This window comes from Oncorhynchus mykiss, chromosome 9, assembly GCF_013265735.2.
Source record: "Oncorhynchus mykiss isolate Arlee chromosome 9, USDA_OmykA_1.1, whole genome shotgun sequence".
NCBI classification, from domain to species: domain Eukaryota; kingdom Metazoa; phylum Chordata; class Actinopteri; order Salmoniformes; family Salmonidae; genus Oncorhynchus; species Oncorhynchus mykiss.
This window is the reverse complement of record NC_048573.1, coordinates 13,840,693-13,912,781: the sequence shown is the minus strand read 5'-3', so window position 1 is coordinate 13,912,781 and position 72,089 is coordinate 13,840,693. Positions and strand designations below refer to the sequence as shown.

The 72,089-nt window shown below is 40.3% G+C and overlaps 2 protein-coding genes across 4 annotated transcripts; one reads left to right on the top strand and one right to left on the bottom strand.

Annotated features, from left to right (window-relative positions):
* Window positions 1-8,046: 8,046 nt before the first annotated feature.
* On the bottom strand, window positions 8,047-16,025 carry LOC110531534 (E3 ubiquitin-protein ligase TRIM58). Of its 2 annotated transcripts, none has more exons than XM_036989181.1 (8): window positions 15,878-16,025; window positions 12,423-13,004; window positions 11,962-12,057; window positions 11,579-11,638; window positions 10,892-11,054; window positions 10,023-10,049; window positions 8,728-9,107; window positions 8,047-8,411 (listed from the first exon to the last, which is right to left on the bottom strand). In XM_036989181.1, exons 1-8 carry the CDS (start codon window positions 16,004-16,006, stop codon window positions 8,196-8,198), a joined length of 1,653 nt encoding a protein of 550 aa, XP_036845076.1. In that variant the 5' UTR covers window positions 16,007-16,025; the 3' UTR covers window positions 8,047-8,195. The 2 variants fall into 2 exon arrangements, with proteins under 2 accessions (XP_036845076.1, XP_036845075.1); XM_036989180.1 differs by having other exon boundaries at window positions 11,405-11,638; window positions 15,878-16,024.
* A 16,655-nt stretch (window positions 16,026-32,680) lies between these two features.
* LOC110531533 (probable serine/threonine-protein kinase DDB_G0284251) lies at window positions 32,681-48,062 on the top strand. 2 transcript variants are annotated; one of them, XM_036989188.1, is made up of 10 exons: window positions 32,681-32,754; window positions 38,998-39,135; window positions 41,784-41,886; window positions 42,112-42,203; window positions 42,483-42,566; window positions 45,751-45,812; window positions 45,920-46,006; window positions 46,173-46,227; window positions 46,307-46,495; window positions 46,641-48,062. In XM_036989188.1, the coding sequence occupies exons 2-10, from the start codon at window positions 39,010-39,012 to the stop codon at window positions 47,514-47,516; spliced, it is 1,674 nt and encodes a 557-aa protein (XP_036845083.1). In that variant the 5' UTR covers window positions 32,681-32,754; window positions 38,998-39,009; the 3' UTR covers window positions 47,517-48,062. The 2 variants fall into 2 exon arrangements, with proteins under 2 accessions (XP_036845083.1, XP_036845084.1); XM_036989189.1 differs by having other exon boundaries at window positions 32,705-32,754; window positions 38,978-39,135.
* The last annotated feature ends 24,027 nt before the right edge of the window (window positions 48,063-72,089 follow it).

Here is a 72,089-nt window from a genome sequence, read left to right as displayed (position 1 = left end):
GAAAATGTATGGCGTAAAAAGTACATTATTTGATTTAGGAATGTAGTGAAGTAAAAGTAAAAGATCCACAAATATAAATAGTAATGTACAGATACCCCCAAAAACACCACTCGCCAAATGCCTTCACACCAATACATTAGTATACTATATATACTGTTACACACGACTTAGTATCACATAGTATTCCATACATAAGTTAAGGCCATGCAACCTGAGTTGAAACCTGAGTGAGGTGCACATGTACAGTACATAAACAGAGGCATGCACCATACACTGATGTGGTGGACACTGGATACGGTTACACAATAGTTGTGGTATGTCACAAAATCATGTTGCGACCACACATATCAATATTCATTTTATACATCAATATTTTGCTATGTCTTGGTAAGTGGATGTCATAGCTAGCTAAAGTTAACTAAATTGGTTAAATGTTAGCCAGCAAGCCAGTCATCAAATAAAAATTCAGAAAGGATGTTTGTGAAAAAATACATTATGACACCATTCTGTTTTCTCAATAGCACTCAATTCAGCATTGAAGAAAGGCACACATTTAAGTTTGTTCCACCTGAGAAAGTGGATATACGTTTGATGGATCCTTTTTGTATTCTTCTAACTGAAAGTAATTCAATTACATTACTGAGTTTGGGTAATACAAAAGTTAGGTTACTGATTACAATATTGGACAGGTAACTAGTAACTGTAACAGATGACATTTAGAAGTAACCTACCTAACTCTGCACACGCTCACACACGGGAATACACACTTGTCTCCAATGCAGCCCCTCTCTAGGGTTATGATTCCGTTGCTGACATTTTCTAGGGGTTGAGATTCCAATGATGTCTCTCTCTAGGGGTTGTGGTTCTACGTCACTCTCTAGACTCATGATTCCATTGCGGTCCCTGTTTAGAAGTCACTGTTCCATTGCAGTCCCTCTGCAGGAGTTGTGGTTCCATTGTGGTCTTTCTTTAGGGGTCACAATTCCATTGTGGTCCCTCTCTGGGGGTCATGGTTCCATTACGGTCCCTCTCTAGGGGTTATCCTCCTGGTTTAACTGGTCGGGCCCTCTCTAGAGGTTAACCTCCTGGTTTAACTGGTCGGTCCCTCTCTAGGGGTTAACCTCCTGGTTTAACTGGTCGGTCCCTCTTTAGGGGTTAACCTCCTGGTTTAACTGGTCGGACCGTCTCTAGGAGTTAACCTCCTGGTTTAACTGGTCGGTCCCTCTCTAGGGGTTAACCTCCTGGTTTAACTGGTCGGTCCCCCTTTAGGGGGTTAACCTCCTTGTTTAACTGGTCGGTCCGTCTCTAGGAGTTAACCTCCTGGTTTAACTGGTCGGTCCCTCTTTAGGGGTTAACCTCCTGGTTTAACTGGTCGGTCCCTCTTTAGGGGTTAACCTCCTGGTTTAACTGGTCGGTCCCTCTTTAGGGGTTAACCTCCTGGTTTAACTGGTCGGTCCCTCTCTAGGGGTTAACCTCCTGGTTTAACTGGTCGGTCCCTCTCTAGGGGTTAACCTCCTGGTTTAACTGGTCGGTCCCTCTCTAGGGGTTAACCTCCTGGTTTAACTGGTCGGTCCCTCTCTAGGGGTTAACCTCCTGGTTTAACTGGTCGGTCCCTCTCTAGGGGTTAACCTCCTGGTTTAACTGGTCGGTCCCTCTCTAGGGGTTAACCTCCTGGTTTAACTGTTCGGTCCCTCTTTAGGGGTTAACCTCCTGGTTTAACTGGTCGGTCCCTCTCTAGGGGTTAACCTCCTGGTTTAACTGGTCGGTCCCTCTCTAGGGGTTAACCTCCTGGTTTAACTGGTCGGTCCCTCTCTAGGTGTTAACCTCCTGGTTTAACTGAACGGTCCCTCTCTAGGTGTTAACCTCCTGGTTTAACTGGTCGGTCCCTCTCTAGGTGTTAACCTCCTGGTTTAACTGATCGGTCCCTCTTTAGGGGTTAACCTCCTGGTTTAACTGGTCGGTCCGTCTCTAGGAGTTAACCTCCTGGTTTAACTGGTCGGTCCCTCTTTAGGGGTTAACCTCCTGGTTTAACTGGTCGGTCCCTCTCTAGGGGTTAACCTCCTGGTTTAACTGGTCAGTCCCTCTCTAGGGGTTAACCTCCTGGTTTAACTGATCGGTCCCTCTTTAGGGGTTAACCTCCTGGTTTAACTGGTCGGTCCGTCTCTAGGGGTTAACCTCCTGGTTTAACTGGTCAGTCCCTCTCTAGGGGTTAACCTCCTGGTTTAACTGGTCGGTCCCTCTCTAGGTGTTAACCTCCTGGTTTAACTGGTCGGTCCCTCTCTAGGGGTTAACCTCCTGGTTTAACTGGTCAGTCAGATTACAGCTACTTTCTGAAAAGCTAGATGATCACTTCTTGGATTACTTTTAAATATTGAAAGTATGTTTGTTAAAAAAATACATTGACACTTTTGTGTTTTCTCAATCACATTAAATTCAGAATTTTAAAAAGGCGCAAGTTTAAGTTTGTTCCGCCTGAGCGAGTCTGACCCAAGAGTCAGAGACCACTGTGATGACACAACAAATGCATTTGATGGATCCTTTTTGTCTTCTTCTAATGCCTCAATCCCCTCTGTCTGCCAATATAAAGTTTGTGCTTATTCCACAACTTTGGGCTTGTGAAAGCGGCCTTGTTCTGTTTACACAAGAGGTACCGTAACAGAAAACTGTTACGAAATCGAAAGGGGAGACTCACAAATATAAGTCAGTTGTTCTGCTCTATGATGCACACAGGCTTCAGGGGAGTCATCTGAAGGTAACACAGTACCGGGCTGTAGACTTCGCAGCAGTTCCTCATTTCGAAGAGTTCTTCTCACAAAGCCAACTATCCAGACCGAACTGTTGGAGCTCCAAACTAAATCAAATCAGATTTATTGATCACATACACATGGTTAGCAGATGTTAATGCGAGTGTAGTGAAACGCTTGTGCTTCTAGTTCCGACAATGCAGTTATAACCAATTAGTAATCTAACCTAACAATTCCACAACTACTACCTTATACACAAGTGTAAAGGGATAAAGAATATGTACATAAAGATATATGAATGAGTGATGGTACAGAACGACATAGGCAAGATGCAGTAGATGGTATCGAGTACAGTATATACATATGAGATGAGTAATGTAGGGTATGTAAACATAAAAGTGGCATAGTTTAAAGTGGCTAGTGATACATGTATTACATAAAGATGGCAAGATGCATATGTTACCAATACAATTAAAATTAAATAAATATTGAAAGTGGAAATGCTCATGAACACTAAGGTGTTGTTTCTTCTGCTCTACACGCCCAAAGTTCATGGGAGTTGTCTGAAGGTAACCCAGTACTGAGCTGTAAAAATTGCAAAAAGTGAATAGGGGGTCAAATGTGCCAAAATCAACATTACGAAACATGGGTCTAAAAAATATATTTTCCCTACTAAATGTTATTACTGCTCTCAGATATAGGACAGACAGACACCTTTATTTATTACAGTCTTTTTTTGCCATCTATGAATGTGTTATTCAATGAGTTTCTATGGAATATAGCAGTAAAGATCAAATCCAATTTGCATATAAACAGTATGAACTTTTCCAATGTGCACTCATTAATAGTCATAATACAAATGTTCTTACAATTGACTAAGGGCTAGAAATATGCTTGGTGCATCACAGATGCGCTCCTTTCACAAACCGTTTAGTACTATCATCTGAAGTCCCATATCGCAACTGTAATCCCAGTTTATGTTGTCAGTAACATAAAGGGTGGGTACACACACACAACCTATGGTTACCATCAACAATATCTATGGCAAAGCTAACCAGCTCAAGGTCACAACAGAACACTGATCACCCTACTTAGCGGATGGAGAGGGACCCACAGCATGCAGAAGGATTGTTTATAGTGTTTGTATGGGGAGAGATCCACAAACTTGACAGCATGCAGACGTGGGCTGCACAGAGCAGTGAGGAACAGACTGTGTGTGTGTGTGTGTGTGTGTGTGTGTGTGTGTGTGTGTGTGTGTGTGTGTGTGTGTGTGTGTGTGTGTGTGTGTGTGTGTGTGTGTGTGTGTGTGTTTGGGGAATCGGCTATGTGATTCTCCTGGGAAAGCAGAGATCCACTAAGGGTAGAGCTCAGATGAGTATGTGTGTGAGAGATAGAAAGAGAGAAAGGGGGAGAGAGCGATCAATAGACAGAAAGAGAGGGATTGAGAGACAAAAAGAGAGGGATTGAGAGACAAAAAGGAAGGTGAGAGAGAAGGGGGGATCAAGACAGGACAAACAGTGCAGCAGTGCTTCCAGCAGCGCTGCTAAGTGCTAGAGTGTGGGGGAGGAGAGAAGAACAGGAAGTGAAGGAGAAAGAGAGGGAGGGAGTGGGGTTATTGCAGCTATTTATAAACCTGAGAGGCTTATGGAATAGAACACACACACACGAGAGAGAGCGGCTTCATATACCGTATGTTGAATATAATTTGGGCATTGGGAACACATGGCTTCGAATAGCATCAGTGAGCCTAAACATTAATGTAGGCACAAATATAGGCCTTAGGTAATGCTCCCTCTCCTATGGTAGGCTACCTGAAAAAGTCAAAAGTATTTGCCACATATCAGATTCTAAATTTTTTGCATATTTGTGATACTGAATGTTATCAGATCTTCAACCAAAACCTAATATTAGATAAAAGAGTACAAATAACAAAAAATATAATTATTTAATTTATTTAATTAACAAAGTTGTGCGACACCCAATTCCAATGTGTGAAAATGTTATTGCCCCATTACACTCAATAACTGGTTGTGCCACCTTCAGCTGCAATGACTGCAACCAAATGCTTCCTGTAGATGTTGATCAGGTTCTCACTGTGGAGGAATTTTAGGTCACTCTTGCATAGAGAACTGCTTTAACTCAGTGACGTGTGTGAGTTTTCAAGCATGAACTGCTCACTTCAAGTAATGCCACATCTCCTCTATTGGGATTAGGTCTGGATTTTGACTAGGCCATTCCAAAACTTCAAATTTGTTGCTTTTTAACCATTTTCACATAGAGTTGATTGTGTATTTTGGATCATTGTCTTGCTGTATGACCAGCTGCACTTCAGCTTCAGCTCACATACGGATGGCCTGACATTCTCCTGTAGAATTCTCTGACCCAACGCAGAATTCATGGTTCCTTCTATTAAGGTAAGACGTCCAGGTCCTGAGGCAGCAAAGCATCCACAAAACATCACACTACTACCACCACCATGCCTGACTGTTAGTCAGTGCTTACTTCGTAAATTGGGACGTGCTGGAACAAAAAGTTGGCCAGAGAAGGGGGTGACCAGGGGTACTCTGCAGTTCCAGAATCCACAAAAAAAAAATCCCTTTATAATAAAGCATTGCATGCATTATCTTGGCTTTTGCATACAGGCATAGATCAGTAGAGTAAGAGGCGTTTGTAGAAGTTGCACCCAAGGGGAACATTTTTTGTAGCCTAGAGTTCAAGAAAAGGTGGCCTTTTTATACGCATTTCATGCAATTCTATATCATTTTAGATGACTGAAGACTTTTGCAGATTATATTTTAATAGCTCACAAATGATCAAAATGACAGGCTACTTTGACACTGTCGTGGAAAATGCTTTATTAGGTGAGAGAGACTGTTATTTCTTCAAACATTCAATACTTATTATCGATTAAGAATTGCAATAATAAAGCTAGTCAATGACCACCCCATCGGTGGAATGCAAGCTGTAGGTTTTATCACCAAACCATCACAAATCAATTGCTAGCGCCAAGCCCCAGATGCCCAACTCAGTCACACTCACACAGATGAAAGCTATTCGATGAATAAACAATATAACATAATCTTGTATTTTTTCTACCATTACTGACAAACTGAGATCAATAAAAACGACCTTGTCTTCAATCCATCAATAGCCTAGACTTACTGCAGGTGTGTGGAGACACATTGTACAATATGAAATTCTAGTCCTAAAAAAAGCATTCCATTGTCACTGACTCACCCAGTGATGCTCAGCTCACTCACCGGCGATGGCCAATGCGCTCATGCCAAAATAGTATTTAGTTATACTTGGTAAAACAACGCTGTTCGCTCAATAGCCCTATTTGGAAGTTGATAACTTGGTAGCCAACAGACAGATTAGTCTTCTCTTTTTAAATAAACATTTTGTGCTGTGCGACACAGGCGCGTTTCTCTCACTCATCACAGCAATGGCCACGCGTTGGTCTATGTTACGCAAATCATAAATCCCGTCTGGCCAAGCATGAATCAATTATCAGGCACATTTTCACATTACGTTTTGAAGGGGGCAACCAGGAGAATTATGGAGTGAACTTGAATTAGCCAAACGCTGATCGCTTTTGATATAATTTTTACATTACAAACAGTTAAATGTACTTTTCATGGCACAAGAGGTACTGGATCCAGGCAAATATGTCCCGGAATGAAACAGTCCAAAACTGAGAGACGAGTCAAAAGTATAACCTTTTGGACGTAATGGCTCCCATAATGCCAGATATCAGATATATGCCACACCTCCTTGAATCAGCTTTTCTTTTGTCGGAAGAGAAAATATGCACACGTCTTAAAAAACTATTTACAATTTTATCAAATGTATTGCACAACTTCATTTGTTTTATCACTTTACACATTTGGTATCTACCCCTGTAAACGCCTGATGACGTGAGTATAGGCAAGTTGCTTAATACAAACGCATTTTCTCCCACATTCCCTTTCACCACCTCTCCTTGATTACATTTGTCCTTTTTTGAAAGGAGCTGGTAGAGGAAGCAGGAGTTGAGTAAATCACAGTCCATAGACGTTGTAGTCCGGTGTCTCATTGTGACACGGCTCAGAACACCATCCATAGACGTTATCGTCCGGTGTCTCATTGTGACACACTCAGAACACCATCCATAGACGTTATCGTCCGGTGTCTCATTGTGACACGGCTCAGAACATCATCCATAGACGCACAGCCTGTATCCGCAACTCCCCACAATTCTCAACCAACGCGATTCCGGTAAGAGAGTATTCATTTGAATATTTTGATATGGAGAAATTCCTTGAGCTGCAATGAGAATGAATAAGCCAACAGTTCAATGTTCTAGAACACTGCGGTGCATACACATTCTGAACCAATGTTTAACCACATGAAAAGCCATTTTCACATTTGTAGACCCTGGTTTGATGCTGGAGATATAGGCTGAAGTGTCAATTGCCAGTTAGTACAAACGGAGGCGTGTCTGACAAGTGCATTTTAATTTAACACTTCCCAGGATGTTTTAACAGCTTGTTTAAACACAGGATTGTGTTAGAATGTCATGGAACATTAATCACCTCAAGTCAATAGTATATTCCAAAGTTGAAAGGTTTATTCATCACCTTGCCACCCTGGAAGTCACCCTCAGTTTCATCAGCAGGCTGTGCTAATGGAGGGCCTTCCGAGTGAGTTGGTAGGGGAGAGGTTTGGTATTCACCAATGGATTGCAGCCCAATAAATCTCTTCTCATGAAGTGTGCACGTCACTCCCAGTAATGGATTCAACAGAAACGGTGGAAAGCCTCACACCGAACCAATGCTTTTAAATCCATGAGCTGGTGTGCAAGAGTACACAAATGTGGATAAGTGGTTTGCAACATTCTGAATGGATAACCAATTGATTTGACTGGCAAGAGTATATACAAAACATGTGCCCAGTTCTACACACTTGGACTGAAATAGGGCTTCAATTGCATAGTCCACGCATTCTCTCCTTCTCAAAATCCACTGGAGGAGGTGGTCAGAGGAGCGGGACATGTTTTCATGCAATTGTTTAAGTGACGAGGGAGCAATTGAGCTTTCCCGGGTCTCCTCAACTCCATTGAGGAGGACCAAGGTCCCTTCAGACCGCATCCAATGACATAAAATGTAGACATTAAGGACAGGGGAAGCAAAGTTTGAGAAGCTAGTCACACTGACTCATCCCACGTGAATGGTAATTAAGGCGATGCCACTATAGTAATATTACAGTCCTGTTAGATGGGAGGGACAGCTGTACTTTTTCTACATGAAAGAATGAGCTGGAGGTAAATAAAATATATTTTATTTTGTAAAACTTCACACAAAGAAATATTCATAGAACAATAAGTCTACCTCTAAAACATTTTTGAATTCACCATTTTCTAATGATTCTGACAAGAACTCTGCCCCAAAAGGATTGGAATGTCAATGAGCATCATCGTCCACGTAGGGGGTTTGTTGCAGTGTGGGTTCTAACAATCATGGCATGGTTGGCGTGTTTGAATGAAGAACGGAAGTAGTCAGGGCTGAAGACAGGGAAGAGTCTTTCATTGGTTGGCACGTGTTGGTACGTGTAGAGGTGATCACCGAGATGAATGTCGTAGAATGACACAAGTCGCTTCCGCCCATCAAAGTACACACCCACATGTGCCTGTAACGTGTAATGAAGCTCATGAATAAAAAGTTAAAGTAGATGATTTTGCCCATTTGACTTGAAAGTAAAGATAAGCAAAACCACCACATCAATAATGTCAAATATCTAGACTTGACAAAAGGCTAACTACAAAGACATGCATGAAGCCAACTAAAATGAACTACTTCGCCAGGTCAAATATCCCGGTGAGATTTCACCCCCTATTGGCAACGAGACGTTTAAAGGAAAGTTACTTATTTTATTTCTTAAAACACCCATCATAGAAAATGTACTAGACTAGAGGGCCCTTTGTGCGCCGTATTCAACTACATACCTTTCTCATTTGTGTTACGATGGCCATAGGGTTGGTGGCAGGGGTGGGCCAAAGCCTCCCCTCACGGTGTACCAGGACCCAGAACCCATTCCCAGGGGTGAGACCCACCCCTTGAGAAGTCATGGAGGACTCAGTTGCCACACCTATAAACCACACATCAGATCCATTTCCAACCCAGTCCTCCACCTCAACCTCCCAGTATGCTCGATGGCTGCTGAACCCCTGAGTGGCGAGGACACACGGCACCTGGGTGAAGCGGTGGGTCGACATAGGGAACGTCCTAGCAATCTTGCTCCGGTCCACCCGAATCTCACAACCATGGGACCCCCTTCTGAACAGGAGCGATGGGTGGGCTGTGCTGGGGTCAGGAGTCACCTCAACTGAGGAGGAGAAGGGATAGGTAGGGGTAGAGGAAAACTACAATCAAATGTTGAATTCATTTTTCAAAGTTGAGCATATAGGGATAGCAACACCAGGCACTAAATACACTGCTCAAAAAATAAAGGGAACACTTAAACACAATGTAACTCCAATGTGACAGACGGGACAGTCTGGAGACGCCGTGGAGAATGTTCTGCTGCCTGCAACATCCTCCAGCATGACCGGTTTGGCGGTGGGTCAGTCATGGTGTGGGGTGGCATTTCTTTGGGGGGGGGGGGGGGGGGCGACACACGCACAGCCCTCCATGTGCTCGCCAGAGGTAGCCGGACTGCCAATTAGGTACCGAGATGAGATCCTCAGACCCCTTGTGAGACCGTATGCTGGCGCGGTTGGCCCTGGGTTCCTCCTAATGCAAGACAATGGACTGGCCCGCCCGTTCCCCAGACCTGAAGCCAATTGAGCACATCATGTCTCGCTCCCTCCACCATCATCACGTTGCACCACAGACTGTCCAGGAGTTGGCAGATGCTTTAGTTCAGGTCTGGGAGGAGATCCTGCAGGAGACCATCCGCCACCTCATCAGGAGCATGCCCAGGCATTGTAGGGAGGTCATACAGGCACGTACTACTGAGCCTCATTTTGACTGGTTTTAAGGACATTACAGCAAAGTTAGTTTTCCACTTTAATTTTGAGTGCGACTCCAAATCCAGACCTCCATGGGTTGATACATTTGATTTCCATTGATAATTTGTGTGACTGGTGTCAGCACATTCAACTATGTAAAGAAAAAAGTATTTAATAAGAATATTTCATTCATTCAGCTCTAGGGTGTGTTATTTTAGTGTTCCCTTTATTTTTTGAGCAGTGTATAAGACACAACATGGAGGCAGACTCAGGACTACACATTAGCTCACCTGTGAACTCTTTAACCAAGGTAATCTCTGAGGGATAAACAGAAGGTAACAATTAGAAAACGCAATTGCAAATGTTTAATGTTGCACATCTGGCCCATACTCATGTTGTCAGACTATGAATGCTTATCTAGAACCAGAGGTGTATCCTACTAATCAGGTTTGAGGAGTTGTGAGGTGGCTTAGGTCAGGTCTGAGTGCAACCCGGGATAACCAGTCAGGTAAATGTTTAAGGCAACAAATCCTTCAGAACCAACCTGCTCCCGGGCAGGCTAACTACTCTGATTTAAGTGTCAGAGTTGAGGACCAGTGAATGAAGTCTGATTTCCCCCCCCCCCCCCCCATTGCAAAGATATCATAGTCTCCTTCAACTGAGGAAGAATCAAAAATGTGTTAATCAAATCTTCATTAAAATACCTCATTTAGTAATGACCAAATGCATTTTAAACTTTTGTACGACTCAATATAATTACATCAATAGGTGTGGGGAAAGCGGTCCTCATGCCTTCAGAATAGCCTCAATTCATTGGGGCATGAAATCGACAAAAAGTCAATAACCATCCCAATGGTTCCCACAGTTCTCAAGTTGGCTGGATGTCCTTTGGGTGGTGGACTATTATTGATACACATTCCGGTGCATGTAGCACCTACCATACCCCATTCGAAGGCACTTAAATATTTTGTCTTGTCCATTCATTCTGAACAGCACACAAGCCATGTTTCAATTGTCATCTACACTGACTGAAGGGATTGTAACAAGTGACATCAATAAGAGGTCATTCCTTTCACTTGGTCAGTATCAAGGAATGAGCAGGTGTTCTTAATGTTTAGGATTCTGTGTATAATCTGACTATGGCTGTGTTCACACAGACCTGAGCCAGCACTGCCATTTCTAGTGAAGTATCCCATCTTGGGTAGTTTGGCCATGTTTTGCATGAAATGCTCCGCAAGGTTCCCAAGTAGATCTGTGGGGATGTTAACGCTGCATGGTCCTCTGATGCCATCTGGAGGAGCAGGAGGGAGAGAGGGAAGATTCTAAAAGGAGAGAACGAGAATGAATGGAGTTAAACAAATGCATCATACACGCATGTTGATCCCCCTACAACGATGACCGAGTTGGATGCAAGACGTGTGGATAATCTACAGCGTATTAGATTGGTGTAAGCATTGGCTGGAAGAAGTTTCCAGAAGTTTCCACCATAGTTGCATCCATGACGGGGACTGTAAGACAGACTATATTTCTGAAGAATCTAAAGCATGATTCCTCACAGGGTAAATTGATTGAGCTACAAAAAACATTTAGTCATTTATGATATAAAGGGATTTGCAGATCAGTCAATCAACTCTCAAGTTAGCTGCAAAGTCAAACACGCCCAATAACTCACATTAAGAAGCTCAAAGGAGTCTGAGGAGCCAATCACTCGCTCCAATGCAAAAACTCTGCTCATCAGAGCTGTAATGTCTTCTTCAAGCACACAATTCCAATGGGAAGCTGTCCTCTCCAGCTCGTCCACTCTCCTCGAGGCCTCAGTGTTGTAGCGATCGTAGAGCATACTCACCTTGCTGACCAGGGCTACGTGGAAGGCATTCACAAACTCGATTTGCCTCGCTGCTTTATTCTACAAGTAGATGAAACAGAAGTGAGGATTCATGAGATTTGATACCTCCTGGAAATTGCAGATAGAAATGCAATAAATAGCACAGACGCAACTTCTTGATAAATTTGACAGACATTTTCTGTTCTACATGATACATTTCTGAACGTTCTGCAGCATTCCACCCCACCGCCGAAGAGGTCAAAGAGCGGTCTTCAAGCCATGGTAATTTTCAGTAGCAGAACAATGTAAGACCCATGGGAAGTTGGAATGAATTACTTTCGAATTCTATGGCAAAAGATTGCAAAATTACAACAGCGTAACATAGCCAATTCAAATGAAGTCACCTCACAGAGTAGGACTGAAGAGTTTAATTTCTCTGCCTCAATCCGAGTGGCCTTCAGCTTCTCCTTGACCACTGTCTTGGCTTTAACCAGCTGAGCCTGAAGTTAAGACCATAGGTGTTAGCATTCGTGCTGGAACAAAAAGCTGCACATGGTGCCCAATAATTATTTTTAATGCACCAAATGAAAGAAAACCCAATGAAGAGAGCCAAAACAGGGTGTGACAACTACCCAAACTAGTCCAATAGGAAACAATGTTCTGTTACAAATTTGTTATAGTGTGTCATACGGAATACAGCTCAGAACCAGGGATAAAGCAAAATATAACACAACGGAAAACAAAAACAAGCATTTATTGGACAAGTTCAGGTAGTCCCTCCTGGTTTAAGTCAGTTTGCTTCCATTTGGTGACTAATGAATACAACCCTAGATTGATGAACAGTTGCTCCAAAACTCATTCTTACCTTTTGAACCAAGAACTCTACCCGCATAGTCACAACCAGGTGGGCCGGCGCCTGGTGAGAGTCACACGCCACACACAACATGGTCTTGTCAAAGCAGCAGTAAAGCTCCAGGAGCCTGTTGTGGGTTGGACACATCCTTTCCTCCAGGTTAGCTAGCGGTCTGACTAGCTGGTGCCTGGAAAACCGGGCATTGTGGACCCTTGCATGCTCCAGGCAGTACGACGACACACACACCAGGCAGGTCTTGACGGCCTTGGACATCCTGTCTCCGATGCATATGTCACAGGAGACCTCTCCCGGAGCCAGAGTCGACGACTGGTCGACGACCTCGTCCCCTCCACTTGCCCCCTTGAAGCTTTCCACAAGGTCTCTCATGACCATGTTGACCTGGATGTTGGGGGCTGGTGTGAAGCTAGTCTTGCACAGAGCACAGATCGCAGTGTCTCTCGTGTTCCAATAGGCCTCGAGACAAGGCTTGCAAAAGGTGTGTCCACACGGGATTGTGGCTGGGTCAATGAAAACACCAAGACAGATGGAGCACAGGAACTGGTCCTCTGACATTGACAAGGCCATCTCTTCAAGCTGTGGGCAAAGGGTTAGAAAACATTGCAATCCCTTTGAGTTTCAAATTAATTAGTCTGTAATTTCATAGTGGCACAGACACACAATTACATAAAGTGACTAGCCTGTAAAAAATTAAAATTAAATATTAACATTATGGTCAAAAGTCACATTTGAGAACCCCAAAATCTTTTAATAATATTTGAGCACAGAGTAAAAATAGATCCCTCAAATAATGTGGGTTGTGTACAAGCTTAGAAATGGCAAAATGACAATGTGGAAAAATACAAATAAATAGTCTCCATTGGACACAAAAATACTTGGCTAGCCTTAAATCATGCTTAAGTCACTCAGCTGAGCATATAACAAAAGCTTCAACTCATGAATGGAAGCCTGCATGTGTAGCGTGCTGGAACATGCACTCCAAAAACAGTCTAAACCATCAGATATGCCAAGGTTTGACTATTTATTTAACTAGGCAAGTCAGTTAAGAACAAATTTAACAAGGTTAACTGCCTGTTTAGGGGCAGAACGACAGATTTGTACCTTGTCAGCTCAGGGATTTGAACAACGTTCCGGTTACTAGTCCAACTCTAACCATTATGCTACCCTGCTGCCCCTATAGGCCATACAAAGACTAGTCAAAACCTTACAGAAAGCTAACAGAAACCATTACTAGTGCGCAACTTGGGCAGGAGCTCACCGGAAAAGTACTAGCACCTCAAATGTTCTACTGCTCGAGCTCCTGTTCCTACACTAAGTATTGTGTAGCTCCTGGACCTAAACAGTTTGAGCACCCAAATTGAGTACAGGCATTTATTTCAGTCCAAGTCAAGCACTGATCGTTAAATTGAAGACATGAATAATAAACAATTAATCCATAACTGCCCAAAGCAATACATTTTATCAGAGTCACTGACACAATAGAGTTGATGTGCACATGCACACAGCCTCAAAACAGGAGAAAGCGAATAAACAGGTTGGCAAGAATTTCTGAACTCCAGATAATCAGCATCAGCATGGTATTGGCCATCTAGCAGCTTTTAAGCCACTGGTCAGCCATATTGGTACTCTAGTAGGAGCAGTACTTCAATTAAAATGTTACGGACAAATTCATTTATTTTTAAGTTTTGTGTTGTAGTAGGGAGAGTAACAGTCGTCTCAAAATGTCCTTTTTTTACACATGTTAATATGTTTAGCTCACATAATAATGGAAAGTCTAAAAGAATAAACATGACAAAAATAGGAACAAATTCATTTCTATAGCTTCCAAATATTTTACAGTGGTGAATGAATACCAATATGGAGGTGTGATGGCTTAAACACAGCACCCCCTGTTAGTCATCTAGTGTATATACACTATCGTTAAAGTTTATGGTCACTTAGAAATATCCTTGTTTTGAAAGAACCATATTTTTGGTACATTAAAATAACAAATTGATCAGAATTACCATGTAGACACTGATAATGTTGTAAATTACTATTGTAGCTGGAAACAGCTGATTTCTCACATGGAATAGCCTTAATTTCTCAGAACAAGAATAAACTGACAAGTTTCAGAATTAAGTTGTGTGTTTCTGGCCATTTGAGCCTGTAAACGAACCCACAAATGCTGATGCTCCAGATACCAACGTCTAAAGAAGGCCAATTGTATTGCTTCTTTAATGAGCACAGTTTTCAGCTGTGCTAACATAGTTGCAAAAGGGTTCTAATGATCAATTAGCCTTTTAAATGTATAAACTTGGATTAGCTCACAACGTGCCCTTGGAACACAGGAGTGAAGGTTGCTGATAATGGGCCTCTAGATATTCCATAATGTTTTATTTAAAGCCATTTCCAGCTATAATAGTAATTTACAATTTTAACAATGTCTACACTGTTTCTAATAAGTTTGATGTGATTTTATTGGACAAAAATATGCTTTTCTTTAAATAAACATGTATTCTGCTACGTTCCTTTCACATTCCCACAAATGTCAAAGTGTTTCCTTTCAAATGGTATCAAGAATATGTATATCCTTGCTTCAGAGCCTGAGCTACAGGCAGTTAGATTTGGGTATGTAATTTTAAGTGAAAATTGAAAGGGGCTAATTCTTAAGAGGTTAAACACACGGACATTTCTAAGTGACCCCAAACTTTTGAATGGTAGTGTATATATTTTATTGGCAACCATTGATTTTTATATCTTTAAACGATTGTTGCAATAAATGGTTAAACTGTTCCAAAAATAAGTGTAATCAACCTTGCAAGCATAGCATTGTAGGCCAAACTGTAGGCTACAGATTCACTCATCGTGCTGCTCTCATAACAAAGTGAATTTACCACACACACGTGAACAGCCCGCCAATTAATTAGTACCAATAGGAAACGTGTCGCTCATCCTGATCTCCAACATGCTTTCACCAACAAAAGGAAATTCTCTTGACAACTGCATTTTCAGTAGTTAAATGCAGCAACAAAAACATGAAACCCATATATATTTTTAAGACTAAGTTGTTCACAAGCATGATAGCTGTACCTCATGTTTTACACAACTTCTTGGCCATTAGCAAAATCTTTATACTCTCTTTGGATAATTCATTCCAATGGTTTAAAAGTTAACAGCAGGTATTTTGCATATAAGTTTAAGTATTTTGATATGTTCACAAATCTACAAAACAGACGTTTTACATCCTGGCACAAAATGCAACTTCTTGGCCATGTAGTAAGAAGCATGCGAATGTATCCAACTGGTATGTGAGACTTCACAAATGGTAAATTCCCACCTCCCACTTAGTTCCGAACACAACATTTATCTAAAAGGCCTTAAGAATTCCACATGGGGATGGTACAGCATAGTTGACATTTGACAAACTTTCCTGTTAGTCTTGTCAAAAGTATTCTTTTGAAACTCACCTTTCTGTGTATGCAGCGCAACAACCAAACAGAAAAAAATCTATTGAGTTTCAGGTTGCATTTTGTACTGTAAGCTCCTCCCTCTTTCATGAAGCAATCAATCAGTGGAAGTGCCATTATGATTCCCATACCCACATCTTTGCTCAACAACTATTGGTTTAACTCTGCAGTACACAGATTGAAAACATTGTAATGCTTTTGGTACTTTGAAGACAACTGGGAACTCAGTTAAAAACTAGGTGAAAACATGACTTCTGTGATTTTCAGATCAGAAAGTCGGATCTTGAGAAAGAGGCCAGGGTTCCCAACTTGTAATTCCAAATTGGATGACCATTCAAAACTATTTTTCCCAGTTGGAGATTTTTCCCCGTTTATTTCAGAGTTGTCTGGAACCCACTGAAATTGACTGAATTTGACTGAATTATTTTTCTAACTCCGATGAACTTGTTCTATGCAAACATGAAAGCAGGGACTCGCTCCTGCTGGTTCAGTCTCTACAACATCCGCAGAGTACAACCATACCTCACAGAGGAAGCGGCGCAGGTCGTAATCCAGGCACTTGTCCTGTCCCGTCTGGACTACTGCAACTCACTATTGGCCGGGCTCCCCGCTTGTGCCATCAAACCCCTGCAACTTATCCAGAACACTGCAGCCGCTTGATTTTCAACCTTCCCAAGTTCTCTCATGTCACCTCGCTCCTCCGCACACTCCACTGGCTTCCAGTCTATGGTTGCATCCACTACAAGACCATGGTGCTTACCTACAGTGCAGCAAGAGGAACTGCCCCTCTCTACCTTCAGGCCATGCTCAAACCCTATACCTCAACCCGAGCACTCCGTTCTGCCACCTCAGCTCTCTTGGCCCTCCCATCCCTACGGGAGGGCAGCTCTCGCTCAGCCCAGTCCAAGCTCTTCTTTGTCCTGGCACCGCAATGGTGGTCCTGAAGCTGTCCTTAATCCAATCATTTAACATTTGTTTTAATCCTTTATTTAGCATGTACCACCCTTATCTTGCCACAGAGTCTAACGTTTCACTGGTTTATTTTCCTCATAACCACTGCACCACCATGTTCATGAACTAAAAAAAATTAAGTTCATTTTAGCTTTGGTAACCCCTATGCTAATTCCTCGTGACCCCTCCACCCTTTTGTCCGTTCTAGGAATCTATTTCAGAATAAGACATAACATGTAAAAAAATTTCAGAATAAAATGACAAAATGTCTCATGATATTAAAGTTGCCAGGAGTGTTTGTGTCATGCCCTGACCTTAGAGATATTTTTTATGTCTCTATTTTGGTTTGGTCAGGGCGTGAGTTGAGGTGGGCATTCTATGTTTTGTGTTCTATGTTTTCTGTGTTTGGCCGGGTGTGGTTCACAATCAGAGGCAGCTGTCTATCGTTGTCTCTGATTGAGAACCATACTTAGTTAGCCTTTTCCCACCTGTGTTTTGTGGGTAGTCATTTTCTGTTTTGTGTGTTTGCACTAGATAGAACTGTTTTGTTTTTCCGCTTTGTTATTTTTTGTTTGTGTTCAGTTTGATTAAAAATCATGAAAACATACCACACTGCACCTTGGTCCTCTTCTTCAAACAGCTGTGACAGTTTGGCCAGAATTTAAATTTGTTACCTCTTTAGAATCCATCCCCCTGGCATTTCACCTAGATTCTTGAACGCAAAATACTTTTTCCCGTGGCAAATTTAGCCAATTTCTCATAAGGAATTTGCGACATTTGATCCCTGGCATCTATTAAAAAGTTATGTAAAACGTGGTTTCCTACATCTTCATTCACATAGAAACTGTAATCTCTATGAACCATTATCGATCGAACCTAAGCCATACACCACTGTGTGTAAGTTTCTTGTCCCACTACTTTCAGAAGGATTTGTTGCTGCTCTTTTGAAAAAGAGGCAAACGCTTTACATGGCAACATTTCCTCCGAATGCAGCAGGGTCCATTCCCACTCAAACTTCCAATGCCCAACGGCCCCACATCTAAAACAGGGATCTCTCCCCATATGCTTTGATGTCTTTCTCTACATTTCTTTGTCTTACCTTGGCCATTGAAACTATAGTTAGTGACAGTAGCTGGGACTTTCGTCCCTCACACAGATCTCGCAGGGAAATACCCCGACTAGGGACCTATCCTACACGGAACCTAAACCATATATTTACGACCGGTCTGTCGTGTCTTTACTATCATTAAATTGAAGACTTAGTTTTTATCAAAGATTCTCTGTAATTAGTATTACGCGATCAAACTGATTAACTTTTTATGGCTGCAGGGGCAGTATTGAGTAGCTTGGATGAAAAGGTGCCCATATCAAACAGCCTGCTCCTCAGTCATAGTTGCTAATATTTGCATATTATTAGTTTTGGATAGAAAACACTCTGAAGTTTCTAAAACTGTTTGAATGATGTCTGTGAGTATAACAGAACTCATATTGGCAGGCAAAATCCTGAGTTGAAATCAAAACAGGAAGTCAGAAATCTGAGCTTGTGATATGAATGATGATGTTGCACTACCTATGGGTTCCACTAGATGTCAACCATCAATAGAAATTATAATGAGGCTTCTATGTTGTTGTGGGAGTGAATGAGAGCAGAATATATCAGCCGTCCATCAAGCAGCCATTTTGTGATCTCACTTTTTCCTCATGGTAGTCACTTGCATTCCATTGCTCATGAATACAACAAAGAAGAAAGAATACTCCGGTTAGAACTTTATTGAAGCTATATGTTAAAAACATCCTAATGATTGATTCTGTACTTAGTTTGAAATGTTTCTTCGACCGGTAATATAACTTTTTGAAGTTTTTTCCGATATAACGCTGACCAGAATTAGCGTTTGGATATGTATACCAAACGCTCTAACAAAAGAAGGAATTTGGACATAAATAACGGACATTTTCGAACAAAACAAAAATGTATTGTGGATCTGGGATTCCTGGAGTGCTTTCTGATGTAGATCATCAAAGGTAAGGGAATATTTATCATGAAATTTCTTGTTTATGTTGATGCCATGTTTGCGGCTGTGGTGTTTTTGAATTGAGCGCCGTCTCAGATTATTGCATGCATTTCTTTTTCCGTAAGTTAAAAATACATCTGACACAGCAGTTGCATTAAGGAGAGGTATATCTATAATTCCATGTGTATAACTATATTATCATCTACATTTATGATGAGTATTTTGTTGAATGATGTGGCTATGCAAAATCACTTGATGTTTTTGGAACTAATGAATTTAACGCGCCAATGTAAACTCAGATTTTTTTTGACATAAATATTAACTTTATCAAACAAAACATGCATGTATTGTGTAACATAAAGTCCTATGAGTGTCATCTGGTGAATATAATTCAAGGTTAGTGATTCATTTTATCTTTATTCCTGGTTTTTGTGAAGGCTATGTTTTGCTGGAAAATGGCTGTGCTTATTGTGGTTTGGTGGAGACCTAACAATCATTTGTAGTGCTTTCGCTGAAAAGCCTATTTGAAGTCAGACACTTTGATGGGATTAACAACGAAAATAGATTTAAAATTATATAAGACATGTATGTTTTAGGAATTGTAATTATGAGATTTCTGTGGTTTGAATTTTGGCGCCTTCTATTTTCACTGGTAGTTGTCATATCGATCCTGGTATCGGGATTGCAGCCATAACAGGTTAATCATGTAACTAATTAACTAGGAAGTCAGGGCACCAAGGAAAATATTTAGATTACAAAGTTATAATTTCCCAATATACCCTTTCAGATATTTTCATATCTGATCAATAGTCTTCTGATTAATGAATTATTTACTTTACCTCACATTAGTCTCATTCCAAACGTCGTAAATTGTTGGTTATCTGCACGAACCCAGTCTTCACTATGAGTCATCCATACATCAATTGTCTTAAATAATTAATATTTACTAAGTAATTTGCAGAAATGCATAAACAAACAAAGTAAATGTGGTTACAAGATATGATAGGAGAATGTGCCCTAGTGGGCTAAACCGGCGTGGTGGCTTGTTAGACAAAAGGGAAGTGGGGTTCGACTAAGAAATCACTACAGAGTTAATAATTATAACAGTTGAAATGCTAATCCTTTGCACATGAACGCTCACTCATTCGGAAACAATTGCAATCAATATATATATTTACGCTCAGTGTGTCATCTTGATTGCTGTTGAAAAGTTTGTTTCTTTTGTAGAATTGTCTGTCTCTCTGTCGTAGTTATAGTGATTAGTTCAGAGCGACATTCATTCATGTTGTTGTAGAATGGATGTTTTCAGCGGTTGTCGTTCTTCGCGTTCAATGATACCGAATTCCTAGCTGCAGACTAGTAATTAATATTAAAGACTTGTTCTTATTCTGTCGGTATTGATAGTCTAAGAGTTTGACCACGTAGTATGGTTAAAATATTCAGTAATGGTCTGCAACCTTTGTCCTCCCGTGATTGAGAGAAACGTGGTCTACTGAGAATTTCGCAAAGTTGGGTTTTATTCGGAATTGTAGAAAAGGGGCTGTCTCAGGATGCCTGACCCTAACTGGGCTCATGGGTGGTCCTCTGATTTAGTTCAACTCAAAGGGAATTGGAGTTTCCATTAAACAGTCCAAAATCACATTACACAATTTTACAAACAGTATCATCCTCACTCATTCATCTTATACAACAATTAGATATAAACCTCATATCTGAGGCTATTATATAAACAGCGTTAAGGTAATGTGGCCGCACCATCTCCCATGAGCTTCCCCAAGTTGTAACAAACGGACCAGTTCATAGCTGGATTCTTCACCGATCTTTTATACCTTCTCCGGAACATAAATGTTGTTCGGACCTCAAGTTCTGTGAGGTGGAAGAAATTCCTTTGTTCTCTATGAAACTTCACTATCTCTATACTGTGTGGCCATGAGGCAGGGTCTTCCTTAGGAATTTACGACCTCACTCTGACCACAGCAGTCTGGTTGTAGAAGCAGAGAGCAGGGGATGGTGCTCGCTGTACCCAAAGAGGGCAACGTCATGACATACCCCCTCCTGGTGATTTGGATCTTGTTGATTTGTAACTTGCAGGACAAACATAAAATCATGAACACGTGATGTCATGTTTGTAGATCATCTTTGCAGTCCCCTCTGGTGGTTGAACTTGGTAGGCTTCTCTGAAAGCGGAGCAGTCCACCACAAGGATGGCAGTTGATGTCCGGTTGGTGATCGCCGTTGCGGTCCCCCCCCCCCCATCTGGTGGTTTACCTTGGTAAGCTCTCTGACAGCGGAGCATGCCGCCACAAGGATGGGCCGTGGGTGTCCGGATTTGGGGTCGCTGTTCGTCGTCCAGACTGGAAGATCTGGGCAGTAACTTAGGCAGATGTTAACAACGCGCACACACTCATGAAATATATATAATTACATTCATTACCCAATGAGCGCCGTTGTGGCACTAAGTGATGGTTGTACGGGGACTTTGTTTATGGCTCTATCACTTCCTAAGTGTCAAAGGAACTGAACCGAAAAGGAATGAAAGCATAAACAAAAGATATACAAAATCTAATTCTCATACAAATCTAATTGGACTGTATTCTATATACGTCCAATGTTCTGGCAAAATGACTATCATGGCATTGTCTCTAATGCCATATCTAGGGTTTTCCTACTTGGTGTGTTGCTTAGGCACTATCCTAAGTTGATAACTATATGATAAGTTTACAGCTGTAAGGCACTAGTTTTGGGAAGTCTACAGGGATGACCTATGGTCTTCTGGGAAGAAAACTGGTGAGTGCTGTAGAGTCAAAGGCCTAGAAGTAAATGTTCAACTTTACTAAGGCTGGTATTTTGCTTGGACCCTTAAGTGATCCTAGCATAAATCCTAGTTGGATGTTCCGTTGTGCATGTGTGTTTATGCTTCCATAAGCGTGCATGTCAAGGGAAAACCAGATTACAACTTGTTCAGAATGAGTCTGACGTACATGTCTGACACATCTCATTGCTTGGTGTTGCCTATTTTACATTGGCAGCATTTTTGGGGCGTCCTGTACTTTTATATTCTTTAACCGGTTTGTGTAAAATGCCAGACAGGGTTAGACACAACAGTTTACTTTTTGTTGTTCAAACAGAAGAGTTGTACCTCCAATTTGCTTTGTTTAAATACTTCAGGCCACAAGCTTACCAGTCTTCAAAATGCCACCTGAAACCAATCAAAGAAATATCCACCCGCACAGTAGGTGGCAAAATGCACATTAATTTGTTGTTTGGCTTGTGCCTGCTGTAGCTAATGTAAGCTAACTAGCAAGCTGTGGTAATGCTGTTGCAAAGAGAGCTAGAATTGGTTTGTAAGCCCTTGTTGATACTAACCAGATGGCCACAACTAGATAACTAGCAATATTATAATTAAATCACAATGTATTAACTCAAATGAAGTAGCCACCTGTTAGCAGTCAAGAGAAAGAGTAGTAACGTAAACTCACCCCATTCCGTACAAATGTGCGCAACCACAACATTCAAACGAGCATACAAAGAAAGCTAATGGGACTGTAGCGACTGTGTTGACTTCAAAATCTGGGGTGTGAACTAGGTTTCTATTCAAGAGTTGATCGACATGGTAATGGCTCTATAGTATTGGAGAAAAGTTTTAAAAAATGGACCCTCCGTTACATGACCCTTAAGTGATCCTAGCATTCACGTTACGTGACATGTCTTAACGTACTGCACATATAAAGCAACTATTTCTGTCTTACAATCTCTCTCCACCAGGTGTGGCATTTCTCTCATCGTTTAAAAACAAGAAATGGACAGTGACGGGTGTAAGGGGGGGATACCTAGTCATTTCTTGCGTCATCATTGCATGCAAACATCATTATCAAAGCCACTGTTTACTTCTAAGATCACTTTAGCACCGCCCTAAACTTGATTCAAATTCGACACAAACCTTCAAATAGGTACACTGCTCAAAAAATAAAGGGAACACTGAAATAACACATCCTAGATCTGAATGAATGAAATCCGGCTGATGTCTAGTGTAACACCAATGTTAAAATCTGATGTCAAAGCTAACGCACATACCTATGTAACGTAGGTACATAATAAGATTGGAATCTGTTTGAGTGTGTGGACAGGTGTCTTTTATACAGGTAACGAATTCAAACAGGTGCAGTTAATACAGGTAATGAGTGGATAACAGGAGGACTTCTTAAAGAAAAACTAACAGGTCTGTGAGAGCCGGAATTCTTACTGGTTGGTAGGTGATCAAATACTTATGTCATGCAATAAAATGCAAATTAATTACTTAAAAATCATACAATGTGATTTTCTGGATTTTTGTTTTAGATTCCGTCTCTCACAGTTGAAGTGTACCTATGATAAAAATTACAGACCTCCACATGCTTTGTAAGTAGGAAAACCTGCAAAATCAGTGTATCAAATCAGCAGTGTATCAAATACTTGTTCTCCCCACTGTATACATTTTCCAAAACAATATGGGTGATTGGAAATGCAGACAATTACATTGATGGAAGAAACATTCTTTCCGCAATATTAAGCTGATCCACTCCTTAAAAAAAAAATGTTTTTTTAAAATTTAAATAGTGGGATTTGCGGTTTGCCTTCAAAATAAAAGTATGTAATTGACAGTGATGCAAATGAATACAAATAGTAGAATTATGCCATACTTTTATTTTGAAGGCTAACCGCAAAGTCCACTATTGTGGCTAACCCTTCACATAGATGGGTCCGACCACCGTTAATCAAATAAGAACGGTCTAATAAATGAGGGTTATTCTAGATGACACCTAGCTATATAGTTAGAAACAGATTGTTGTGTTATTTAACACGTCAAACAGTGTTATTTGACATGTATCTTTTTTGACACGCAAAGTCCCAAACGGCATTCCATAGAAATACTGGTTGAGAATGAAATGACTGAACAGCGAAACAGCACAGAAAATAAGTGAAATAAATAGGTTTTGATTATGCTTTACTGGTATTGGGGACATACGTAAATGCCAACAAAATAACTTGTTGGTCAGTGTGTGTGTGTGTGTGTGTGTAACCTTTATTTAATTAGGCAAGTCAGTTAAGAACAAATTCTTATTTACAATGACGGCCCAGATGAAGCTGGGCCAATTGTGCGCCACCATATGGGACTCCCAATCTCAGCCGGATGTGATACAGACTGGATACGAACCAGGGACTGTAGTGATGCCTCTTGCACTGAGACGCAGTGCCTTAGACCGCTGTGTCTGTGTTTGTGTGTGTGTGTGTGTGTGTGTAACTGTGCTAGAATGCTTAAAATACCTCTACAATTCTAAATATCAGTTATCGGAATCGGTGTCTTTTTTTTGGCAAGGGAAATATCGGGTATCGGCCAAAATTGTCATATCGGTTCATCACTAGTAATATCCAAAATTACATTTGAATTCTGTCAAAAAAATACATGTTTTTCCTTTTACCAAAAGCTATCGAAGGATCGTTCCATAAGGTTGTGTTTGAGTGATATTGGTTCTTTTAGAATATAATTCATTTTCTTCCATATTGTTATAGTGTTCTTAACTATGAAATTGTTCATGTTCTTAGCTTTATTCTTTTAAAAATAGACACATACAAATATTCTGGGGATGAGAATGCACATCTTCAATATATACCCATTGTTCCTCTTTAGTGCATTTAACCATATGTCCAAAGTTAAAGCCTTGGGTAGCGAGTTGATACAATTCCAAGTCTGGAAGGTTAAAACAACCCTCAGCCTTAGGAAGATGTAACACTTTCCTTTTTATTCTATTCATTTTATTTGCCCATTGTTGGTTCCACTCAAAATATGCACTTGTAAATAATAACAATTTTAAAATAAAGCTGTAGACAGAAGTCAAAGATCAAACAATAGACATACAACTGATGTCTCTCCTGTGTTCTGCCCCGAACAAAAGAAACACAGGATCTTATATACCCGAGACCTTATGGTGTGATCTCCTATGTCAAACCCTGCATGTGCAGCTAAAAGTTATTCTTAACACAAGGTTTCTGAGAACCTGTCTCAGTGGCATGCAAATCTGCCGTTGTTTCAGAGAAAACAGACACCGTGTCTTGCTATCACCCTCAGTCCCTTGTCTCACCTTTTCTCACAGATGCGGGGCTGCAGGTTTTGGCAGAGAGCTAGACACAGACAGAGGCCTCAATATTCAGCTATACAGTGAGCATAAGTGCAATGGCACGTAAGCAAATTAATAACAATCAATGGTGGGGGTCAATTTGAATCCTTCACCATATACAGTGCATTCAGAAAGAATTCAGACATTTTTTCCACATTGTTACGTTAGTCTTATTCTAAAATGGATGAAATATTTGTTTTTCCCATCAATCTGCACACAATACCCCATACTGACTAAGCACATTTAGCAAATGTATAAAAAAACAGAAAAACCTTATTTACATAAGTATTCAAACCTTTTGCTATGCTATTTGAAATTGAGCTCAGATGCATCCTGTTTCCATTGATCATTCTTGAGATGTTTTTAGAGCTTGGTTGGATTCTCTGGTCTGATGAAACAAAGATTGAACTCTTTGGCCTGAATGTCAAACGTCACGTCTGGAGGAAACCTTGCACCATCCCTACGGTGAAGCATGGTGGAGGCAGCATCATGCTGTGGGGATGTTTTTCAGCAGCAAGGACTGGGAGACTAGTCAGGATCTAGGGAAAGATGAACGGCGCAAAGCACAGAGAGATCCTTGATGAAAACCTGCTCTAGAGTGCTCAGGACTCTAGACTGGGGCAAAGTTTCACCTTCCAACAGGACAATGACCTTAAGCACACAGCCAAGACAATGCAGGAGTGGCTTCGGGACAAATGTCCTTGAGCGGCCCAGCCAGAACCCAGACTTGATCCCGATCTAACAACTGGAGAGACCTGAATATGGCTGTGTAGCAACACTCCCTATCCAACCTGACAGAGCTTGAGAGGATCTGCAGAGAAGAATGGGAGAATATCCCCAAATACAGGTGTGCCAAGCTTGTAGCTTCATACCCAAGAAGACTCAAGGCTGTAATCGCTGCCAAAGGTGCTTCAACAAAGTACTGCATAAACAGTCTGAATACATATGTAAATGTGATTTAAAAATGTTTATATATTGAATGAATTTGCAAAAATGACAACCTGTTATTGCTTTGTCATTATGTGGCCTTGTGTGTAGATGGATTAATTCTTGTTTTTCTCATCAATTTTAGAAGAAGCCTGTCATTTAACAAAACGTGGAAAAGGTCCAGGGGTCTGAATACTTTCGACTGCGCTGTATATCAGGAGATCATCTGCAAATACATTTTGTTGATATTCATGCTTACCAATACTGATACCTGTTACGTTTGGGTCCTGTGTAATTCTTTCTGCAAGTGGTTCAATTGCCAGTTTATGTAACGGCTGTTGGAAGGAGAGGACCAAGGTGCAGAGTGGTACATGTCAATATTTATTAAATGAACACGAGAATAACCAAATGACAAAGAACAACCGAAACAGTTCTGGCTGGTGCAGACACACAGCAGAAAACAATCACCCACAACTCAAAATGGGGAAAAACAGGCTACCTAAGTATGGTTCTCTATCAGAGACAACGATCGACCAGTTGCCTCTGATTGGGAACCATACCAGGCCAAACACAGAAATGCAAACATAGAAATCAAAACATAGAATGCCCACCCCAACCCACACCCTGACCAAACTAAAACAGAGACATAAAAAAGGAACTAAGGTCAGGACGTGACAGTTTAATAATGTATTATTTGTGTATCAGTGGAGGCTGGTGGAAGGTGCTATAGGTGTACGGGGTCATTGTAATGGCTGGAATGGAATTCATGGAACGGAGTCAAATGTGCTTTCCATATGTTTGATTACAATGAGCCCGTCCTCCTATCGCTCCTCCCACCAGCCTCCACTGTTGTGTATATTTTTTCTCGAGTACAGTTATACAATATTTGTATTACATGTTTATCATTTCAGCCGGAAAATTGAAAGCTTCTAAAGTTTTGAATAGGAATGGCCTTCCAAGATGGCCGGAAGCCTTTTCGGCTTCAACGACCATGATTGATAAATAAAATATCTTGTTTATTGGTTTATCGTATTAATCTGAACCATGTTCTTGTATTTGTTTGTGAGTGTCTATTTTGATAAACCCTGTTTGATTGATATGTATAAATACTGTTGACTTTGCCATTCTATTGCTTTTAAACTTTGTTATTATATTATTCGCACAATTTAATAAACTTATGGGTCTATAATAAGCAGGGGACACTCCAGATTAAGTGTTTTTATTATCACTTAAATAACTGTTTGATACATGGAACTAGGAAGTACTACATTTAGTTACATGTGTGTTGTGATTTGTGTAAATAGGGGGTTACTTTGTCCCTAAATGTTGAACAGAATTCTATCTGTTCCTGGTGCTTTCCTTCATGCAAATGTTTTAACAGTTTCTTCTTGCGTGATCTATGTTTTTATTGATCATTTTTTGTCTGCTGTTATTGAGTCTTAGAAGGCTATAGGATCCGTCCTAATGCTGTTTAATTCTGATTCAAATATGTTTTCATAGAAGCTATTAAATGTGTAATTAATTGCATTTTTTCCAACTACCGCTTTTGTATCTTTGACCTTTAAAATTATAACTGGTTTAGCATGTATGCGTTTTGTGATAGCTGCAAGATATTTACTAGGTTTATTTGCCGTTAAGTAGAATGTTTTATTTGTTTATTTGTTTCTCTTCAAAAGCAAAATAGCGTATTTCTGCTTAAGTTCAGATATTTTTTTTTTTTCTTCACCTTGTGAAGATTTTAAAGGTGCCTTTTCAAAGATAGTAATTTATTGTTATTTAATTTTAATTTCTAAATCAGATGTAACTTTTGCAGAGTATGAGATTAACATTCCCCTGATGTACGCCTTAATTAGAACAATTCTGATTAAAAGGGGGTGGATTACACTGGTAAAAGGTTCCTCTTTTTCTTGTCTCTTCTGTATGCTCCCCCACATGGAGGTTCTCAGCCACTAACCAGCATTGCGATTCTACAAGTAGAAACGGTTTGTCGGTACCAGCTCGGTACACAGCAGGAATGTATTTTGTTCTAGCAAGAGATGGAACAGCCTCCTACTGTGCTAAGTACCTATCTGCAGTGATATTTCTTGGTGTGTCTGTACCTTAAGGAAGAGACCATCTGATATGGTCATAAAATCCTCATGCCAAAGTGGCAGTCTGTTTCTGTGATCATGCTAACTCATTGTCATGTTTGGCTTGACAATGACAGAAATGGAGTTGGTAAGAGTACAAACTGATCTGTGAACAGGTTAAGAATCCTAGGGTATTGAATAATTTTCTTACCAAATGTATTGACTTCAATTGTTCTCTGGGCTTTTATTACCTTGCAAGAGATATGGGTTTTGGGTCCAGATTCAAATGACATTGACCAACACACTATTCTATTTTCAGATATGGCTTCCTCTAGAAGTAGTCTGCTTGAGAGACAGAGCAATTAAACTGCCTGTCTAGATTTATTCATGAACCCAGTCACCACTCCCTGTGGCCACAACTTCTGAAAGAATTGTATCGAAAGTTACTGGGATTCCAGTGATATACCCCAGTGCCCTATGTGTAAAGAGGAGTTCTTCAAAAGCTCCGGGTCAACACGTCACACAGAGAAGTAGTTGGTTATTTTAAGTCTTGAGTGTTAAGGATATGAAGCGCCCTGTCTTCGCTGGTCCTGGCGATATGGCCTGTGACCTCTACTCTGGGAGGAAGCTCAAGTCCCTGAATTCCTGCCTGGTGTGTCTGACCTCTTTCTGTGAGATTCACCTGGAGCCTCACCATAGTGGCAACCCTGAAGAGACACACGTTAGTGGACCCTGTGAAGAACCTGGAGGACAGGATGTGCAAGAAGCACAAGAGGCTCCGTGACATATTCTGTCAGAACGACCAGACGTGTCTGTGCCAGATGTGTGCTGAGACGGACCACAAAAATCACTTAATTTTAACTGTGGAAAAAGAGTCAGAAGTGAAGATGATCTTGTGGAAAAAACGTACCCACATCACTTTTCTAAAATCAAAAATTATATTTAAAAAAAACTGTACATAGCAGACGAAAATGAATGAGCAAATATGGGGCATGAATAAGGTTAGAAAATTCCAGTAACTTTACCCCAAAATGCATAGGTTATCCAGATATCCAAGTTGCAGGACTCCTGGATTCCCTCCCGATTCCAGGAGTCATCCAATCGGGATTTCTAGAAAACCTGGGAATTTGTCAACCATTGATTAGTAACAATTTTGTTTACGGTTGTTTCCCCAGGCCCAGGTCAAGCACACTTGAGGTAAATGTTCAGCAGATGCTCCAGGACAGAGAGAAGGTGAAGGAGATCAAACAATCAGTGGCGCTCAGCAGAGTGAGTTCTCACATAAGCTTGTATCGTTCTCCTCTATGTGGGATCCACTTTAATATACTCTTATCCTGCTGATACATTATTCATGAGGTGTCATTTCTTGCCCCTATATAATCAAAGTATATTCACCTATTTGTTCTTTAACTTGTTTTTGATCTGTCATTTTTGTTGTATTTTTCTTACCAGACGAGTGCTAATAAAAAGTTAATGGACAGTACCCAGATATCCAGAGATTTAATAAAGTAAATTTCCAAGATCCATATTGAGCTCTATGATGTGATTGAGGAGAAGCAGAAAGCAGCAGAGACACAGGCTGAAGGGCTCATCAAAGAGCTGGAGGAGGAAATCACTGATCTACAGAAGAGAAGCGGTGCTCTGGAGCAGCTGTCACACACCGAGGACCACGTCCACCTCATACAGGTACAAAACCATAAGCCACTTTGTTCTAAGCATCGTTTTGGATGTGTATTTCCCACCGGTCTTAGAAGTTGTTTGTGAGTCTGTGAAAATATATTTTTTTACAATATGTATTGTACACATCAAGCATATCATGAAAAAACCCAGTATCTGGGCTTGTTGGAAAGGGGAATATATGTGATATAGGATTATCTCATGAAGGAAGTGAGAGAGTTATTAGCTGAAAGTAAGCTTTTATAATAATTTATAAAGGCTTATTTATGAAAAACTATTTTAAAGTCTTACCAAGTATTTTAATGTGTGGGTTGGCAGTCTTTAAATTCTATTTGTGAAATTGGATAAGAATCAATATTTTCTTCCTCAGAGCTGAAAGAGATGCAACAATATGCAGGTGGGTGTGAATCATTGTGACTATTCACATTTTTGGCTCTAAACTTCTGACCCACTGGAATTGTGATACAGTGAAGTGTAAGTGAAATAATCTGTCTGTAAACAATTGTTGTAAACATTACTTGTGTTATGCACACATTTATTGTCCTAACTTACTTGCCAAAACTATAGTTTCTTAAAACTTCTTTGTGATAGGGGAAAGTATTTTCACTTTTGGATGAATTCTGTGCCCATAGTGAACTGCCTCCTTGTTAGGAATTTTATGAAATGACTAAACAATGTGTACATTTAAATAAACTATAACTAATTAAACTCTAGCCTGTTTTACAATATCTGATTAAAACCTGTTAGGGATAGGGGGCAGCATTTTCACTTCGGATGAATTGCGTGCCCATAGTGAACTGCATCCTACTCTGTCGTAGATGCTAATATATGCATATAATTTATTACTATTGGATAGGAAACACTCTGAAGTTTCTAAAACTGTTTGAATTATGTCTGTGAGTATAACAGAACTCATATGACAGGCAAAAACCTGAGGACAAATCCAAACAGGAAGTGAGAATTCTGAGACTGGTCGATGTTCAACTCATTGCCTATTCAATTCCCTTTAAGATATGGATCTGTTTGCCCATCCTACGCTTTCCACTAGATGTCAACAGTCTGTAGAATGTGGAATGAAGTGATGTTGAGCCGGATGGGAGGTGGTCCAGTCATTGGTCTGGCAGAATGCCAGTTCCTGGTCACGCGCGTTCCTAACGATTTCGTCTTGCTTTTCATAACTTCTAGAGACCCAAAGGAATTCTCTGGTTGGAACGTTATTGGATAGTTATGATAACATCATGAAGATTGAATCTCTACTTAGTTAGACCAGTTTATTCGACCTGTTTATATAACTTTTTGAAGTTTGTCCGAGTTCGCCTGCATCTGCGCGAGCGTTTGGACATGTGCATTAAACATGCGAGCAAAAGTAGCTACTTAGACATAAGTAATAGACATTATCAAACAAAACAACGATTTATTGTGAAACTAGGATTCCTGTGAGTGCATTCTGATGAAGATCATCAAAGGTAAGGGAATATTTCTGATATCATTTCGTATTTCTGTTGACTCCAACATGGCGGAGAAATTTTGTTATATCTGATTGCCGTCTCAGATTATTGCATGGTGTGCTTTTTCCGTAAAAAAAATGTTTTCGATCTGACACAGCGGTTGCATTAAGAACAAGAATATCTTTAATTCTATGTTAAACATGTATCTTTCATCAACGTTTATGATGAGTATTTCTGTTATTTGACGTGGCTCTCTGCAATTTCTCCGGATATTTGAGGCATTTCTGAACATGGCGCCAATGTAAACCGAGATTTGTGGATATAAATATGCACATTATCGAACAAAACATAAATGTATTGTGTAACATGAAGTCCTATAAGTGTCATCTGATGAAGATCATCAAAGGTTAGTGATTAATTTTATCTCCATTTCTGCTTTTTGTGACTCCTGTCTTTGGCTGGGAAAATGGCTGTGTTTTTCTGTGGCTATGTACTGAGCTAACATAAGCGTTTGATGTGCTTTCGCTGTAAATCCTTTTTGAAAGCAGACATGTTGGCTGGATTCACAACATGTATAGCTTTAATTTGGTGTCTTTCATGTGTGATTTCATGAAAGATTGATTTTTATAGTAATATATTTGAATTTGGCGCGGTACATTTTTTTCTGGCTTTTGGCCAAGTGGGACGCTACCGTCCCACATATCCCAGAGGAGTTTAACATAAAATTTGTGGAGTGGTTGAAAAACTATTTTTTATGATTCCAACCTAAGTGCATGTAAACTTCTGACTTCAACTGTATATAGTGTACCTTAAAAGTATGTTTTATCATGTCCAGTGTCAATAATGGCTTCCATTGTTTCTAAGTAGTCATCTGGGCCGGACTTGGACCCCCACGGCTGGCGGCTGCCTTGCTCAAGGGCACATTGACAGATTTTTCACCTAGTCATATCGGAGATTTGAACCAACAACCTTTTGATGACTAGTCCAACATTCTTAAATGCTAGGCTACCTGCCACCCCCGGGAGGAATCATAGAATTCCATCCAGATCAGCAGGATGGATCAGCCAACACATTATACCAGAAGAGAAAGCAAAACACATGTTTCCCTAATTTATTTCTAATTGGGCGGGGCCACTCAGGTCTACTTATTTTCCCCGTTGAGGCGAGCAGGGAGGGGACACTAAGTAGCCCAGAGTCAACTGTTCTCTCTCTCTCTCTCATGAGCATGCTAGATATTATGGAGGACCAGTGAGCTCGCTCGGGAAAAGCATGCTCACGCAAGAGATGGAACGCCCACTTACAGACAGGAACCTTGAAAATGTTTTTCAATGGAAAACGGACTGAGTATCTTATTTATCCACCATCTTTGATTATATTTCTAAGCAAATATCCCAGCTCTGTTTAGGTGGTTGGCTTTATGCCTGTTTAAACTATACACAATCCTGCACAGTAGGTGGCGGTATGCACCAATAAGCTTGCCCTCAATGGTACTGCCCATACTCTCACAAAAAAAATAACGGAAAATACAGGGGGTTGTGCTCTTGTTCAACTCTAGGAGGACATACATTTTGAAAGAGGAGTATTTCATATTTTATCCGGAAGCAAAGTGAAAGCAGATAAGAGACAACACATTCAAAGGTAAGAACATTACTTGAAATAGAAATTCATACCATCAACAGGACAATCCAGAAATAACATACCATTTTAGAAATCTATTAAGGTATTCTGATACTCATGCAGAATATGAGTTATTTCCTGAAAAATAAATAAAATGTCTTCCTTTGTACTTGTGGGGAAAAGTAGCTTAAATCCCAGCCATTATAAGAAATGTCAGATGTTTTTGTTCTGTGTTATATCTTCCTATCATGGAAAATTAGGTTGTTGTTTTTTTACAATCCATCAAAGTGCAAAGTTCATTGGTACAGGGCACCTCTTATTGTTCTATGTGGATGGATATAATTGCTTTGAAGCTAATTTGTTTGTGGCTGAGCAGTTCTAAACAGTATATTGATAGATTTGTATGGTAATTATATTCTAAATGTTTACAGGCATTTACCAGGAGAGATATTGCCTCATGTTTATCAAAGATGGTGTCATTTCTGAGAAACAGTTTGTTGCTTAAATTGACCTAGAGATAATCTGATGTGGTCTTAGAAACTAAGGGCATTAAAGAATACAGCCTGTACCTCACAAATGTTTAGATAAATATTCACTATCTTAAACTGTCACTTCTATTTCTCTCAGTACTCTATTACTAAATCCAACACTACAATGCACTCTGTTCAAAGTGAAAGGTAGCACATATTTATCTGTCTCTATCACCATCTAGAATGGTTGTGAAAGCACAACGCCTCTTATCTTGTCACCTGATGTAGTCTCTAGGCACACGTGGTGTGGCCACTTTGAGCAAAGCACTTCATAATTGTGACTTCTGGGAAAGTTAAACAGAGACTGATGAAATCTACAGGACGAGCCAGTGTTTCCAACAGAGGAGACACAACGATGTATGGTCATAAATAAATGAACTGCAATGATTCTCGAATGAGTGGCCGTTCATGTGCAAAGGCTTATAATTTCAAAGAATAGAATTATAGACTGTGTAGTGAATCACTTCTGTCTTTACAGCTCTTTCTCAGTCCTCACCCCTTTACTTTGCCGACCAAGCCGTCACATCTGCTTAGCCCACTAGGGACTTTCTATCATTGTTACTAACCAATATCTACTGTTTGTTTGTGATGTATTTCTGTGATTTTTAGTTAGTCAGTAAATTAATAATTAAGTCAATTTTGCATATTACTGATTCGTTATGAAAACTAGGGTTCGTGCAGATTATCAAGAATTGTACGATGTTTGGAAGGAAACTAATCAGGTAACAATTAAAATAATTTATAGAAGACTGATAAGATACGAAAATATCTGAAGAGTCGATTCGGGAAAGGAGACTTTATTTTTTTTAAATCGTGGTGCCTTGACTTCCTAGTTAATTAATGTTTACATGATTAGTTTAATCACATAATAATAATTACACAGATAATTGATTTGATAAAATAACAGTCTTTACATTTAATGATAGTCACAGACACGACACTCTTAACCGCTAGGTTACCTGCCACCCCCAGGAGGAATCACAAAATTCCATCCAGGTCAGCAGGAGAGATGAGCCAATGTATTATATCAGACACAGAAGAGAAAGCAAAACATTCGGCTCCCTAAAATTTTCTGATCGGGCAGGGCCACTCTGGTCTACTTAAAACCCCTCTGGCGAGCTAAATAGCCCAGAGTCAACTGTTCCCTCTCTCGCGTGAGCATGCCAGAGATTATTGAGGAACTGTGAGGTCGCACGAGAGGGAACACCCACTTATACAGACAGTATCCCTGACACCATCGCTGATTGTATTTCTGAACAAATATTCCAGCACTGTTTAGGGACTTGGCTTTATTGCTGTTTAAACTATACACAATCCTGCACAGTAGGTGGTGGAAATTGACTACTTTAAAATAGAGATAGCCCTGCCTATAATGTCACAAAAACGATAACGGAAAATATAGGGGGTGTGTCCTCTTGTCCAAATTTAGGATGACAGAACATTTAAAGAGGAGTATTTAATGTTTTTTTTTCCAGATGTAAAGTGAAAGGTATGTAGAATAGACAACACATTCATTGGTAAGAACTTTCCTTGTAATAAAAATTCATATTATAAACAGGTAATTTAATACTGAAACGACATACCCTTTTAGAAGTCTATCGTGGTATTCTAATACTCATGCACAATATGACTACATTTCCATATTTATTTTAAGTAGCTTATATCCCAGCTATTATAAGAAATGTCAGAAGTTTTTGATCTGTGTTATATCTTCCTATCATGGAATATGCAGTTGTTGTAAAAGTGAAGTGCACCTCTTATTGTTGGATGTGGATGGATATAATTCCTTTCAAGCAAATTTGTTTGGGGCTGAGCAGTTCCAAACAACCTTTTTGATAGATTTGTATGGTAATTAAATTCAACTTGTTTACAGGCATTTACCAGGAGTGATATTTCGGGATGTTTATCAAAGATGGTGTCATTTCTGAGAAACAGTATGTTGTTAAACCTGTTCTAGAGATCATCAGATATGGTCTTAGAAACCAAGGGCATTAAAGGATATTTTCCCCATAGCTCTAACAATGTTTATATTCACTACTATATTAACAACATTATGTTTTGTCATAAACCACAAGTCTCAGCACAAGCTAGAACAAGTGCATTTTAATTTAATTGCAAGAATCAGGAAGATTCCACTTTCTGTGCATTTGTCTTTTTATAGTGGACCACAAGGTTGGACATTCGTAGCAAGTGTAGGATGGGGACAGAGCAAGAACCACCACCAAACATGATATCATTGATTTTGCATATACAGTGCTGTGAAAAACTATTTGCCTCCTTTCCAATTTCCTCTACTTTTGCATATTTTGATACCAAATGTAACATTAGATAAAGGGAACCTGAGTGAACAAATAACACAACAGTTACATACGTATCATCTATTTCATAAACAAACTGTCCAATACCCCTGTGTAAAAAAAACAAATTGCCACCTTTTAGCTGCAATGACTCCAACCAAACGCTTCTTGTAGCTGTTGATCATTCTCTCTAGTCGCTGTAGAGGCATTTTGGCCAACTCTTCCATGCATAACTGCTTTAACTCAGCGACATTTGTGGGATTTCAAGCATGAACTCCTCGTTTCAAGTCCTGCCTCAACATTTCGATTGGGTTTAGGTCTAGAATTTGACTAGGGCATTCCAAAACTTGAAATGTGTCGATATTTTTGCCATTTTCATGTAGACTTGAGTGTGTGTTTTGGATCATTGTCTTGCTACATGACACAGCTGCGCTTCAGCTTCAGCTCACAGACAGATGGTCTGACGTTTTCCTGTAGAATTCTCTGAGCAGATCTCATGGTTCCTTCTATTAAGGCAAGTTGTCCAGGTCCTGAGGCGGCAAAGCATCCCCAACTATCACACTACCACCCCCATGCTTGACTGTGGTATGAGGTTCTTACTGTGGAATGCAGTGTTTGGTTTTCTTCAGGCATAATGGGACCCATGTAGTCCAAAAAGTTACACTTTTGACTCATCTGTCCACAGAACATTCTTCCTGAGACGCTGACCTGTTGCACCCCTCTACAACTACTGTGATTATTATTATTTGGCCCAGCTGGTCATCTATGAACGTTTCAACATCTTGGCCATGTACTGTTAGAATCTCCACAAGGCACAGCCAGAAGACGACTGGCCACCCCTCAGAGCCTGCTTCCTCTCTAGGTTTCTTCCTAGGTTCCTACCTTTCAAAGGGGAGTTTTCCTAGTCACCGTGCTTCTACATCTGCATTGCTTGCTGTTTGGGGTTTTTGGCTGGGTTTTTCTATACTGTAGCACTTTGTGACATTGGCTGATGTAAAACGTGCTCTTTCAATCCTCCAACTCGGGACTTCTGGAAAATTGGATGATTTTGGAGTTACCGGTATTTGGCAACCATTTCATTAGCATAGACATAATATATATTTCAGGTGGGCAAATCTAACTGGTTCTTAGGAGTTGCACAGCGGTCTGTGAACAGGAAGGAGTTAATCGCGGCGAACCCCACCCAAGGTCTGTCGTCTTTATCTCATCGAAGGCAAAGAGATTCAGGCCTGCAACGACACAGCCTATTCTTTCACTCTTGTTGACGGCTTGCCCAGGAAAGTTGGATGTTTGTGAATTACGAAGGCGGCAGGTCTCAATTTACAACGTCGAGGCCAAGTCTCACATGCACTCGTTCGTTGTCTGTAACGTCAGAGATAATGTTATTCCTTTCTTTGCCCCTTGTCGAAGTGACGATGATAAGAAAGAGATCCTACCTCTTGTTATATCTCCAGTTCAGCTCACAGGATGATTCACATCTTTTTGGGGGAGTTCAAAGATTTCTTGAAAAGCTTTTGACTTTGATATTATATTGATTCTTGCTCATAGAAAAACTGAAGAAACGCTGAATTTACATCATTAAACAACTGCATAGAAAATAGCATGAGAAAACACTAATTTAAAGACATAAATGATGGTATATATATATATATATATATATATATATATAATACAGGACACTTACAACATATTACAGGATATTTATTTTTCAATCTGGAAGTTTTGGTAAAGGTACTGGCATTTTGCAACCCTAATCCAGAGTTAAGTAATAAAATTGCATAATGTTACTACTGTGTACGAAACCCATGTATAGTGTTGAACTAAATATTACATTTTAAATTTTTATTTTTTTTTACAATCCATTAGAGTGCAAAGTTTATGGCTACAGTGCACCTCTTATTGTTGTATGTGGTTGGATATAATTGGATATAATTGCTTTCAAGCTAATTTGTTTGAGGCTGAGCAGATACAAAACGGCCTATTGATTTCTTTGGCAATTATATTCAACATGTTTACAGGCATTTACCATGAGTGATGCTTCCTCATGTTTATCAAAGATGGTGTCATTTCTGAGAAACAGTATGTTGCTAAAACTATTCTAGAGATCATCTGATATGGTCTTAGAAACCAAGAGCAGTAATTATAGAGACATTTCCCCTTAGCTCTGCCACTGTACATAGTCACTGCTATATTAACAACATGTTTTGTCATAAACCACAAGTCTCTGCACAAACTAGAACAAGCACAATTAAATGTCAATGCTAGAATCAGGAAGATTCCACTTTCTGTGTATTTGTCTGTTCATAGCGGACCACAAGGTTGGACATTCGTAGCAAATGCAGGATGGGACAGAGCAGGAAGCACCACCAAACATGATACCATTGATTTTGCATATACAGTGCTGTGATGAAGTATTTCCCTCCTTTCTAATTTCCTCTACTTTTGCATATTTTGATACCGAATGTTATCAGAACTTTGACCCAAACCTAATATTAGATAAAGGGAACCTGAATGAACAAATTACACAATTATATACATATAATCTATTTAATAAACAAACTGTCCAATACCCCTGTGTAAAAAAACAAATTGCCACCTTTTAGCTGCAATGACTCCAACCAAACGCTTCTTGTAGCTGTTGATCATTCTCTCAAGTCGCTGTAGAGGAATTTTGGCCAACTCTTCCATGCATAACTGCTTTAACTCAGTGACATTTGTGGGTTTTCAAGCATGAAGTCCTCGTTTCAAGTCCTGCCTCAACATCTCAATTGAGATTAGGTCCAGAACTTTAAATGTGTCGATTTTTAGCCATTTTCATGTAGACTTGAGTCTGTGTGTTTTGGATCATTGTCTTGCTACATAACACAGCTGCGCTTCAGCTTCAGCTCACAGACAGATGGTCTGACATTTTTCTGTAGAATTCTCTGATACACAGCAGAATTCATGGCTCCTTCCATTACAGCAAGTTGTCCAGGTCCTGAGGCGGCAAAGCATCCCCAAACTTTCACACTAACACCACGTTTGACCGTTTCTATGAGGTTTTTACTGTTTATGATGATTTTTATTCCTGTCAGAAAGGAGACAAGTACTCATCAGCAGAGTTGAGTGAAATACCCCTCATCAAATCTTGACTTTGGCATGGTCTAATTGACTCAACAACCAAAAACAGAAGTTTAGATTTCTTAATAGACCAAAAAATATACCTATTTCTGGTTGTTCATGAATGTCAATTGGCTAACCCGTCTGCATTGCATGAACAATTTATTGTAGGTTGCATTTCAAAGCAATGTATTTTAACAGGGACACATTTTTAACAATTACAAAATAATTGTTGAGCTTCTTATTCATCAACTTCTTATTTATAATTTAAATTATTGTACTGAACACACATATTTCACTTTTTAATCATTTACCAAGGACACCATACTGTATTCTAGCTAAATCCAAAGATGGGGAATACACAGAGTGTCCTTAAGAAGAAAGGATACACTATCCTGAGGAAGGTAGAGAATGGTGTCATTGGTACTGACAAAAATGGGGACCAGTTTGTCATTAAAGAGATCAAACTGAATGAGGTAAGTGGGCACCATTTGGTTTTCTTTGAGTGTAACGCTTTTAAATAAGGTATGTTTTTTTTATGTGACTATAGATCACTATAGATTTATAAGGAATTTGGAACTTGTCTGCTTTTGCTCTGTAAATTCCAACATACTGTAGGCCACCACATGTGAGTCTCTTTTTGTACTTAATTTACTTGTTTCATTCAATTGTTTTACTGTAAAGTGTGTTGCAATTTTAAATCAATGTTAAATCTTAAAAGACTAAGCTTAACAAGTTGTATAAATGATTGGCGACAAGCGCAGGAATACGTAATAGGGGTTTTTAAGACTCCACCCAAAATACAAAATGGCATGAAAAGGCACGGGGACGAAGCGCAAAACAAACACGTATACAAAAACACAGGGATGTAACCCAAACAAAAGAGCGAGGGTAAACCTCTAAGTACACGGGACGAGACCCATAACACACACGGGACAAGACCCGTAAACAAGAGCACAATATACGCAGAACAGAAGCCGCAACAACAAAGCAGGACCAACGGACATGGGAACAATAACCAACAAGACAATGGTGAACAGAGGACACAAACTTAGCAAAAAAAGAAAATTCCCTTTTTCAGGACCCTGTCTTTCAAAGATAATTTGTAAAAATTCACTTCACAGATCTTCATTGTAAATGGTTTAAACACTGTTTCCCAAGCTTGTTCAATGAACCATAAACAATTAATGAACATGCACCTGCGAAACGGTCGTTAAGACATTAAAAGCTTACAGACGGTAGGCAATTAAGGTCACAGTTATGAAAACTTAGGACACTAAAGAGGCCTTTCTACTGACTCTGGAAAAAAAACAAAATTAGTGTTCCCAGGGTCCCTGCTCATCTGCGTGAATGTGCCATAGGCACGCTGCAAGGAGACATGAGGACTGGAGATGTGGCCAGGGCAAAACGTTGCCATGTCCGTACTGTGAGACGCCTAAGACAGCACTACAGGGAGACAGGATGGACAGCTGATCGTCCTCACAGTGGCAGGCCACGTGTAACAACACCTGCACAGGATCGGTACATGCAAACATCACACCTGCGGGACAGGTACGGGATGGCAACAACAGCTGCCCGAGTTACACCAGGAATGCACAATCCCTCCATCAGTGCTCAGACTGTCCACAATAGGCTGAGAGAGGCTGGAGTGAGGGCTTGTAGCGTATTGTAAGGCAGGTCCTCAGCAGACATCACGGGAACAACATCGCCTATGGGCACAAACCCACCGTCGCTGGACCAGACAGGACTGGCAAAAAGTGCTCTTCACTGACGAGTTGCGGTTTTGTCTCACCAGGGGTGTTGGTCAGATTTGCTTTTATCGTCGAAGGAATGAGCGTTACATCGAGGCCTGTACCCTGGAGCAAGATCGATTTGGAGGTGGAGGGTCCGTCAAGGTCTGGTGCGGTGTGTCACAGCATCATCGGACTGAGCTTGTTGTCATAGCAGGCAATCTCAACACTGTGAGTTACAGGGAAGACATCCTACTCTCTCATGTGGTACCCTTCCTGCAGGCTCATCCTGACATGACCCTCCAGCCTGACAATGCCACCAGCCGTACTGCTCATTCTGTGTGTGATTTCCTGCAAGCAGGAATGTCAGTGTTCTGCCATGGCCAGCGAAGAGCCTGAATCTCAATCCATTGAGCATGTCTGGGACCTGTTGGATCGGAGGGTGAGGGCTAGGGCCATCCCCCCCCAGAAATGTCCGGGAAATTGCAGGTGCCTTGGTGGAAGAGAGGGATAACATCTAACAGCAAGAACTGGCAAATCTGGTGCAGTCCATGAGAAGGGGATGCACTGCAGTACTTAATGCAGCGGTGGCCACCCCAGATACTAACTGTTACTTTATGGTTTAAGATGATACTGTATATGGTCTAAGATTGGATCATTTAACTATTTGATTTTAGGACACATTTAGGTATTTAAAAAAAATATTTAAAAAAATGTGATAAATTATAAAATATTGAATTTGGCCTTTACTACAATAGCCCATAGAAACGCATTGAGTAACACATTCACAAATGGCAAAAAAAGAGTCAACAAATGTATTAGGAATAAGGTTTAGAAGTGCCTGTCCTATATGAAGGAGATATAAGTAGCTCAGGAAATATATATACAGATAGATAATATTATTTGTACTTTTTTTTACATATACAATATTTAACTCCTTTTTTTGGGTAGGGTCAAACCTAACTCCATACTTCCATTCATGTGAGACCCCTGTCATGTTATTGAGAGTCTCGTCTTTACGTAGAGTGGCAATAGTAGTTTTGTAGGCCTAACTGTTCGGACGCTACAAACGTTTTCGTGAGAAGACCAGTTTTTGGAATGTCTCATGGTCTGACAAACACCGTTGTAGCTGGGCACCTTCCACCACAGATGCGGAAGGCCACTTTATGCAGATGTGGTGGATTGAGAAGCAGATATCTCTAGTTTAAATTGACAGATTTTTATGAGGATTTTTTCATTATGTTACTTAGATTGACGCACCGGTGTGTCAATAGACTCTAGAGGTTTAAATACAGTTTGATTTGAAGGAAGACACAGCTATGCTTAATTTAGAAACCTTTATAGAGTAAAGTGTTTGGTTTTGATTTAGTACTGTGTTTTTTTTGCTTTAATAGAACTCAGTCATGAACTCCAGTGCTGGAGACATAATCGATGAGGTTGAAACTCTCCTGCAGATAAATCACCCCCATATTTCAAGCCATAAGAACTCTTTCCAAGGTGACTTGTGTTTCCTTTTCAGTTTAGAGAGACGTTAGGGGCGGTTTCTCTGACACAGATTAATCATAATTTTGGACTAAATATTTTTTTTATTCATGCGTTTTAGTCCAGGACTAGGCTTAATGTCTGTCTGGGAAACCACTCCAATATGTTTGCAAGTAAGCTAGCATGCTATAACAATATGTCCCACAATAATACATTCACACAAACTCTGCATTTTTACAGATGATGAAAGTTACTATGTAGTGATGGACCATTGTGACGGTGGAAATCTTGCACAGAAGATCAAAGAGGGGAACCCATTTTCAGAAGAACAGGTTTCTGATGGAATAACATATTGGTTGTGTTCCAGACTGACTACATTACAGATGTCGCATTGCCTCAACCAATGGTTGCATGCCAAGTCATCAACTCTGCAGTTGGGCATCAGATTACTATATAATATATTAGCTGATATATTCACCTATCAAGGTGTTGTGAGATCTGTCAGGCTTCTGCAATGTAGTCAGCCTGGAACAAAGCCATTTCTATTTATGACATCATATTTTTTTTAATTGTTCTAGGCTAAACAAATTCTGGACTGCTTTACTTCTCAGATCATGGACTGGTTTGTCAAGATCTGCATGGCTCTGAAGCATGTGCATGAACTGGGCCTTCTTCACAGAGACCTGAGACCACAGGTACACACTGGTCTGCTAGGTGGTTCTCAACCCTCTCCTCAGGGACCCCCAGATGTTCAATGTTTATGATCTACTCCAAATATAACAAACATAAATTATTTAGTCATCAAATCATCAAGCTGTTGATTAGATGAATCAGGTGTGCTAGTTCAGGGTTACAACAACATTTAAAATGACTCTCCGAGGAGAGCTTTGAGAACCACCATTGAACACCAATGTCATCAAGGCAAGGGTGGCGACTTTGAAGAATCTCAAATATAAAACATATTTTTTGGTTACTACATGATTCCATGTGTGTTATTTCATAGTTTTGATGTCTTCACTATTATTATAGAATTTAACAAATAGTACAAATTAAGTTAAACCCTTGAATGAGTAGGTGTGTCCAAACTTTTGACTGGTACTGTATATTTTTATTTTTTTACACATATTTAACCCTTTTTGGGGGGTAGGCAGAAAATTACCTCCATACTTCCATTCATTTTTTTTTACCTGTACCGGTTACCTTCAGACGAGTCCCATAAAACTAAGTTTGTTTTACTCACTGCTTTAGCACACTCTGTCAACCCTAATGTCCTTGCCGTGTCTGAATCCTGGTTTAGGAAGGCCACCAAAAATTCTGAGATTTCCATACCCAACTACAACATTTTCCGCCAAGATAGAACTGCCAAAAGGGAAGGAGTTGCAATCTACTGCAGATATAGCCTTCAAAATTCTGTCATACTTTCCAGGTCTATACCCGAACCTCTAATTTCAGAAATAAGTCTCTCACTGTTGCCGCCTGCTATCGACCCCCTCCGCTCCCAGATGTGCCCTGGACACCATTTGTGAATTGATCGCCCCATGGACACTGTAAAATCCATGGGAACAAGAGCACATCCTCCCAGCTGCCCACTGCATTGAGGCTAGGTAACACGGTCACCACGATAGATCCCTGATAATCAAAAATGTTAATAAGCATTTCTCAACGGCTGGCCATGCCTTCTTCCTGGCTATTCCAGCCCTGGCCAACAGCTCTGCCCCCCCCCCCCCCCCCCCCCCCCCCACAGCTACTCGCCCAAGCCTCCCCAGCTTCTCCTTCACCCAAATCCAGATAGCTCTTCAAAGGGGGTGACACCCTAGACCCAAACTGTGACAGACCTGTTTCCATCCTGCCCTGCCTATCTAAAGTCTTCGAAAGCCAAGTTAATAAACAGATCACTGAACATTTCAAATCCCACCGTACCTTCTCCGCTGTGCAATCCAGTTTCCGAGCCGGTCATGGGTGCACCTCAGCCACGCTAAAGGTACTAAACTATATCATAACCACCAGCGATAAAAGACAGTACTTTGCAGCCGTCTTCATCGACCTGGCCAAGTCTTTCGACTCAGTCAATCACCGTATTCTTATCGGCAGACTCGGTAGCCTTGGTTTTTCTAATGACTGCCTCGCCTGGTTCACCAACTACTTTGCAGAAAGAGTTCAGTGTGTCAAAACGGAGGGCATGTTGTCTGGACCTCTGGCAGTCTTTGTGGGTGTGCCACAGGGTTCAATTCTCGGACGGCTCTTTTCTCTGTATATATCAATGATGTCGCTCTTGCTGCGGGCGATTCCCTGATCCACCTCTACGCAGACGATAGCATTCTGTATACTTCTGGCCCTTCCTTGAACACTGTGCTAACTAACCTCCAAACAAGCTTCAATGCCATACAATACTCCTTCCGTGGCCTCCAACTGCTCATAAACGCTAGTAAAATCAAATGCATGCTTTTCAACTGTTCGCTGCCCGCAGCCGCCCGCCCGACTAGCATCACCACCCTGGACGGTTCCGACCTAGAATATGTGGACAACTATAAATACCTAGGTGTCTGACTAGACTGTAAACTCTCCTCCCAGACTCATATTAAACATCTCCAATCCAAAATCAAATATAGAATCGGCTTTCTATTTCGCAACAAAGCCTCCTTCACTCAAGCCGCCAAACTTACCCTAGTAAAACTGACTATCCTACCGATCCTCAACTTCGGCGATGTCATCTACAAAATAGCTTCCAATACTCTACTCAGCAAACTGGATGCAGTCTATCACAGTGCCATCCGTTTTGTCACCAAATCACCTTATACCACCCACCACTGCGACCTGTATGTTCTAGTCGGCTGGCCCACGCTACATATTCGTCGCCAGACCCACTGGCTCCTGGTCATCTATAAGTCTAGGCTAGGTAAATCTCCACCTTATCTCAGGTCACTGTTCACGATAACAACACCCACCCGTAGCACACATTCCAGCAGGTATATCTCACTGATCATCCCCAAAGCCAACACCTCATTTGGCCGCCTTTCCTTCCAGTTCTATGCTGCGAGTGACTGGAACGAATTGCAAAAATCGCTGAAGTTGGAATCTTTTATTTCCCTCACCAACTTTAACTTTAAACATCAGCTATCTGAGCAGCTAACCGATCGCTGCAGCTGTACATAGTCCATCTGTAAATTGCCCACCCAATGTTCCTACCTCATCCCCATACTGTTTATATTTTATTTTCTGCTCTTTTGCACACCAGTATCTCTACTTGCACATCATCATATAGTCTACCTGGTTAAATAAAGGTTAAATAAAACATTTAAAAATTAATAAATGGAGAACACCATCGTGTTTGTGAGAATTTCCCATTTTCACAGTGGGGTCACATTAGTTTGTAGCCCAAACAGTTCGGACGCTACAAACAGAAGTTGGCACGTCGACGGTACGAACTTCATATGAGCCCCATGGGGCTAAATATGTATTTACATGTTTTTGTAATTTTTGAGTTAGTGGCTTCCACGCACCCCAGGGGCCAAATCTGTGGTGGAGACGCCCACACACCACTAGTATACAAAATATATATATATAATATTTCCTTCTTCTATATTAACACAGAAATAATGATAAATTGTGTTTTGTGGTCGGAAGCTAGTTACTTAACAACGTCCTAATGTTTCTTAACGATCAAAACAAGGGTTTACAAATCAAGACTTTTTGACCCCTGTTGGTGCTTTAGGGTTATTCTGTACATAATTCATCATCTTTTTGAAAAGACTAGGGTTAGAGTTGTCCTGAATATAGCCTTTATGTGGGACAATTAACTGTATATGGTATTTGATGTGATATAAAATGGTTAATTAGCTGTTTTGTTTTCAGTCAACTAAATATATTTGTCTTCACTAGAATATATTCCTCACAACATTTGGGACACTTTGTTTGGGAGATTTCGGAAGAGTCAATGAAAAGTACGTTTTTCTTTTTTTACAATAATAAACTGGTGAAAATGGATTTCAATACGTAGATGTCACATCCTGTTAAATGATTGTCTGCTCATGAGTATCTCTCCTACCAGTGCTTCCCAATCTGAATCTTCAAAAGATGGAATGCTGGGTTATTTAGGCCCAGAGATTCTGACTGGTGGAATTTATGACACTAAAAGGTAAATTCTAAATAAAAACAAAGACAAATATATCAAAGGGGACCTGCAACCCTGTGATGTCATATGTTTGGCCGAAGTAACAAAAAAAATCTATAAATTAACATTTGCCTCCAATGTGAAATCACCATGGAGAATAAAATATAAATGCATTTTCCCTCCTTTGCAGTGATATTTGGTCCTTGGGATGTGTGCTGTATGAGTTGTGTGTGCTTCAGAGTGCAGTAAGTAATGTCTCCATCTCCTCATTTGCCTCTTGCTAAAGAAACATGCAGTGTGATAGTAACAGTTATTTCATAACAGTTCACTGCAGCAAGCACAATAGAGCTCATTCCCAAAATACTGGGGGGTCCTTACCCATCTCTCCCAGAGTGTTTCTCACCTGAGCTCCATCAAGTACTGTGTGACATCTTCCAACAAGAACCGACCAGTAGACCTTCAGCTGGTGAAATCCTGGCAAAACCCTTCATTATTAGTTTCCTCACAAAAAAGGTTTGCAATACATGATGATATGATACAATTGTTTGTTCATTCACTCATTCATCCATAAATTCCGTCCATATTTCCATCCTTCAATCAAATGATCTGTTTGTCTGTCCACCCATTCATCCATCTGTCTAAATTAATTTTCTTACAGAATGAAAAAACTGTGGAGGAGCTCCAGACAAACTTGAACACTCTGAGAACTCTGGCAGACGGCTTGGAGTGTGTGCACCAGGGCACCACCATAGGCAGTCTGACTGGAGGTGTTATTGGGGCAGCTGGAGGAATCACTTCCATAGTAGGCCTCATCCTGGCTCCCTTCACTTTGGGCGCCTCCCTGATCGTCACAGGAGTGGGTGTTGGGGTGGCTGTCTTTGGTGGAGCCACAGCCGGAGTATCCAACATCACCAACATGGTCAATCAGTCTACCGACCGCAAAGCCATCAAGAACATCATCAAGGAGTTCCAGGAGAAGATGAACTCTGTGGTGACATCTCTACAAAACATCGCTGAGGGTTTGGAGACACCGCGGATGAGTGGCTCCTTTACCACAGAAAGAGACATTTTAAATGCAGAGAAGCTAGCAAATGCTGGGGCGAGGGTTGGGAGGGGCCTAGGGAGCATCCCAGAGCTTGTCCGATTGGTCCATGTGGCCTCCATTGGCAAGGTGGCAGCTCAAACTGCAAGGGCAGTGCGTGTTCTAGAGATGGCAACAGGAATATTCTCTGCTTTCTTTGTAGCAGTTGATATCTTCTTCATCGCCATGGATGCAAAAGAGATCCACAACATACGACAGGCGAAGGCTGAGAAACAGTCTAGTGAAAGCAGTAAGTTACACTTGATGGACACAGACTCCATGACTAAGCTGAACCCTGAATGTGAAGAACCAAAGGCTGAGGTCAAGTCAGAGACCATGAAGTTCATCCAGACGATCAGACAGACAGCTGATCAGCTACAGCAGTGCCTGGACGAGCTGAGTGATGTCATCTCATTCATTCCTAAGATAGAGGGCTGTCACTTAGACAATTGAAACTATACTCAGTCGTAGTGATTGTAAAAGAATCAGAAACAAGAAATAGAGCAGATTGAATCAGTCCTTGATACACAATTTCACTGTAAAACACCCTGTAAAACACAGGTGTGGGCGGTGGTACTTTGACACCCAGATAGGCCTTTCGGTTTAAATTCTGAGCAAAATCCCTTTTCTGTTCTTCAATTCTTGCAAAAATCAGCTCTGATAGTAAGTAGGTTGTAGAAACATAAGTATACAGTATATCTCAGCTTTAGTACTGAAGCACTTTCCTTTCAGGTTATTACAGTTGACATGATTTGATCTGTACATTTTTTTTCTCGCGTAAAACGATATCAGGTGTATTACACAACTACAAAAGTGTCAGTTGTTTCAATCTAATAATAGCCTACATGAAGTGGTGATGGTGATTGTATAAAAGTGTAATTGTTGCAATGAAAGATTTAGTCATTTTTAGGAAATTATCCTGGGTAACAACATATATATAATACAATCATAATCTATAAATGTCTGCTTCAAAAAATAAAAAGCATGTTTTAAACTCAATATGCCTTCTGTCTTAATTGAACATCTTAAACAGATCATATAGAAAAAAGAAAACATAACAACTTGACAAACATCTTTTTTGTCCAACTTCTGCTGTGTCCATGATTGCTACATTTATTATTTATAAAACAGTAAATCAGTTAAACGGAAAATAAAGTTCAAAATATGACCTTGGAAATTCAATTCAACATCACCTAAAAAGTCCTATAAAAAGTTTGAAAACAATGTTAAGTGGATGAAAGTATACATTTATTATATAGAGTGAGCTCCAATAGTATTGGGAAAGGGCAACATTGGTTGTTTTTTGGCTTTGTACTCCAGCCCTTTGGACTTTGTGTCATTTAATGACTATGAGGATAAATTGCAGACTAACAGCTGCAGCTAAGAGGGCATTTTCATTCATATCAGGTGAAACGTTTCAAAATTACAGCGCTTTGTGTACATACTCCTCCCATTTCACCTACTGTATACAGTGCATTCGGAAAGTATTGACACCCCTTGACTTTTTCCACATTTTGAAACGTTACAGCCTTATTCTAAAATTGATTAAAATAGTTTTCCCCACCAAACAATACCCCGTAATGACAAAGCAAAAACATTTTTATACCGTATATATTTTTTCTATTTAAAAAACTGAAATACCACATTTACATAAGTATTTACACCCTTTACTCACTACTTTGTTGAAGCACCATTGCCAGCGATTACAGCCTCAAGTCTTCTTGGGTAGGATGCTACAAGCTTGGCACACCTGTATTTGGGGAGTTTCTCCCATTCTTCTCTGCAGATCTTCTGAAGATCTGTCAGGTTGGAAAGGGAGTGTCGCTGCACAGTTATTTTCAGGTGTCTCCAGAGATGTTCGATCGGGTTCAAGTCCGGGCACTGGCTGGGCCACTCAAGGACATTCAAAGACTTGTCCCAAAGCCACTCCTGCGTTGTCTTGGCTGTGTGCTTAGGGTTGTTGTCCTGTTGGAAGGTGAACCTTTTCCCCAGTCTGGAGTCCTGAGCACTTTAGAGCAGGTTTTCATCAAGGATCTCTCGTGCTTTGCGCCGTTCATATTTTCCTTGATCCTGACTAGTCTCCCAGTCCCTGCCGATGAAAAACATCCCCACAGCATTCTGCTGCCAACACCATGCTTCACCGTAGGGATAGTGCCAGATTTCCTCCAGATGTGAAGCTTGGCATTCAGGCCAAAGAGTTCAGTCTTGGTTTCATCAGACCAGAGAATCTTGTTTCTCATGGTCTGAGAATCTTTACGTGCCTTTTGGCTAAGTCCTTCTCCCCCCATTACTCAGTTTGGCCTTGACGGACAGCTCTAGGAAGAGTCTCTGTGGTTACAAACTTATTCCATTTAAGAATGATAGAGGCCACGGTGTTCTTCGGGACATTTAATGCTGTAGACATTTTTTAGTACACTTCCCTAGATCTGGAAAATCCTCTCTCAGAGCTCTATGGACAATTCCCGTCAACCTCATGGCTTGGTTTTTGCTCTGACATGCATTGTCAACTGTGGGACCTTATATAGACAGGTGTGTGCCTTTTCCCAAATCATGTCCAATTAATTTAATTTACCACAGGTGGACTCCAATCAAGTCATCTCAGCAATGATGAAACAGGATGCCCCTTAGCTTAATTTCCAGTCTCATAGCAAAGGGTCTGAATACTTAAGTAAATAATGTATGGTTGATTTTATTATCTACAAATAATTTCAAAAAAACTGATTTCACTTTGTCATTATTGGGTATTGTGTGTAGATTGACGAGACAATTTCTTTATTTAATCCATTTTAGAATAAGACTGTAATGTAGCAAAATGTGTAAAAAGTCAAGTGGTCTGAATACTTTCCAAATGCACTGTACATTCTCAGCGTCAACAAAACTGGGATCTGTTTGAATAGACACAAATTAACAGCTTTCTATGAGTCAAAAACACATGGCATGCTAGGTCCATCCTGGAGGAATAGTGGGCTAATTCCATGGATAGAGAACAGAAGATGATAGATTTGAATCTCACTAAAGCGATGCCACAATAAAAAAATACATGTGTTTGCATGATTAATATCAATGAAAATGCTTATCCATGTGTCATATCTGTTTTTGGAGTTCAAAACAGTCAACCCAAACTAAGCTAGCAGTGTTAATCAAACTATTTTTGGAAACATATTGTTGGAATGTAATTGAACTAACTACCAATAACCTGTCATTTCCATTCTCAGAGGTTAATAAAACCTCCCAGGAAAACTTTCAGGGAACCATTGTAAATGTTCTCAGAATCTCCATACAACCTAAAAATGTATGTTTCCAGAATAGGCAACATATTCACGTTCAGTTTAACATTCCAGAAACGAATGGCTTCTTTCCCAGATCCATGGGAAACAAAACAATTAAATGTGCTAGCTGGGCAATTACCTATTGATAATATGATATTATATAACAAGGAAAGCATTTTGGAAGACATTGAGAGTACAGTATATTCAGTGTCAATCTTACCATCTTGTTGACAAAGAGGACCACAATGGAAATACACCTTTGGGCTTTGTGTTTAATCGTTTATTTTTACATTTTATTTAACCTTAATTTAACTAGGCAAGTCAGTTAAGAACAAATTCCGTCATTCTACAATGACGGCCTACCCCAGGCCAAACCCGGATGACGCTGGGCCAATTGCGGACCGCCCTATGTGACTACCAATCACGGCCGGATGTGACACAGCCTGAATTGGAACCAGGGACTGTAGTGACGCCCTCTTGCACTGAGATGCAGTGCCTTAGAACGCTTTGCCACTTGGGAGCCCTTGATTTAAAGGGGCAATTAGCAGTTGAAACATTAACAAAATGGTAAAAAGCTGAGGGATGGGGCTGGAGAAATATAGTCACTCTCAAACTCATAGACAGAGTTATGGATGCAAGGACCGACGATCCACGATATAAAATGTATAGTTTTAACCATGTTTTAAGGCTATGCAGTGTTTGTTTACAAACATTGGACTAAAGCAAGCTTATGTTTTGAGTTCTGATCAGGTACTGTACGACTGTTGAACTAAGCTCATGACGCATTCAAAAGTTATATTCTTCAAGAATCAACGGGTAAATACTGTATCATTCATTTATTAATTTAAGTAAAAAAATGAATATAGCAACTGCAGATTCCCTTTTAATGTATGTGATGTTTTCTCCTTCCATTTTAAATGATCAATTCAAACCTTTTTTTGTTGAATTAATCAGAGTCCTTACTTGTGATTGTATTTCTCTTCATTGTAATTTTACCTCTGAGCAGGAGGTGGGTTCAGTTCGCATGAACGTTTGTTACGTTGTGGAACTACACTACCGGTCAGTAGCCACCCTTTGCCTTCATGACAGCTTTGCACACTCTCAGCATTTTCTCAACAAGCTTCATGAGGTAGTCACCTGGAATGCCTTTCAATTAACAGGTGTGGCTTCTTAAAAGTTCATTTGTGGAATTTCTTTCCTCCTTAATGTGTTTCAGCCAGTCAGTTGTGTTGTGACAAGGTAGGGTGGTATACAGAAGATAGCCCTATTTGTTAAAAGACCAAGACCATATTATGGGAGGAACAGCTCAAATTATCAAAGAGAAACGACAGTCCACCATTACTTTAAGACATGAAGGTCAATAAATTCAGAAAATGTCAAGAACTTTGAAAGTTTCTTCAAGTGAAGTGGCAAAAACCATCAAGCGCTATGATGAAACTGGCTCTCATGAGGACTGCCACAGGAATGGAAGACTCCGAGTTATCTCTGCTGCAGAGGATACAGTTGAAGTCTAAAGTTTACATACACCTTAGCCAAATACATTTAAACTCAGTTTTTCACAATTCCTGACATTTAATCCTCATAACATTCCCTGTCTTAGGTCAGCAAGTTTCCATACACTCAATTATTATTTGGTAGCATTGCCTTTAAATGGTTTAATTTGGGTCAAATGCTTCAGGTACCCTTCCACAAGCTTCCCACAATACATTGGGTGAATTTTGGCCATGCTTTTTCTGTTCTGCCCACAAATTTTCTATAGGACCTCTATTGAGGTCAGGGCTTTGTGGTGGCCACTCCAAATCATTGACTTTGTTGTCCTTGAGCCATTTTGCCACAACTTTGAAAGTATGCTTGGTGTCATTGTCATTTGGAAGACCCATTAGCAACCAAGCTTTAACTTCCTCACTAATGTCTTGAGAGTTGCTTCAATATATCCACATAATTTTCCTACCTCATAATGCCATCTATTTTGTGAAGTGCAGCTGTCCCTCTTGCAGCACAGCACCCTCACAACATGATGCTGCCACCCCCGTGCTTCACCGTTGGGATGGTGTTCTTCGGCTTGGAAGCCTCCCCCTTTTTCCTCCAAACATAACGATGGTCATTATGGCCAAACAGTTATATTTTTGTTTCATCAGACCAGAGGACACAAAAAGTAAGATATTTGTCCCCATGTGCAGTTGCAAACTGTAGTCTGGCTTTTTATGGTGGTTTTGGAGCAGTGGCTTCTTCCTTGCTGAGCTGCCTTTCAGGTTATGTCGATATAGGACTTGTTTTACTGTGGATATAGATACTTTTGTACCCGTTTCCTCCAACATCTTCACAATGTCCTTTGATGTGGTTCTGGTATTGATTTGCACTTTTTTCACCAAAGTACGCTAATCTCTAGGAGACAGAACGCGTCTTCTTCCTGGCCGATATGACGGCTGCGTGGTCCCATGGTGTTTATACTTGCGTACTATAGCCCTAGGACCATGCCTCAGGACTACCTGGCCTGATGACTCCTTGCCTTCCCCAGTCCACCTGGCCGTGCTGCTGCTCCAGTTTCAACTGTTTTGCCTGCGGCTATGGAACCCTGACCTGTTCACCGGACGGGCTACCTGTCCCAGACCTTTTGTTATCAACTCTCTTGAGACAGCAGGAGCGGTAGAGATACTCTGAATGATAAGCTATGAAAAAACAATTGACATTTACTCCTGATGTATTTTCCACCATAATTTGCAAATAAATTCATTAAAAATCCTACAATGTGATTTTCTGGATTTGTTTTTCTCATTTTGTCTGTCATAGTTTAAGTGATCCTATGATGAAAATTACAGGCCTCTCATCTTTTTAAGTGGGAGAACTTGCACAATTGGTGGCTGACTAAATACTTTTTTGCCCACTGTATATAAATACATTTGATTTATGTGATCTCTCTCCATGCTCAATCATCGTGGACAGTCTCAGGACTCTAGCCACACTCTTTCCGCCCGTCCACAGGTTGCTGGCTCGGGTTCAGGTCTCAGTTAGAAGTGGTGAAGGACAGAATGCCATTGTCACCATTACTTCCTTAAGTTAGGGCAAATCAAGTCTGAAACTTCAAAGTGGAAATTCCAAACTTTAGAAGCATTTTTTGAGTCATATTTACTTCAAGTTTGCATTTCCTGCTTTGCTGGAAAATTCTCGTAACAAAAGAGGGATCAAATTCAGATCCTATATCTGTAGGTCAGTATTAGTGTTTATTTTATTCAGTCTTTTTGCTCATCTTTATCAAATATCAATGATGTTTGGGGCACTGATGGTTTGGCACTGGTAAAAGAGAACTGTAAAGATGAAACTGTCGTTGTGATCAATATGAGCCGCTCTCAACTTTGACCTTCATACCCCATACTTCCTATCTTCTGTAATACTTTCTCGTCCTTCTCCCTCCAATCCTCTTCCTCATAGTCCCTCCTGACCCTGTAGTTGCCTCTGCTGGTGATGACATCTTCCTCTCCTCTCACCTATCTCCTCCAAGTAGTGCTGTTGACATGGATATCAGGTGGTTTAAGGAGGGAGAATTCACTTACCTCCTGTAGTTGTATAAGAGCAGAATGGGGGAAGAGGGGGAGGGCTATAAGAGCAGAGTGAGTCTGTACACCCAGGAGCTGGAGAGAGGCAACATATCACTGTTGTTGAAGAATGTCAAGATGTCAGATATGGGACGCTACAAATGGCAGGCCAGCCACTTAGATTGGATCCAGGAACCAGCCGATGTGTGTTACAAGTAACAGAAGCTTATCAAGAACCTAACAATTGTCCAATAAAGCCCCAATCGTTTTTCCACTATTCATTTTTCCCTTAGGGGATTTTAGAAACACTTGAAATAATGGCTGTGTTTTGTGTAGACTAACCCTGGCAGGACATTTTGAGTGACAATGCAAATATCTTTCAGACAAGGTGACTTATCAATACATTTGTCTCTATGAAATCTCAGATTCAAAAACTGCTAACTAGTATCAAAGTAGACCTCATGCAAGATTACAACTCCCTGCTAGCTCCTGCATGTTATCTCGAGCCAGCACCTTTGCTAATGTCACGAATCCTACTGAAGGTGGCTCCCCTTCCTGTTCGGGTGGCGCTCGGCGGTCGTCGGCTGCCACGGATCCTTTTTCCTCCCCATTGTCTGTTTGTTAGTTACACCTGTCTTTAGTTAGGTTAATTGGTTGGGCTTTATTATCCAGCTGGCCCGCCTGCTGGGTGTGCGGGATTGTTTTATGTGTACTCTAGTGCACGCCTGTAAGTCACGGTTTTGCGTGTACGTGTGTTGTTCGGGACTGTTTAGTTCCCCTGTGTTTTGGGGCATTTGTTTGAGTGGTGTCGTTTTCACCTGTGTGGTGAATAAAGAGGTATCGCTACTCTGAACTCTCTGTTTCCTGCGACTTCTTCCTCCACTACATCACGGGCATTACAGCTAACAGGTATTGGGTCAATTTAAAACTTGCCCAAGACAGTTCAAAGAATACATTTTAGAGAAATGTTACCAATTTATTAGTACATGTAAATTCTTATGGCTGGGGGCAGTATTGAGTAGCATGGATGAATAAGGTGCCCAGAGTAAACTGCCTGCTCCTCAGTCCCAGTTGGTAATGTATGCATAGTATTCGTATATTTGGATAGAAAACACTCTGACGTTTCCAAAACTGTTTGAATGATGTCTGTGAGTATAACAGAACTCACATGGCAGGCAAAAACCTGAGAAAAAAATCCAACCAGGAAGTGGGAAATCTGAGGTTGGTCGATTTTCAACTCATTCCCTATTGAAGATACAGTGGGATATTGGTCATGTTGCACTTCCTAAGGCTTCCACTAGATGTCAACCATCTTTAGAAACTTGTTTGAGGCTTCTACTGTAAAGGAGGGGGCTGATAAGGGCTCTTTGAATCAGTGGTCTGGCAGATTGCCACGAGCTGGTCACGCACATTCACATGAGAGGTAGCTCGCGCTCCATTGCTTTTCTATAGACAAAGGAATTCTCCGGTTGGAACATTATATACGTTTTATGTTAAAAAAATCCCAAAGATTTATTCTATACATCGTTTGACATGTTTCTATGGACTGTAACGGAACTTTTTGACATTTCATCTGTTCCTAGTGAACGCGCTTCGTGACTTTGGATTTGTTTACAAAACTCGCTAACAAAAGTAGCTATTTGGACATAAATGATGGACATTTCGAACAAATCAAACATTTGTGGAACTGGGATTCCTGGGAGTGCATTCTGATGAAGGTCATCAAAGGTAAGTGAATATTTGTAATGTTATTTCTGACTTCTGTTGACTGCACAATATGGCGGATATCTTTTTGGCTTGTTGGGTCTCTGAGCGCCATACTCAGATTATTGCATGGTTTGCTTTTTCCGTAAAGCTTTTTTGAAATCTGACACAGCGGTTGCATTAAGGAGAAGTGCATCTAAAGTTCCATGCATAACACTTGTATTTTCATCAACATTTATAATGAGTATTTCTGTAAATTGATGTGGCTCTCTGCAAAATCACTGGATGTTTTTGGAACTACTGAACATAACGCGCCAATATATACGGAGATCTTTTTATGTAAATATGAACTTTATCGAACAAAACATACATGTATTGTGTAACATGAAGTCCTATGAGTGTCATCTGATGAAGACCATCAAAGGTTGGGGATTAATTCTATCTCTATTTCTGATTTTTGTGACTCTTTGGCTGGAAAAATGGCTGTTTTTTTTCTGTGACTTGGCTCTGACCTAACATAATTGTTTGTGGCGCTTTCGCTTTAAAGCCTATTTGAAATCGGACACTGTGGTGGGATTAACAACAAGATTACCTTTGAAATGGTATAAAATACTTATATGTTTGAGGAATTTTAATTATGAGATTTCTGTTGTTTTGAATTTGGTGCCCTGCACTTTCACTTGGTTGTTGTCATATCGATCCCATTAACGGGATCTCAGCCCTAAGAAGTTTTTAACTAACATTAGATAGTTAATCCAGAGATTCTTACCTTTGCCCCAATTCGACAGTGTCGTCCAGATCATCATGGCATTTTTAGTTCTTTATGATTGCCACATTAGCAGCTAAGTAGCATTTCAATTGTTGTGGGTAAATACATGCGAATACATCAATAAAAGTTACTTTGTTATCAAAACATCACGCCAGGGTAAGCCTACACTTAAAATAAGGGCAGTGTTTCGTGTATCTAAAATCCCCTAGGGGAAAAATGTATGGTGGAATAACAATTGAAGCCATTTGCCTGTTTGATCGCTAGGTTTTATGGGTATAATGACTCAACCGTAAAATAAAGTCTAACCAAATTTAGACAGAATTGGTTAAACAGATCTGACTCGTCTTTGAGTCTTTCCTGAAGATGTTGACATGCTGAATCTTAGAGAAGCCAACCACTGACAGTGGATGTTTAAAATTAGGCAGTTCAGGATAATCAGAAGCTATGCAGGAACTTTCTCGATTTTGTCTGACAACTTTTTGATCTAGATTAGCCTTGGCAGAGCCACATAAAATAATTGTTTGAATATCTTCCTGATGTATATACAGTAATTCCATCCTTTGTGAGCAGAGCAGGGCAGTGTCCCCGGGATCTCCATGAGGAAGCACCACAGAGTGTTCATCCAGCTCAGCTGCAGCTCAGAGAACTGTTACCCTCAAATGCTGTGGACAGACTGCAGTGCTGAGATAACCTTAGCATAGACAGAGAGACCCAAACAGAAGGAGGGGGAGTCCTGTACTCCATCACCAGTCACATGAGAATAGGGATGGACCAACTGGAGGAGGTCACATGTGTGGTGATGTCAAAGGACCAGGGAACCAAGATGGAGACTGCATCACTGCAGATGACTGGTCTGCAATGTAGGGCCAAGTAGCCAAAAACAAGTGTAAAAAATTGAAACTATTGTAGATATGACATATGATCGACCTTGACTTTGGTTCCATTTTTATAATCTAGATGTATTGCTGTGTACAGGGTTTTCTCTTTATTTTTTGTAGGGCCATTGCCAAGTAGCATTAGATTCATACCCATAGGAACAACTGGGTCTAGGGAGAACTGAGCTTCAGTCAGATGTTAAAGTGATATATCACTCATGTCACTGCAGACCTCAAAATTGGTCTAATATCAAAATGAGTCGATCATTCCAGGCCACGTGTCAATCCCAAATTAATAACCAAAATAGGCATAGCTTAATTCTATTATTACAGACTGTGGGTCAAGCGGCGTCGTAGGCAAGTATAAACCAGAACATGAAGCATGATTCCTAAACCAGGGAACATCACCAGGGTGACACAAATGTTTCTAAAACCCAGTCATCAATCACGATCCAGTATATACACCGAACAGAAATAGAAACACAACATGTAAAGTGTTGGTCCCATGTTTCATGAGCTGAAATAAAAATGAATTTTCCATTCGCACAAAAGCTTATTTCTCTCATTCTGTGAACAAATCTATTTACATCCCTGTTTGCGAGCATTATTTCAATTGACTGATTTCCTCATATGAACTATAACTCAGTAAAATATTTGAAATTGTTGCATGTTACATTTTTTAACTTAGAGATTTAGGAAATTGTACCCAAAGCTGACCTCAGAATCAGGGTCAATCTCAGGGAACAAGTCACAATACTCATACAACGTGAAAAGATTGAGACCCCACTGAGTGGAGTGAGCCTCTGGGTTAACTACTATCAGAACAAAGGTGGGTGTAACCTCGGAGGTGACGTGGTGTTCCAACCACTAATCCCACACATCCTGTGATAGCACTTGGCCTCCAGTACAAATAACTTGTTGTTTTGTTCAGTACTAAGAACATAAAAGGACATATATTGTTACTGACTTACTTCGGGGTGGCAGGGTAGCCCTAGTGGTTAGAGCATTGGACTAGTAACCAAAAGGTTGCAAGTTCATATCTCTGAGCTGACAAGGTCTGTCGTCCACATCCCCGAGCTGACAAGGTCTGTCGTTCTGCCCCTGAACGTGCAGTTAACCCACTGTTCTTAAGGCCGTCATTGAAAATAAGAATTTGTTCTTAACTGACTTGCCTAGTTAAATTAAGGTCAAAAAAAGAAGAAGAACATAAAAGGGGACCGAAAGGGAGACTTAATCCCTCACCATGGGCCAGAGGGTGGAGGGGTGCTGACACAAGGAATATTATTGGTTCCTACACTCACGCCATCCTGGGTTCATATTAGATACACCTTCACATATAAAAGCCATGTTCTCTTTCAGCTACTCTCCACAGCAACATGTGTTGCTGAGGTCAAAAAGAGTGGTGAGTGGTGTCTGAGGAAGATGTGAAAGCAAACACTTTCACCCCGCCTAAACACAGGCCCATATGAGGGAGGAAATACAGCCAATACAGAGTCTGAAGGGAGACATATTACAACAGTAATTAAAACATGTAAGCATATTCTGCAAATGAGACACCTTAATTATTTCAATGTTACTTAGCTAATTCTGATTTCCCTCCTATATTCCTCTCTCAAAAGGACTATGTTCTTTCTTGAGAAAATAAGAATAGTAACATGGCAACTTACATGGTACAGGTTATAAAAATCAATCAAATTAATGAATTAAAAAACTATATTTCCATGTAAACTACCTCCATTGGGAAACTAAGTTTACAACCTTTATTCCTCAGGACATTATCTCAAATAGAAAAAATAGAAATGAGAATCCGAAAACACAGATTGCTAGATACACACCTCATCAGATCAAATGGTACAGTCATGTCTCTGGCATCTGGTACAGTCCAATGGGTCTGCATGATATAAGTGCTGATCCCCTTTTGTCCAGCCTTTCCGTTCAGTTCATCGTATGGTACCTCTTCAGTCACCACCGTCCATATGGCAACTGTAACTAGAGAGATAAGAACAAGGGCAAACACCATGATGCTCAGAGTCTCAGCTTGGCTCTCCCCTGGCCATCTAGTCCCTCGACGACTACCCTACACCATCGTGAAGTCCATCATCCCCCTGGTGGTATGGCACCATCCTGCAGTGGCTAGCATGGATCCACAAGGACCTCTATAGCTACTCAGACAGCAGTGAGGGTTGTCAGCAACACCTGGAACGGTCCAGTAAAACCATCTGCAAAACAGGAGAATCAGCAGCACACAGCTGCTGCGTTTCCAGCCAGATAAGCCACTGCATTGCCTTTGGAGACAGGATCAGAAGAGTTAGTATGTGCCAGACACTTACACACTGCTATTTCAGAGGGGAGAAGAATTGCTTTCAAGAGGTTATCAACCCGTTTCGATAGGCAATTGTTTTATACCAGAGGACGTGAGGAACCCACACCGTTTCCACAGAGTACCAAAATCATGCATGACCCCAAATGCATACCTGCTGTCAGTATAGATTGTGGCCTTTAGCCAGGATACAAGTGCTTAAGAGTGCATACAGTTCTGCAGCCTGAGCTGAAAGATGTGATGCCAATTCAAGTGTGGTTGAAGCTGATGTTATAGTATAGGCAATAAAGTGGTTCTCCTTTCTCAGACCTCTAAGCTGAATCATCCACAAATAGTTCCAAATCAGCATTTTGGTTTTGATACAAGCTCTTTTCAGGGTCACATGAGACATATTAAGAAGCACATACTGATAGAGGAGCAGCCTTGCTGGAGTCAGATGAGCAGTCTTTGCCTGTAAGATGAGAGCATGAACAGTGTGAAGCACATTCAGTTAGTTGACTCATAGCAACAATGTCAGCACAAACCAGTACAGCTTCAAAAGCTGCAGCTACCGCTCTCAAACAGCACACCGGGCCTTTAGCAACACTATCTAATTGCTCAGAATGGTAACCCACGGGTCTCTGATTCCCCCCATGGTCCTGTGTCAACACAGACGACATAAAACCCTTTTTTTCCACACACAAGCAGGTGGAATGGTTTAGAATGGTCAGGGAGACCCAGACATGGGGAAGTAGTCATGAGTTGTTTCAGTTTCATCAGAGCAGTTTGTCCTTCAGAGGTCCATTTTATTTTTTCATTCATAGCCATCTTGTCACCATCAATGAGTTCTGAGAGAGGCTGGACAACCTCGGCATAGTCAGGCAGCCACACCTTACTGGTGATGTCACTGCCATACCAGTCAGTGACATCATGTGGTGTCTGGTAACAGGCTGGGGGACAGACAGAATAGTTTGCACTCTCTCTGGACCCAGCTGTCTGCCATTGGGGGTGATATCACCCCCAAATACTTTACAGTTTGGGAGACAAGTTGCAACTTATTTTTTTAAACTTTTTGGTGGTTCTCTGCCAGAAAGGTCAAAAGAGTTTGAGTATCAGTTTCACACGCCTCAAGAGTTTCAGAGCACAATAACAAGTCATCAACGTACTTTATTAGAGTGCTCCCCGCTGGGAAAATGAAGCGCTTCAAATGTTGTGCTAATGTAGCTAAGGATATTGCCAGAGACTCAGTGTAACTCTTTCCGAAGAACGTGAAAGCAAACCGGAACTGTGACTCTGGTGCAACGGGAATGCCTAGAAACACATTAGCCAGATCAATAACAGGAAACCACTTAGCTGTGGCTGGAACTGCAGACAACAACCTAGTTGGATTGGGAACCACAGGGGCACGGCAAAAGACAGCTTCATTAACTGGCCTTAAATCTTGAACAAAACGGCAATCCCCTGAGGCTTTTCTTACAGGTAAGATAGGGGTATTACAAGGTGACTCTGGACACAGGACTAACCCTCCATGCTCTAGCAATGAAGCATGTACCTTGAGTAATACCAGCAATATCTTCTTTACTGAGTGGATACTGTGCTCTGGAGGGGCACCTGGTTTTCTTTAGCAGTAACCACAAGCGGCTCAGCCCTTTTCATTCGACCAAAATCATACTTGTCCCTTGACCATAGGCAATCGGGGACCCCTCTCAGGAGGGGTGAATCCTCATTCAAAAGCATGATGTTGCTGACAAATGAGGGCTGATGAAATTAAGTCCATGCACACCCCTGTCAACTGGCGTATCCCAAAACATGAATGTGCTAGGTGAATAGGTTGACACATCCGGATGCATTTCCCAATCAACAGCATTCCCCAGCCCCTTCATCCAGTATCCACCCACTCAACACATGAGGAGCACTGTCTTCAAACAAGTGGAGCTCCTTCCTTGCAGGGGTTAAATTAAACCCTAAAGCACACAAATTTCTCTTCACCTATACTCTTTGAGAACCATTTCTTCTCAGAGTGTAAATCTCTTGACAATGGTGAGAAATTGGAAATGCAATGTAAGCCTGTCTCAGGCATGAAACTGCCCTTGTGGCCCCAATGGGTTTTGGCCATTGAGAAAAGACGAGCAATATTGGGCACCTCATTGTTAACGTTCTACGCATAATACCAGTCACAGAACTCAGACATCAACATCAATTGCTCCCCCTCCTCCTCATGTATAACTGTCAGCCCAGTCGGCCCACACGTCATGTTAATACCCAACTTACATAGGATGTCTCTGCCCATTAGATTGAAAGGGCAGTGATCAGAGAAGAGGAATTGATGCTGCCATTTCTCCTCACAAAAGGAGACTGGCAAGGGCATAGTTACATGTTCCCTGAAGGGGAGACCCGATGCCGTCAAGGGGTCTGGCAAGCCGTGTCCTCTGCTCCCATGTGCTCCCATGGCTCCTGCTCCTTCACTCACACACTCACAGAAACACAGAACACATACACAGAGCGAAAGAACAAACAGAATAAACAGGTTCCCACTTTTCTGATTTTATATTTTATCCATATGAACAGGGAATTTCATATATCCATTAAAATATTGCCTACTTAGTGGCCCCAGAATGGGGTGTTATTTCCATACGGGAATATCACCTACTGCAAATTTGTATTTATTTTATTTTTTTATTTCACCTTTATTTAACCAGGTAGGCAAGTTGAGAACAAGTTCTCATTTACAATTGCGACCTGGCCAAGATAAAGCAAAGCAGTTCGACACATACAACGACACAGAGTTACACATGGAGTAAAACAAACATACAGTCAATAATACAGTATAAACAAGTCTATATACGATGTGAGCAAATGAGGTGAGATAAGGGAGGTAAAGGCAAAAAGGCCATGGTGGCAAAGTAAATACAATATAGCAAGTAAAACACTGGAATGGTAGATTTGCAATGGGAGAATGTGCAAAGTAGAAATAAAAATAATGGGGTGCAAAGGAGCAAAATAAATAAATAAATTAAATACAGTAGGGAAAGAGGTAGTTGTTTGGGCTAAATTATAGGTGGGCTATGTACAGGTGCAGTAATCTGTGAGCTGCTCTGACAGTTGGTGCTTAAAGCTAGTGAGGGAGATAAGTGTTTCCAGTTTCAGACATTTTTGTAGTTCGTTCCAGTCATTGGCAGCAGAGAACTGGAAGGAGAGGCGGCCAAAGAAAGAATTGGTTTTGGGGGTGACTAGAGAGATATACCTGCTGGAGCGTGTGCTACAGGTGGGAGATGCAATGGTGACCAGCGAGCTGAGATAAGGGGGGACTTTACTTAGCAGGGTCTTGTAGATGACATGGAGCCAGTGGGTTTAAATACTGTGGTATAGATTCTCTAATGTCTATCCAAATGTGCAAAACTACCAACAGAGCACCTGTGTCTCCTATCTAACTGTGCAACACAGTCCCAAAAATCCAATACAACATCAACACCAGGAATAACAAAACACTAAAAATAGCATATAACAATTGTAACCAAGGGCATTCCTGTTTACCCCATTTATCAAAACATTACACATTAGAATTTGAACTTTGCCAAGGCGTAAGGCGTCACACCTGCGCTCTAGTCCCTCGTTCTATGGACTTTTGACTGCCCGAAACTGGCTAGTTAACAATAATGTACAAGGATACCTCACTTAATATGGGTTCCTGGAACGGTAGCGTCCCACCTGGCCAACATCCGGATTTTATTTTATTTGATCCGGTGAAATTGCAGAGCGCCAAATTCAAATTAAATTACTATAAATATTTAACATTCATGAAATCACAAGTGTAATACATCAAAATAAAGCTTAACGTGTTGTTAATCCAGCCGCCAGGTCAGATTTCAAAAAGGCTTAATGGCGAAAGCAAACTGTGATTTTCTGAGGACAGCACACAAAACATTACATACAGTTACCATCCAAGTAGATTAGTTGCGAAAGTCAGAAATAGCAATAAAATGGATCACTTACCTTTGATCTTCGTATGGTTGCACTCACAAGACTCCCAGTTACAAAATAAATGTTCATTTTGTTCGATAAAGTCCCTGTTTATATCCAAAAACCTCAATTTGTTGGCGCGTTTTTTTCCAGTAATCCAATGGCTCAAAGGCAGTCACCACGGGCAGACAAAAATTCCAAATAGTATCAGTAAAGTTCGTAGAAACATGTCAAACGATGTTTATAATCAATCTTCAGGTTGTTTTTAGGCTAAATAATTGATCATATTTAAACTGGACAATAGCGTCATCAATACAAAAGAAAAACAAGAAATGTGCACTCTTGGTTGCGCGCAGCAAACAGCTCTAGAGGCATCCCACTATCCCACTCACTCAAAGTTGTCATTCTCCCTAATTTTTCAGAATAAAATCCTGAAACAATGTCTAAAGACTTCACAACTAGTGGAAGCCATAGGGAACGGAATCTGGGTCCTATCCCTTTAAATGGTGGATTGGCTTTCATTGGAAAAACAGCCATTTCAAAATAATGGCACTTCCTGGATGGATTCTCCTCAGCTTTTCGCCTGCCATATCAGTTATGTTATAGTCACAGACATAATTTTAACAGTTCTGGAAACTTTAGAGTGATATCTTTCCAAATCTACCAATTATACGCGTAGCAGGCAGTTTACTTAGGGCACGCTTTTCATCCGGAGGTGAAAATAGTGCCCCCTACCCTAGTGAGGTTAATCTTTTCATACGTGAGTTCCAAATATCTCTAACGGTCCCCCCAGCGTGAGTTTTTTAGCCGTGTGATGTCAGAATGTGCTCACTGTTCCAAAATGTGATTGTTACGCAACAGGACAGTAAATCCGCGCTGCCCTCAAACCTGTTTCAACCTGTCAATTTCAAATGATTTTCTATTCTATTTTTATTTTCAAACAACACTTTGAATTGCGGTGTGTTCCGCCTACTCATTAATTCCCCCAAAAAAGGAGGCCATTTCACTTTTGCGGACAATGAACTTTTTAGGTATAACTGACCTGGACAAACTTCCCCAAACACTTCCCATTTGTTTCGGTAGAGATTTGTGCAGCTCCAGTCAGAACAGGGGCTGTTCGCAAGTGCCCGTATTGCGTTCATTGTTGTTTTCATTACTGATAATAACTGGAAAAGTGTGTGTTTCTATCAAAGTAAGTGCCTTATTACATTATAGTTTCTGTATGTCTTATGTTGTCTCTACTGTAGCTCACTGTATGTATGGAGCATAATCTTTATGTACATTCCTTATAACCATGGACACGCGAGGTAACGTTACTAATTGCATAACCTTTATGGTGTTATATTCAAATCGGCTTATGTAGCTAGCTACATTATTCTATTATCTCTGTAAAACACTGTTAATTGTGTCAGAAGTATTAACTTGTGTTGTCTTTTGAAGCTACCCTGGCCCTATGACCATGTTTTGTTTTCATTTGGCCTGTATAGCTCTGTTCTGCCCTGCCCTACCCTGCCCCCTTATGGGGCTCAACAATTACTGTTTCTTACTGTTATATAACTCATATTTGTGATTTTGTGAATGCATTATATTATTTTTATATCAGGGTTATTGTTACTTCTTTGTAATATTGTTTTATTGCTATATCCTGATATTGTATTCTAACTACTAATAATTCATCTTTATTCTGTACTTTCAGAAACCACACACACGAACAGTATTGAACGTTATTTGTCAATATCATAACTGCAACTGGACATGTTTGGAGCTGAAGATTGAGGACAGCTTGTGTATGCTAGCGTACACTCCTTAACAGGTTTACTGGATGAAAACACAGCAAGAAAACACATACTGTAGGCCAATATGTAATAGTTGTGTATTTTGGTGTTTGAATTGGTGGTGGTCGAACAACAACAACAATTTGTTTAACTAGAGGAAAAAAACCTGCAAGAAAAGACTGACGGATTATGAATATGCATATAATATAACCCATATTTCATATTAATGCAGTGATTGAACAACAACTGCATTTCCACCCCCCACCTCTAAAGGCATAGTATTATGGCAGGTCACCTGTCAGGTCAGTTAGTCAGTAATTGCTGGAGATGTGCTCAGTAGTGCTTGAGCATATGATACTCCCCAAATCATGGTGAAACACATAGAGGTGTGTCACAATTTAAACACATGTACTTTGTCAACCTCCTCAATGCTACAGCTTAGCTCACTAAAGCAGAAGCTTTCACCCCCGCCTAACCACAGGCCCATATGAGGGAGGAAGTACAGCCGCCAACACCAGAGTCTGAAGGGAGACATATCAACAGTAAGTAAAACATGTAAGCATATTCTGCAAATGAGACGCCTTAACCTTTTCACACGTGAGTTCTAAAGGTCTCCCCAGCATGAGTTGTTTTATGCACGTAATGTCAGAATGCGCTCACTGTTCCAAAATGTGATTATTACGCAACATGACAGTTAACATGCGCTGCCTGATAATTATCTATAGGCCATGTTTCAACTTGTCAATTTCAAATTATTTTCTAGCAAGTTGTATTTTCTAAAAACAGGTTGAATTGAGGTGTGTTCCGCCTCCTCATTAATTCACATAGAAGGAGCCCATTTCTGCGTTGCGTACAATTTATGTTTGAGGCTTTACTTTACTGAGCCCACTGCACTTCACTCATGTTTGCGCAGATCTAGTGTGCATATATTTGCGCAGTCTTGCAAGAATTTGAACATGTTCTTGGTGGCACTCGCTTTGCCTTCCTTGTTGTTTTCCTTACACATAAGTAAGTTCCTTATTTTCTGTATATCGTGTTCTCGTTTCTACTGTAGGCGCATACAGTATGTATGTAAAGAGGATCATGTATTTACAGTTTTATTCACTTGTTTTCAATTACTAGTGACAAATAATGCATTCTGATTATTGCAAATATTGTAATGGATACCTATGATGTGTGTAAAATACTTTTTTGAATGCTGTACTGATTATAATGAGCTAAGCTATTTGCCAGCTATGTGTGGCGCCATGTTTGTTGACATTATACAATGCATTCTGTCAGATCAAATATGTTATAATGAGGTGAAGGAATGGTTCACTCATCTTTCGAGAAAACCTCCGGAAGTGAATGAAGGGAAGTGGATGATTGTAGATGACACACCCCCTTCAACATGCATACTATAAACAGACCAAACTCATCTTGTCTCCTCTTATTATCTTTGGTTGATGCGGAAAAAACAAGCATGGCTGTGCGCAGAAACTCCCCATTGTCGGATTACTTTCGATTTCGAGAAAGTGTTTAACTCAGTTATTTCGATCAATGGCGAGCTCACCCGTGATATGATTTATTATAAATAGTAATTGCTATTAGCTAATTCATATTGTAGTTTGTCAGCCGAGAGGTATAAAAATATGACCGCTTGTGTTATGTACATCTTTCCTCAGTTAGCGCTAGGACAATTGTCGCCTACATTTTTCTGGTTTGGATGATTGTGTTATGCTGTAGCTATTTCTGTGAATGTCTGAACATTGCATACCAAAATAAACTGGTCACATTCTGGACATAACTTTTGTAAGGACCTTGTTTGTGCAAAATGTTTCTGAAAAAAACATTGTGAACAGCTCAAATGCTGATTGTTGTGTCATACCAAAACTGGACGTCCTTAATAAGCGTTATAATCACACCTTTTTGATCGTAAGCTACAGGTACCACTGTAGAATGATCACACCCGTGTGAAAAGGTTAAATATGTCAATGTTACTTAGCTAATTCTGATTTCCCCCCAACAACCACGTCTACAACTCTGCATTAGTGATTCCTGTGTTTCTGGAACTGGTGTGTATCACTAAATCTCTTTCTATTTTAATAAGAACATATTTTGTATTTTTTCTGAACATATCTATTCATGTGATAAGGGTTTCACCAGTCATTTATTTTAAGAGGTATGCTTTTTACTTCCAGATATTCAGGAGAAACAGGAGAAACAGAAGCCTATTAGTAAATCAAATATGTATACTTTCATTAACTGACTTACTATTTACGCATCAATAATTAATTAATTAGTATTCAAAATCCTAAAGAAGTTTTTTTGATTATTCTTCATCATTACATGAAGTCAAAGCAGAACTAAAAGAGAAGAATAAAAGTATCTCAAATCCATCCTCAATATATGAAGTATTAAATTCAGTTTCACTCAATCTTTGTATGGTTTCATATGGATTTTCTCAGAAAGATTAACGATGTTCCTCTTACAGAACTCATCAACATGGATCAGTTATTGGGAATCAAAACAAAATCAAATTGTATTGGTAACATACACATGGTTAACAGATGTTAATGCAAGTGTAGCGAAATGTTTGTGCTTCTAGTTCCAACAGTGCAGTAATATCTAAGAAGTAATCAAAACATTTTCACAAAAACAACCTAATACACACAAATCTAAAGGGATGGAATGAGAATATGTACATATAAGTATATAGATGAGTGATGGCCGAGCAGCATAGGTAAGATGCAATAGATGGTATAAGATACAGTATATACATGCAGTGGTTCCTCCTTTAAAAGTTGCGAGTTTGCACCGCGGGACTTAAGAGGTACCCAGGATCACGGCTTCATTACTCCAGACCACCACAAGGGGGAGGTGGAGCACTCATTAGGCATTTGGGTCCCAAGATTTTTACATGACCAATCATATCTATTTTTGACACGAGCCACCCTTGCCTTGTGGCGATCTTCAACAAAGATGGCTGACAAAACATCACGGTGGAACCAGATGTAAGTTGTTATAACGAGTCAAGAAAAAACTTACAATAGAAAAGAATGTTAAATAATGTAGAGACAAACGTTTGTGCAATTTTTTTTTTTTGCCACAAAGTTAATTCACGAAAATGTCTATTTAGCAAGTTATCTGACTAGCTAACATTAGCCAGCTAGCTAGTGTTAGGAGAATGACTTTGTAATGTGTGTTGTTTAATGTTTTAGGGACTCCTGAGAAAACCAGCAAACCAGGTTGTCGTCTTGTGAAACAGTGAATGTAAAGAATCTCACTAAAGCATTTACTGCAAATTGAATGTACAATTGTGTAAGCTTGCCGTGCAATGCAGCTGAAGTAACAGCTAACTATTTACTTGCAAATTGTGTAGTGGAGGATAAAAATAACTGTATGCATATGGATGTGTAGCAAGCTACAATATGTAGCCGATCTGTTTATGGACCCTAAAACGTTTGGTATGAATATGAAATCAGAACCTATCTATGAACCTCAGCTATCATAGTTGTTGTATCAACTTCAAGTCTGAATAGCATTAATTAAGCCTATGGATAGAGTAGAATATAATAACTTTATTGTGCCAAGGATACAAGTCCTATATACACACGTACTGTAGTTATTACCACGTATGAGATTCCAACATTGTAGCCTGTACATTGAATATATTCACTGATAATGTACTCTTCCTTGGCAAATAAAGGTGCGGTTCGGGTATGAATCTCTGAGACATTATTTTTCAGTCATGTCAAACTCCATTATTTGAATGATGCTGTGTCTGCATGTATGTATTACAATTATACACTTCAACAGTGTTTACCACTCCTGCTCCTGGGACATCAATGATTACACACTGTAACTATGAAATAGACTAGAAACATGATTGATTCGTAATTCATATATACAGAAAAGATCTATGCATATCTAACTCCCTTCATCTGCATTAGTTTGAGGACACAGGATAGTATTTCAATGAGATACTTATCTTCAACCTGTGGAGAATGTGAAACGCTTTATTGAAAGAAGTTCATTATCCAGGTGTTATAAATACATAAATTAATTTATAATTATGATAATTGTAATATTATAAATACAAGTTCAATCTCTACTTCAATGCACATATATTCAATGCATTATAAAATGGGGTAAAAAAAGACGAGATGCGGAGAGAGGTGTAGAAGACAAGGGGAAAGAGGTATGAAGAGCGGCAGACAGCATATGATTCATGAATTACAGTGCTACCCTAATATTCTCTCAGTTCATCACAATTGCGGTGTCTCCTAACCAGCCTTGGGCCCCTAGTTGGCCCGAAGGTTATCTTAAGAGTGGGTGAGGTGGCGATGACGGGACTGGCTTCCTCTCTCACATCAAAACATACCTGCAGACGAGAGACAGATGGATTGAGAGAGAACATGATTAAGCCTTGTTTTCTTATTATAACACGGCCAGTCATCTTAAATCAAGAGGAGAAATGCAAAACTGACCTTGGATCATTAACTCTGGGACTACTACATCTCTGTCTTATTTACATTTTAAAGCATCTCTTTAATAATACTTCCTGTTGACCCGACCAAGTGAAATCTCACCTATGATCATGCTGTGCCCTCTGTGTCAGCCAGTTCAGAATGGGGAGGGGTTCACCAAACCAGCTTATATAACCGTAGAGAGTTTAGAGAGAAGGGGTAGATGGATGAAGTGAGTAAGAGAGAGACTCTTATTTTGTACAGAGTACTTTATGATGAAAAACAGACACATAAGGACAAACAATAAAATGGCTGTGTTTATGTGGTGTAAATCTGAAAATTAGCAGCTGACATCTTAAGGGTTTTTAAATTAATGCATGTGAGACATTTCCATGTACAACAAAACAGGCAGAGATGGGGAAAAACAACACTGAACAGTTTAATTACCTCTGGTTATGGACACTTTTGCCAGCAATAAAGCTTCCACAGCCTGTTCCTCGGACAGTGAACATCTGGCAATATCTACATTTGAGACTCCTTGGTCAGCTCGCTCTCTGAAAGTAAAGAAAATTGCTTATTTTTTATACATATGAAAACAATAGCTGAGATATGATCATTCAATCTCAGGCAGCAGATGTGATTTTTAGGATACGACAATACAGCCCAGTGCTGCTTACCTTACATACAATCTTCATCCGCTTTGACTTCCTTTGTGTATAAAAAAGTTGCTTTCAGAACAATTATTTTTGATTGAAAATAAAAAAGGTTTTGCTTGACAAAAATACAAAATGTACCTCCATAAGCATATAACAATTTGCCTGTGAATAACCACACCTTCATACAAACGTATGCAGAATTCTTGACGCACAACCGAAAAGGGCTGCCATATCGTGCCTGCACGCCCACAGGCGAGCCACTCAGGAGCAGAATGATGACGTGTGGAAGAGGGAAAGGAATGAGATGGGAACAGAAATTTGTTGCAAGTTGGGGAGGGGGGCTAATAGCAGAACAATAGACTATTCAACCTTTACTAAAGAATAGTCTCATAGCCTAGCTAGTTGTGAATTTTAATCATATACCAGATTTGATCTAACGACCAATTGGTGGCTTGCTACTCAATGTAATAAAGTAAGGACTTTTCAAAGAAGTTACCTTACACGTTATGTTGGCTGACAATTTGCTACACTGTCCTTACGAACCACATAGTATATCATTACAGCAGTATGTTAGCTAGCTACCTAACATTAGTAGTTATACATTGTACTTGCCAGTATATTAACTATAGGCTAACTACCCAACGTTTATTGACTTGATTATTCTCGTCATTCTTAGCTTAGCTAAATGGTGTAGTCGTGATGCTTTCTCAATGGACATTAATGGAATTCCATTAAAAATTGATCCCTTTTTTATTTCACCACTACAATCTTTTCGTTGCACAAAACTGGAAAAAAAACATTGTTACCCATTGCTTCACAAAAGCCACAGCTCTCAGTGATGTCACCAATTGAACCGCTATTAGTGCGGACCCCACTAACTAGCTAGCCATTTCACACCGGTTACACCCGAAAAAATCTAAATATACACATTGCGAGATATTTGGCGAAATAGACAGACGTGCCCATATTCCCCCATAGGAAACAATGAAGACCTCGGAGTTCCAATATTATTTTTGTTATTTACATTTTGTTGTTTACATTTGAACTATAAAACAACTGAGCAGCTCTCATTGCCAACAATAGTGAAGCAGGCATTGTGACGTTGAACAATAAGCTGGGAATAGACCATTCGGAATGCCACGGTGCTCAATAGAACTAATAGTGTCACGTTCTGACCTTAGTTCTTTTGTTATGTCTTTGTTTTATTATGGTCAGGGTGTGAATTGGGTGGGATGTTCTTTTTTCTATGATTTGGGATTTCTGTATTTGGCCTGGTATGGTTTTCAATCAGAGGCAGCTGTCAATCGTTGTTCCTGATTGAGAACCATACTTAGGTAGCCTGGTTTCACTTTTGAGTTGTGGGTGCTTATTTTCTGTTCTGTGTTTTGTTTCACCATTCAGGACTGTTCGTTATGTTGTTTTATTGTTTTGTTCAGTATTTCTTATTAAAAAGAGATGAACACTTACCACGCTGCACCTTGGTCCTCCTCTCTTTCTCCCAACGTCGAACGTTACAAATAGGAGCTGGCAGGGTGAAAAATGCTTGAAAATAAGGCCTGTTTTTTCGCGATTACTTCAAAAAGACAGCAAGCAGCTGGGAAATATGGTCATAGTATGAAACTGGGCTCCACGGCGGATGCAATGAACTCATTTTTATTCAAAAAGAACATTACAAATGTCATGTGTCCAGCCTAATATCTACACGAATTTCAGAGCACTCTAGTCTGAGTGTATCAGA

Coding starts and splice junctions, on each gene's coding strand:
- LOC110531534 (XM_036989180.1), bottom strand. CDS start 16,006: ATGGGAATCATAATGGCACTTCCACTGATTGATTGCTTCATGAAAGAG. Junction 13,005..15,877: donor TGCGCTGCATACACAGAAAG/GTGAGTTTCAAA, acceptor CTTTGCCCACAG/CTTGAAGAGATGGCCTTGTC. Junction 9,108..10,022: donor CTTGGTTAAAGAGTTCACAG/GTGAGCTAATGT, acceptor TCTCCTCCTCAG/TTGAGGTGACTCCTGACCCC.
- LOC110531533 (XM_036989188.1), top strand. CDS start 39,010: ATGGGGAATACACAGAGTGTCCTTAAGAAGAAAGGATACACTATCCTG. Junction 42,204..42,482: donor ACCCATTTTCAGAAGAACAG/GTTTCTGATGGA, acceptor TTTACTTCTCAG/ATCATGGACTGGTTTGTCAA. Junction 46,007..46,172: donor GGAATTTATGACACTAAAAG/GTAAATTCTAAA, acceptor CCTCCTTTGCAG/TGATATTTGGTCCTTGGGAT.